General features: G+C 46.7%; 1 protein-coding gene and 1 long non-coding RNA gene across 2 annotated transcripts; both read right to left on the bottom strand.

Annotated features, from left to right (window-relative positions):
• Nucleotides 1-5,914: 5,914 nt before the first annotated feature.
• On the bottom strand, nt 5,915-43,991 carry ETF1 (eukaryotic translation termination factor 1). The gene is made up of 11 exons (XM_037906782.2): nt 43,813-43,991; nt 43,620-43,727; nt 22,170-22,345; nt 20,906-21,045; nt 16,586-16,724; nt 15,277-15,467; nt 14,492-14,621; nt 13,029-13,184; nt 12,313-12,377; nt 10,600-10,747; nt 5,915-8,057 (listed from the first exon to the last, which is right to left on the bottom strand). The coding sequence occupies exons 1-11, from the start codon at nt 43,968-43,970 to the stop codon at nt 7,975-7,977; spliced, it is 1,494 nt and encodes a 497-aa protein (XP_037762710.2). The 5' UTR covers nt 43,971-43,991; the 3' UTR covers nt 5,915-7,974.
• Nucleotides 32,387-39,496, bottom strand: LOC122466863. The gene is made up of 3 exons (XR_006292768.1): nt 39,485-39,496; nt 38,930-38,933; nt 32,387-32,503 (listed from the first exon to the last, which is right to left on the bottom strand). It is a non-coding gene; the product is annotated as an uncharacterized LOC122466863 (long non-coding RNA).
• Nucleotides 43,992-69,774: the final 25,783 nt, after the last annotated feature.

The raw sequence follows: 69,774 nt of genomic DNA on the forward strand, positions 1-69,774 counted from the left end.
GCACAGCTGCTGAATCAGAGAGGTTGCGTCTTTATTGAACTTTTGCTTCCCACAGGCAAAGCTCAGAACAAGTACACTGCAGCCCTGATATGCAGATCCAGTAACAGCTGCAAAGTCTATGCAGCCAGTCACGACATGTATCCTCCTCTTGGAAGGGAATTGTCCTGGGCCAGTGGTGACGAGGCTATGTAATAATTTAAGCATAGGAAGGTGTACTGGTTTTATGAACATGGTATGTGACCTGGGCAGGGAGGTGAAGTGAGTATATATCTGATTTAAGACATGCCTGTATGACTTCATTGATCTTCCTTAGTAAGGGGCTGTGGGGAAAGCCAACGGGGAAGTAGCACGGTGGATCTAGGTAAGCAACCTTCAGATAAACACTTAGTTTTTCTTAGTGGCTGGTACCCCTATTTCTTTTGAGGCCCTTATATCCAAGGAAGAAGCAAACTTTGCTTTGCCAGGCTAGGACTTGACTCAAAACAACTTTTGATTCTGCCCTTGAGAAGGGGGAGAGAGAAATGGTTTGTTAAGGGAATGAATGACAGCCAGACTTCTAGGAAGCCTGCAGGGGTGGCGGGGTGTGAGCTGGCTAGAGGCAGCTTAGACCTACAGAGACCCCCTCCTGGAAAATTGAGATGCCAGCCTGAGGCTGAGACCAGCCCGAGACCAGGGGGACAGGGGTGCACTTACCCAGTAACTGACACCACCTAAATACCATATAGGGTTGTGCTGCCAACATTTCAACACCTCACCTACAGAGATGCAACAATTCCCACATATACATAACACTTCCCCCACCACCATCCCAAACACCCCAAGAAACAGCCCCACATCCATTTTTAGCCCTTCTGCTCCTAACACTACCCCAGTACCTCAAGGTATCATGTGCTTCCTTCCAACCCAGCCCTTAATGGAAGCTTCTCCAGTAATCCCCTCAGGAGCTGGCTCCTCTTTTCTTCACAGGTCCAACCCCTCTTCTTTCTCACATTTGGGATACAGTTTAATGCCATTCCAGCACCTCCCACAGAAGCCCTCCAAAGCAATTCACATACAAATGCGAAAATGTTCTCAGACTTCCAGGTTGCAACATATCAGAAGAAGACATCGATTTAGCAGAAGGGACGTAAGGCGGTTAATGACAGTGCAGATGGACAAGTTGGAATGTGGGACATTTTTAAACAATGGTAAGCAGACTAGCTAACCAGTCCAATTCATGGACCTCTTTCCTGACTGGTTCAGGTAGTTTGAAAGTAGACTAAGGTGGAAAAAAAGCCTGAACATCTCTCATCTGATGCCCAATTAAACAAATGCAAACACATCCAGGGAAAGGAGACAGTGTACAAGTGCTGCAGATGGCCAGTTTACCTTATCTAAAACAACCGGAGAGTGTGAGGAACTCACCTTAACTAACCAGTTCTGCAAAGGAACCAGTGCCTGATGGTTGATGAGAAGGCACATGCCACATTAGAGGTACTCTGATGGGCATGAGTTAAAGCCCTTCACAAATTTTAGCTACTGAATTATCAGGATGCATTCCTAGGCACAAAAGTAGTTCTCTGCATATTGAGGCAGCCCTAGCAGAAGCAAATAAGCAACATGCGCTCAGAAGACTACCTGGGTTATTTTAAAGGTCAGATGGAAGATCTGAGCCAAACTATTAAGTTACTTTTTCAAATCTCTGCATCTCAACAGGTATCCATGCAAAAAGATGATAGGAACAGGATTTTGGATCCCAGCCTGATTCTACCACCTTCACAGTGGATTAAAATGCTCTTTCAGGATGCTCTACAAGAAGTTCTCAACATGTCAAGAGGTAAATTGCTCTGCTAGTCATCCTGGACAAAGAAAGTGGTGGATTCTCCATCTCCTGATGGCTTCAAATCAAGCCTGGATGCCTTTCTGAAAGACGTGCTTCAGCCAAACACACAAGTTATGCTTTAGTCAGAAACAGGTTAGGCTCAGTACAGGGGTCACTGGGTGAATTTTAGTGACCTGAGATATACAGGAGGCTACACTGGGTCTAATGGTCTCTTGTGACCTTAAGCTTTAGGATTCTACACAGCTTTGTCTGGAAGTGTACACACTCACCTGCGTTCCATCAGACTCGAGTCTGCGTCCCTTTCCAAAGCATTGCCAGCTCTGCAGATTAAATGCCAGCGATCACAAGTCTGAGGACACGCAACTTTTGGATATTACTTGGCTCGTGAGTTAAACCAGCCGTTCTCAACCAGGTGTCCAGGGCTGCCGGGGGGATGGGGGCGGGGGAGGAGAGGAGCGCTGTGAGCAGGTTTCAGGGCATCTGCCAAAATAAACCAGACAGCAGGGCCAGTGTTTGACGCTCTGGGGCTCAGGGCAGAAAGCCAGAGCCCAAGCCGCACGGCGCTGAAGCCAAAGCCTGAGCAACTTTGCCCTGCTGGTTACCCCCCAACACCAGCCCTGGCTTTTAATCTACTGGATATGCAGAAAAATAGTTGAGGCCCAGGTGGGCTGTGGAGGGTTTTAATAGCATATTTGGGGGGGGGGGGGGGGCACCTCAGAAAGAAAAAGGTTGAGAACCCCCAAGCTAAACAATGCTGCCACCTAACAGATTCAGAAGGATTGTAGAACAAAGCTGCATTGGAGCTACAGCAAGACTGACACGGATGGCTGCAGCAATTACCCCCAGCATAGGGGAGACCAGCAAATCTGCTCTGGACCTGCCTTTGGTAGAGAGAATCCCTGTGGGTCACAGGAGTCATGGCCTTATGGCAGCACGGTAGTACACTCACTTGAATAGGAGTCCATCCCAATCCCTTACAGCAGCCTGATTCTGCTGGCTCATTAATTGCTTCTGGAGAGTTTGTATCAAGGCGCATGTACCTTCCGATTGTTATTCTGCTGGAGGGCTGCTAGATGTGTGTATAGAAGTGACCTTTGCCCAGCTCCATAGAGCTGCATTTTTGACCATCCACTACATTTTCTAGGATCTGACGGATTTGTGCTGATCTCATCTTGATTCTTCCACTCTGTGCTATGAAGTCAATTGTTACTCAGAGTTCGTAGATCAAGACTAGCATAGTCAGGTGTCCTTGTGGAACAGCCTGTCTTATTTGTTTCTATTCAAATATCCATGCTGTTGCCAGAGTCTCCCTAGACCCACATACCTGAAAAAGACAAGGACAAGGACTTTTAAATCATCCCTGAGCTGGAAGATAAGGGGTTGATTTAAGGACACCACCATCAGGCCCAAGCACCAAGTTCTCTAGTGGAACATGGGATGCAGGCAAAATTGGATTTTGATACTACTTTAAGAGTGGGTGAATGTGTGAAGTAGGAGTCCATCTTTATAGCTCACACAAGGAAGCATGAGGCAGCCTGGCTTGAGTAGGCCACATGTGACCCCTGCATGTTTGTGGCGGGAAGGCAGCTGGAAGGGATTAGGTGAAAGCTCTAGGCATACTGTTGCCTGTAAGAGGTGACCATGGGCTATTGCAGTCACCTCTGCTGATGGGGAGAGGACCAATAAGGAACAGCACGTATCCCCAGCCAGAGATGCATTGGCAACCAGCAGCCGCATGACCAGAGGGCGAGACACAACACTACTTGAGGCACAGGTTTGAGTTCTATGGTTTATGGGAACCTCATTTGTATGTTTGATACAGGAGAGGGCTGGTGGCCTAACAGAGCTAGGATCCAATGAGCAGTTGGTGTTGACTGGGCCACCAAGTCCTCCTGCTGATCCAGCACTGACACATGCCTGCGCTTGAGATCTCAGCCGCATCTTCCCCTGCTTGTTTTTGCTCTGCTGGGTAGCCGAGGGTGAAGCAGGGATAGTGTTCGTCGTCTTACGGAGTTGCCAGGAGCAGGTGGAAAATGCCAGGAAATTGCTCCCAGCAAAGAGTGGTGGGAAGAATGAGCAGGAGCTAAAATAAGCTGGTAGAAGAAGAAAAGTTGCAAGTCTCCTTGCCTGGCAAGGCTGCTGGGAGCACAGCAGGCCATAAGTGCAAAGAGGTGCCTCGTGGTGGGCTTGTCTGGCTGACATGAGGAACAAGGCAGCCCAGCAAGTCAGGTGGTTATTTTTCTTTGCAGGAAGAGAAGGAAGCCATTTTGGAGCCAAGCTGGTAGTTTAATAGGCTCTCTGCTGTTCTAGAGTTGGGATCAGGGGATTGGAAATTACCTGCTGCCCCCAGGAGGAGGATCCAACTGGAGAGTTCTCCAGAAGCAGGAGCCAAGCCCTTACTGGCAGCTCACAAATCTGACTCTGCCTGAGATTACAGAGCAGAGGAAAAGCCCACTGCAGAACAGCAAAGCTGGATGAGTGAGATTAGCTGGATCAGCGATGCATAGTTTGGAGTGTTGATATAAAGGAACCATGGCGCCAGTAGTCTGAAGTCACCATTAGTCTGCCACAAGAGGCTGGTCTACCAACCAGATTTGATGGCTGTTAGTGGTAAAGAAAAAGTTACTGCCAAGCTGGAGTTCAGACGCCAGCCCTAGCTCCCTTAGAGGAGACGTAGCTTGTATTTTTATGACAAGGAATCACTAAGGATTACAACGTGATCTCTTATTTCCAATGTAAGTCCCCCAGAAGTTTCAGGCTACCACTACAATGCACTTAAGAAACATTAGATACTCACTCATTACTGAATCATTTCAGCACCAGTACAGCCAGCTGCTTAGTTGAAATGCCCAAATCCTGCACCTGGCCAGGAGGTGTGTCAAACAAACAGCTGGGGAAGACCCAACTGGCTGCTGCAATCCCATGCCTGACAATGAAGGCTGTTTGTGCTGTTTCAGCTCATGCTGCTTTCCCTTCCTTGAAGGAATAAAAATTCGCACAGTCTTCTTCCACCATCAGACAAGTTCCACAGCAGTGATGCATTCTCCCCTTTATCTTCTATTAAAAAATGATCCCATTTTTCACTATTCCAAGCTACCATGTCAATTACTTGGTATCTGTTCCTTAAACCCTTGCTGTGCTAGGAAAACAAGCCTCACCTCACCCAGAGATCTGTAACAGGTGATGAGATCAGTCACACAGGACAGCAGCCATGGCTAATGAACCCCAGCCTGCCAGCTCATCTTCCATACGGAAAGCACATTTCAGTACGATAAACTAACCCATGACAATAGCACTAATATCAAAACAAAGCTGGCCAATGCTAACAAGTTTCAATTGCAGTTATCCAAGAGTTTAACTCAGAGTACAACACAAACTCCTGGTGCATATCATCATAAACAGGGAAGCTTAAATGAAAGCACCTTTCAACCAAGAGTACTTATGCTATTTTACAATCATTGCCCCCTCTACTGAAAATGTGATCACCTACTGGGGAGGCCCCATTTAATGTAACGATTTGGGACAGAAAGTGAACACCACTGACCATGGGAACAGGATGGCCCACAAGTACTGGGCACTATCCTGAACCGAATTTACCTTACTCAGACTAACACAGGGGTGAGAGAGGACAAGGTTGTTAGAAAGCATTGATAGTTTTGCTTTGATACAAGACTAGTAGGAATGTGATTTCTGCATCTCTTTCAACAAGATGACCACCAACCATTCTGCAGTCGTCCCAGGCGCTGCCCATCACTTACCACGCTCAGTTCACAAACAAGCAGCTAACCTTTAAGAACTGCATTTATCAGTGTTCCAGAGTGCTTGCATTTGATTTGTTTTTTCCTCTCATGCTTTTAATATTCTACATTTCAGCTCAAAATTAGGGAAGCCAAACAAAGACCAGTGCGCTCTGGGCTGCCAGTCGGGGAAGCTTTTGTGCTAAATGGAAACAAGATGCTCTATCTAGGTTTGAGAATTCAATAATGTTGTTTGACTAGGTGGCCTCTGCTGAGAGTTCATGAGGCCAGTAAAGCAACATCACCCCCTGTAAGAGTAATTACTGTAGTAAAAGAAAATCAAGAGTCCATGCTATATTCTTAAATATGGTTTAATACTCTTCTCCATTTCTGTACATCACAACACCAAGATATCACTGCTTGGGATCTCTCTGCAGAGGCTATATAGTATGCGAAGGCTAGGATTTCTCACCCACCTTTTAATGTGTTTGTATGTGTAAGTGTAATACATATCAGTATATATTGATACACATCAATATATAATGCAATATATATCACCAAAGAGAACACATTGATTAAAGAAATACAAAAATTTGGCATCATTTCCAAACTTAAATAGTAAAAATAAAAACTACAAAAAGGAGCTGCATACCCTAAATGTATCATGTGAAACAACAAGCAGTATATTCAAAAATGTAAATTTACATCCAATTTTTCTGGTCTTGTCATGTCACATTAGACCCATTTACAATGGCAAAATCCAAACATACTGCTTCAAAGACCGCAAACTCACTGGCGCTTGGGTTTTGTGCAAATCTATAGCAGACCCAACTGCAAAACTTTCATAGACCCCAGCTTTGATGGGAACATCCATTGTAGACAATGGCAAACACTACCTGTTTGCTGGGTTATAAAACAGCGGTACAAGTTATATTGCTCACATTGACAGTCATTTTGGACCTCTAGGAGTACAGTGTGACAGTCAGAAGCTATGTTTTAAGACAAACACTCCCCTCCATTCAAGTGAAACAGGATTATTGGAACGATATGCAAGTATGCCACTTGGGAACAAAAAGTGGCTTCCAACCAACATGCTAAAAGTGACTGAGGAAGAATCAGTGAAGGACAGCAGTTAGGCACTAAAATGTCAGAGTACCCATCAGAAAACTGCTATCCCAAGAGAACAGAAAGGTCTTGTGCCAATGCTGATTTTAACCTTTGGCTCTAGGTAAATGTAACCATTTCTACAATTTCAAAATGTATTCTATTAACAGGTATTACAAAGACATTGCTTGAGAGTCTGGGTATAATCAGAAGTTTGAACCCACTTCTAAGGCTAGACTAGACTTCAGTCTCAGATGTACATGACCACCTGCTGATCCATTATGAAGTCCTTGGTGCTGGGGAGCTGGGATTTCCCAATGGGGTACCTTAGTGTTCAACAGTAGCATCAAGTTTTCCAAACCCACCAGTGCCAAGGGTTTAATCACAGTCACATCTTGTTAGTTGCTCCTGTAAAATACCTGCTTCTATTTATGGGTTCACCAACAATCAAATTCACATAATCAAGGAAATTTTATGCAGTCCTAAAGCAAAAATAGGAAAATCTTACCAAAAAAAAAAAAAGAGAGACCCAAAGGGGTTCCACCTTACTTCCCTTACATCATGTGTTTATTTCTGTCAAGACTGAAAAGAGTGAAGGCCACACCACTCAATTCCCAAATTAAGCCTGCTAAGACTCTGGCAGCATTTCCATTGCAATCAATGAAGTGTGCTTCCTAATTTGTACAAGTAGCGCTTTTGCAAAACGGATTAAGGTAAGAGTTTGGCTCGTCAAAGCAGCCCCCCAAGCTATCTGCATGTTCCAGCCACACCTTGTCACTGAGTGCCTTTTCTCTTATTCTTCCAATATTAAACAGAGAAAGAGTGTCTCCAATAACTCACTACATTTCTTCTTCTGCAGTCTAAGCTGAGAATGCCATGTAAATGGGTCATGTCACTGCAAAATGCAGCAATTGATTTTCTCCAATCAAAATAAAAGAAACAAACCAGTATGATCTTACTTCTATTAATTTTTGAAGGAAGAAGGTTTACAGCAGTTAATGTATCATGACGGTTAAAAAAATCATTTTCATAAAATACAAGAGCAACCAATTTCACCATCGAGTAAGAGTAAAAACTGGGATTCTTTTAAATTAGTCCAAAGTGGCATATAGGAACTTAGTAGTTTGCTGCTGTACTGACACTATGACAAATCAAAGTGTAGGGTTTTGTTTTTTTAAATCCAATGCTTATGGATCAAGTTCTGGAAATGTTCCAATTCTAAGGCAGGGATCTGTTGTGTTTTCCACCATTTGCTCCTTGGGTTGGATGCTGGAGGGGTGAGGCACGTTTTGCCGGACCCAGGTCGACTACCTAGTAGTCATCAAGGTCAAAAAATTCATCATCTCCTCCTTGGTATTCCATTCCCTGGAAATCCACTCGGTACCGCAAGATACCTAGTAAAAACAAGACACCTTTTAGCTTCTTCCTAGTTCAGTGTACCAGAAAGGACTCAGTACAAAATATATCTTACAATACACTGTGATCCATTTAACATATGTGCTAGTCAGCAATTTCTGGATCTCCTCAAAACTGACTTGCACCATAGAGGATGGAGACCACAATTTTTTTTTTTTTTTTAAAAACAGAGTCTAGTATTTGGTCTGTGTGGAATTAAGATGCTATAGAACAAGGGTAGTCAATAGGTGGACCACAGGCCAAATCCGGACCGCCAATGGACCATGAAATCTATTTACTGATTACTGCAGTGTGAAAAACGTTTCTCTAGGTCTGGACCATGACAAAAAATAACTGCCTACCCCTGCTATAGAAATTTTAAATTCTTCTTATTGTGACGTTGCACTCTATATGATTTTAATAAAATATGCTAATAAGTGTGAATATAATGTAACTAGAATATACTTCATGCAAAAGGTCTATTGTAAGGTATCACTACAAAGCTTATAATCTACGAGTGTGGTCATCCTATCTGTATAAATGTATCACTTGTATCTGAAACTAGAAATATGAAATATAACTGAGGGCCTATTGTAGTTATGCGAAGTGTGGGCCATTAATGGTGGTTTGGAATCTTGATGGCTCCCATCAACTAGGACAACTGACTGTAGATAGGTATACAGGAAGACTTACAAGTAAACATAGCTGTGTGCTGGCGACAGATATATAAAGGGGGTGGAACAGAACAAAGGGGGCTGCAGTCATGAGAAATCCCCTAACTACCATCTGAGCTGGAACAAGGGCTGTACCAGGGGAAAGAACTGTGCCCAGACTAGGAAGGCATCCAGTCTGTGATAGCAGCTTATTGAAACATCTCTGAGGGTGAAGTTTTATCTGTATTCAGTTTTCTTACTGTATTAGGCTTGGACTTGCGTGTTTTATTTTATTCTGTCTGCTATTACTTGGAACCACTTAAATCCTACTTTTTGTATTTAATAAAATCACTTTTTACTTATTAACCCAGAGTATGTATTAATACCTGGGGGGGGGGGCAAACAGCTGTGCATATCTCTATCAGTGTTATAGAGGGCAAACAATTTATGAGTTTATCCTGTATAAGCTTTACACAGAGTAAAACGGATTTATTTGGGGTTTGGACCGCATTGGGAGCTAGGCATCTGAGTGTTGGAGACAGGAACACTTCTTAAGCTGTTTTCAGTTAAGCCTGCAGCTTTTGGGGGTGTTGTTCAGACCTGGGTCTGTGTTTGCAGCAGGCTAGCATGTCTGGCTCAAACCAGGCAGGGTACTGAAGTCCCAAGCTGCTAGGGAAAACGGGCTCAGAGGTAGTCTCAGCACATCAGTTGGCAGTACCCAAGGGGTTTTCTGTGATCCAACCCGTCACACTTATTTCTTCCAAATATTTCATATGCTTCTAAGTCACTAGACTTCCAGGAACAGAACTCTTGGCTCAGAGAAGCAGCTAGAGCAGAGGGACCTTCCTTGTAAGGTCCACTGGAGACCCCATAACTGAAAGACATTACCACGAGTACTGACTAGCCCAATGTGAAGTGACTTGGTAGTCCCAAGCTGGACAGACAACTGTCAAACCCTGCTCCACTTAGCACCATTGCTGGCAGTTTCTGAGACTGATCTTCTCCCCCCCCCCCAACACCTAGAATATGGCTGAGGCAGACTGTACAGGGCAGGGAGCCTAGTGTGGATGTGACCCCACAATCCATTCTGCAGCTAAAAGACAGGGTACACCCAGACAAGTTGCACCGGTATAGCTAAAGCAGTACCTCCTTGGCATGGATGCAGTTAAATTGGGATAGTTTACTCCCATACAGAAAGGGGAAGAAGCCATACTGGGTATAAAAAACCTTTGTACTGGCATAAATGGGTCCACAAGGTGGGGTGTAAAGGTGTAACTAGCTATAAAAGAAATCACCTGACAGTTATTGCAGTATGAAATCGTTTAGATTAGGCCTGCCACCTGAGAGTCACCCATCAGCTCTGAATTCATCTCCCCCCAAGGAGGACCTAGGTAAAATGTCTGACACTGGGGGTCATGAGCAGAGTTCTATTTGACAGAGTAGTTCCCTCCCCCAAGCGCTCTGAAGGCCCTGATCCTTAGCAATGCTTGCTTAAGTGAACAATAATCAGGAAGTTCATCCTTCTAGGACTATGGGCACTAGAGTGATAGGGCAGTAATGTCATTTTTCAGCTGATACAAGGGGAGCCAGCATCATGCGACCAGCCACCTCTCCACTGAGAACCATAATGCACTTTGTGGAACACCAGTTGTTCCTGGGCCACAGTTTGAGATCCCCTGCTATATGATGTAGCGTACACAAAGTTGTTTTACTGAATGGGGCCCTTACTACATAGATAAATAAAGACAGTCACTGACTCACTGAGCAGAGAGAAACATGACACTATGGGAATGTGGCCTCTCCTATTCTGGCTTCAGAACCAGATTAACAGCAGGTCACATAGGGCCAATGTTTTCGGCTTAGCCTAGTTTTTCCTCTTGCAATTTACCTCCAATTCCTCCAAATCCTTTCACAAACTGGGATCCTTCCTGTGACTTGTCTGTAACAATTTCCAACGTTGCTCCAAATTTCTTGTAGTTGTTAGCAAACCATTCCAGCAGGGGCATACTTTCTATCAGTTCGTGTTCCTGGCCAGTCTAAAGACAAAGAAAAAAAAAAGTAAGGCCTGGTCTACACTCAAAAGTTAGGTCAACAGCTATGGCACTCAGGGGTGAAAAATCCACACACTTCAGTACCACAGCTATGCAGATCTAGCCTGTGACACAGACCTAGCTATGTCGACAGACGAATGCTTCCATCAGCCTAGCTACCATCGCTCAAGGAGGTGGAGTTCCTACAACGACCGAAAACCCCATCGCTCTCGGAAGCGTCTGCATCATGGGTGCTACAGTAGCAGAGCTACAGTGCCGTAGCTGGGCCACTAAAGCAAGCACGGCTTAAGCGCGTTTCTTTGACTTCAATTATCACGGCATCTACTGAGGGGTCACTTCCGTCCCAGTCCACATTAACTTCACAAGCACTCTTTGGTCTCACAAACACACGGACTGCTGGTGCTGTCAGAGTCCTGGCTCTGTAGGCACACCATTGTTTAAGCATGTAGCTGATGGGCATCCAGGCATGCCCGTGGCACAGGCCTGGAGAGAGACTCTGGTGCTGGGCCTGCTAGTGAGAGCTCAGAAAGAGGAAGTTTTGGAAGGTCTTGTCTACAGTTAGTTTCCACACTTGGGAGTGAGTGCAGGGGAGGGAATCTAAGGCAGTGGGATGAATGTGGCCATTTTAACCAGACACCCTACAATCATCCCATGAATGCTCTTCATTTTGAGGGCCCTGAACAGAGTGTGTCCTAGATGAACACTAAGGCAGAGGGATCAGTGGTTTAAAGGTGTATCCACCACTGACCACTCTCACGACAGCCGAGAGCCTTGTGCCGCCACCACCATTAGGGCCCTCGGCAGGCCCTCTAAACGGCCCATAACAGCAGAACAAAACAAGACGGAAGTGGCTACACTAGCCATGTGGTCAAACTGCAGCAGCTCAGTCTCTTTTCAGGGCTGTCTTTCCCAAGGGAACAGGGTCCTGCCTGATTTCCACGACAAGTCAAGGAAAGGGGAAAGTTGTATGGAAAAGCACTTAAGGTCCTCTAGTTAAGGATGGGGAATCACCCCCAAATGCACACACTATGGTGGATAGTTGTCCACCAACCCTAGCATATCTAGGGGGCCATTCTCCATTGCCCTGCACCTTGTGCAGTCATTTAGACGAGTGCTAATGCCACCCAATCAGAATGGCGATGTTTCACGCTGGTGTAAACTGCTGCACAAAGTGCGGGGCGGTGAGGAATGGACCGAAAAGAATATGTGCTCAAGCATAAGAGCTAGATTCAGCTGTGCTCACCTAGTCCCTTTTACTTCATCTTTCAAGCTCATTTGACCAGAGAATGAAGACTGAACAGCAAGGAAATCAATTAGGAAAAAGCCAACAAGGTGAGAATCTGGAGTAACATTCAAAGGAATAGGAAAGACTGCAGCACAGCCCATCAAATCAAGACTTTGTAAGGAGCCAGAAAGCCTAATTTGGTGCGAAACATTCGAGCATTAGCTAAGTGTGGAGCATTAAGCAAAGTTAGAGTCAATCAAAGCCCTGCACCTGTACAGCATAATCATCCTTTCTGAGTGTACTACAAGACCAGGAATTGAAATACCTCTTTATCTGTGAAGTGGGATTTATCTTTCTCCTGTTCTGGTGTCAAATATAGAATCTTCTCCTCTGAGAGAGAAAAACAGTGTTAGAGATTTGATGCAACTCGCAGCAGGCTAGAAACCCTGCAGAAGCCAGTGCAACACAGGGGTCTTAAAGGTCTCTGAATCCCTTCCTTTGTGTTTGGGAACGCACAGTGCAAGACTGCACATGGAGGCTCTGAGCACATGAGGTGCCAAGTCAGAAAAGGTCTTTGGACATGTAATGCCCTTGCTGGGGCAGGAAGAGAATTTTGGATCTGGCCAAAAGGAAGATGGAGGAATGTGGGTGGTGTGGGGGGGGGAGGAGGAAGAGGAGAGAGGGAAATGGGCTGGTGGCTAGATGCTGCAGGGTCAAGTCAATCTGCCACTGTATTATGGAAGTGTAATTACAATCATAACGCAGGGTTTAACACTATTTCACAAAGCTATATCCTGCTTAGCCAAGCCCCCCTCCCACCATTGCTATGCCACCCTACCCAGTCTCTGCTTGTTTCTCCTCCCACATCATCATGCAAGTAGGGAAGTGACAAGCTAGTGACTGTCTATAGGATTTCTATGAAAAACTCCTTAAAGGGAGGTTTTAAAGCACAGGCTCCTGCCTAACAGCAGAGTTCTCCCAAGGAACACTGAACAGCTAATCCCCTCCAGGCTCCTAGTCCAGCTCTGAAGTATGACATACCTTCCGTGCCTTGGCAGTGGAGAACGTATCTCATTATATCCAGATTTTCATAAACTATCAGTATCTCTACCGCTCCCATTTCCAAAGCTTTCAGTGTATCTTCAACACCAAAGCAGTACTTCCCCGTGTCCTGACTGATTTCATCGAAGTATCGGCCTGCATTCGAGAGAAACCAGAGAAACACTCGTGAACACAGATCATGTCACATGAAGTTTTACTAAGCCTCGTTTGAAGAAAAGCTACAGTAAAGTGAGACGGTTTTGTGCCTGGCTATACAGGCCACTCATTAGTATTCCAGGCAGAATCTGAATGATCCATCACCAGCTAGGGAGCTGGCAACATGTCACTCAGAACCCTCAGCTTGGAAGTCTCAGTGCCAGCTAGGCAGCTCTCTCAGGAGCACTGCGAAGTGAGATGGAGAGGCTAACCTGACACCGAGCCACCAACCACAAGCAGGCACTAAACTTTATTCCCCTTCAGCATAAGGCAGCTGCGTTACAATCCCCCAGAGTGGGTCTTACTAAGCTTTCCTACTGGTGTGTGACGAGAGGATCATTTCTGTTGCAATTTCAAAGAAACGCAAAAGTCTAATCCTCATTTTCTTGGAGATGGGAGAGATCAGAGCAGAGGAGGAATTTTCCCTGACTGTACTAGGAGGCCTGAGAAACTAAAGCAGGCCCTGATGAAAGGATAAAGAATAGGGTAGAATGGATGGAAAGATCACAATGGAGGCGAACTGGTAGGAAAGGGAGAGCAATCTCCATCATCAGCTCCAGCTGTATTTCCATGGGTATTTAAGGATCCAGTCATTCCCTAGCAGGCTATTCACAAGATCACATCAGTCTAATATTGTTATCGAGGCAGGTAACATCCAACGAGGTGTTTAGTCTGTACAGGTGGGGACTCCTTTTCGGATGCTATGAACGATGTGTTACAGCCAGAAGGGACTGTTTTACAGATGGGGAGCTGAGGGAGAGTTGATGTGACTTTCCCAAAGTCAGTCAGTAGCAGGCAAGGAATTGAACCCAGGTGCAGTGCCCTAACCACAACTCTCACACTCCTCTCCAGTACTCCATATGTTGACAAACTTGGGGGTCTTTGACTAAAGCAGCAACTGATAGCACTTCAGTGTGTCACAGTGGACCCAAACAGAAGCATATGTGACTGACAGATACCAGGCCAGCTGCCGTGATGTCTCACTTCACACCACATGCATTCAGAGGACTGCTCAGAGGGCACTTTTGTGGCAAGGCAGAAAGAAGAGAGTGGAGGATTTATTCCAAGCTGAAAGCAGTGTTTGAGGTGGTGCTTGGAGAATGGAGGTCATCAGTGACATCCCTTCTGCCCAACTTTCACATGAGGACTGAGCTAGTGCACTGAATCCAGCAGCAGCACTGGGGTGAGTACTAAAGCAGGATGGGTATCCAACTCATGAGAGGCTAGCTATGTAGGCCTATTCATACCTATTAGTTTCTTCTCTTGAATGAATTTCACATTGGAGAGGACCTCAGTGGACAACTCAATTGCTTGATTGAATCCATTTTCTCCACCATACGAGATATCAACTAGTTTCAACACTTTGGACTGCAACCTCTACATACAAAGAAAGTCAGTGTTAGCCAACCTATTGGGCAGCACTGCCATAAAACTACTTCAGAAACCCATCAGAATAAAAATGCCTGACAAAAGCTACACTGGTATAGAATCATAAAATATCAGGGTTGGAAGGGACCTCAGGAGGTCATCTAGTCCAACCCCCTGCTCAAAGCAGGACCAATCCCGTAATCTGGTAATCTGACTTCTGAACCTCTGCATGGAAGTGAAACAAAATAGTTCTGAACATTCAGTGTGTAACTACAACTTTCAGAGTGCAGGGCCAAACAGATCAAGTTTAGAGGAGTTGAATTCTACTAAAGCCTCTGCTTTTCGCTTTGGAATATAACGAAAACATGAATTCCACTTTTAGCCAGAAAAGACAAGCATCCCATCAGGTATGCTCCATTAGTAAGTGAAATCCTAGCTTCTTACAGGTCACTGGGATATAGCTCCCTTTCTAGAAAGGGGCCCCCCTATAGAATACAACAATTTTACATTTTAATTGTATTCTTACATTAAGGTACTTTAGCTGGGTTTCTCCTGAAGAGCATGTGTCAGCCATGAGCCACTAGCACCATGAGGACATTAGTCACAGTCCTTAAGCAGGCAGGCTGTAGGTTTCATTTAGCACAGCAAGTCCACTTTCACTTACCTGATCAAACATGTCAGATTGACTTAGTTCAGTTTTGAAGTCAGCTGATCCAGCTAAAACGAGACCAGCCACGTTCACCTTATCACCCGAAATGAACAGCTGCACAGCCGTCTCTGCTACCTTCCTCACGTAGTTGTGTCGCTTTTCCATCCTCAAACGAGCAAAACGCAAGGCAGATTGACCTCCTCTACCTTTCAGAGAGAACAGATGGGATGTAGCCATTGAGGTCTACTGCCACAGAACCTGTTGGCATGTGGCCCCAACTGGGTGTAGAGCAACGGAACCCAAGATAGGATGCAAATTAGTCTATCACAAGCAGAGATAAGGGAACTCAATTAAAACAGCAAAGAGTGAACAGGCAGGACCCACCCATCAGGTGACTTTCTACATGTCTCCCACATGAAAGCATGTCACAAGGAAACACTGAAGAATGACTAAAGATTTGCTCGCATTAAGGCCATTTGCAGTAATGTAACTGAATTGATAGTTCCCCGTGCACAAGCTCTTCCTGGAGATGTGAGGCTTACACCAATGCAGTTTACTTTGGTACGTCACCAGACTATGCTGTACTAACTTAAGCCTTGCTACATACTATGACAGTGCCTCTGCAGTAGGGGTCTGTACGGGTTTAGCTACATTGGGGCAAACTTCCTTAATGGGGATACCGCGGGGGCAAAATCAGTTGAAACAGAAAGACAGTTAACTAAGACTAAACAACTGCTGGTTAAGTACTTAATTCACGAATATTTAGAGACAAAAAGATAAGTTAAATATCCTTGCTTACATCAGACTGAACATTTAGAAGTCTAGTTTACTGAACTCAGTACCATTAAACCTTTTGGCATTTCTTGTTGCTTTGACAGCGCAAGGGGCCAAGTCAGTTCCACTGGGGTTCTCATGCAATACGTCAGTGTCTGAAATGCACACACACTTTCAGGGCAAGATTCAAAGGCACTTTCAACTGCAATTTAAGAGCTACTGGTCTTTGTTTTGGAAAATTCATTTGTGAACACCAAGTTTGGGGTCAAATTTGACTGGAAAGTGTCCTTTTATATGGGTCATGTTGATTTGCTAACAGTTTATGAGACAGAAGATGGCAGGGAAATGACTACAGGATTTGGACGCTACTGGTTCCATTCTTTCAAATGTGCCTGTCTCTTAACATTTCATTGTTTAAGACAGCTAAATATTGCTTCCTGAGTGTGGAATTACACACTGCCTTGGAATCACTAATTGTACTTTACATTCCTCTCCCTGCCTCCACATTCCCTTTCTGCTCGAGGCAGTTAAGATCTTTGTTACTGATTACCATGCTTCTTTGGGAGATCCACAGTGAATTTGTGCAGGACTTCTCTTGTGTTTCCTTGAAGAGTTCCGAAGAGTGCGCCACTACCATCTATTACGATAAAACCAAACTTGCTGTCATCAGACAGTAGCGCTGTCAGAGCCTGAAATGTGAACACAACATGGTTAGTAATAACCACTATCAGCCAACATCAGCACTTCGGTCTGATTACTAAGCAGAGCAGCAGTTCATTAAATGAGAACACCAGGCACAGTACAGATCACCGAAACAATGGTTTGATTATCATGCATATTTATGAAGCAGCCAAGATGAAATTGACAAAAATACCCGAGAAAACTCTTGATTCTTGGTTACTTTCTTATATCTGGTACCACTGCTGGAGCAAGATGCCGGTGCTTGGAGTCAGACACAAGTTGTCCCCACCATTTGCAGTGCCATTGACCAACTGTCCATTGCTTAAAGGGACAGGTTTAGCAGGAGAAAAAACTGGAGGGCTACCTCTGTGTATCCAAATTAGCTCTTCAAGTTAAAGTCCTATTCTGTTTGGATGTGTGAAGAGGAAGCTAAACTAGTTTTCCTAATACTCCTGTCTGGGGGATTATGTCTCACATAGTCTTCTGATCTGGCTCTATCAGTGCAATGCTGTTAGGTTTACTTTATTAGTCACCAATGCAGCCCAATCTTTAGCTCGGACCCTATCAAGGAATTTCAACTTTATCACATGTCTACCAGCAAGAGACTCACAATGTTAATAGTTATGAAATCCATGACAACTGTGACAAAAGCTCAGCCTTATTACTAATCACCCTTTAGTCTGTAACAGTTCTATTGATTTATTTGCTATGGGTGGAAGAGGGACACAGCCACACCACCTATTGGAAGGTCAGGTATCTCATGTCTCCTTCCTACTGCAGTGAAGAAGGTTAAGCAGGGTCTGATTCTCCAGCATGTTCTGAGTTGACTGTTCCCTTCTGAGCCAGCAAGCCTTAGAATGGTTACTCACTGGCTAGGTCTTATCAATTGCCTCCTTCCAAAAACTGCTTCCACTTCCAGTTTATGGAAAGCAGGGAGGAATATTTAAAGTAGCCAGTGAGCAAAGATTAGCATTTGAAGTTAGATTGTTTCTTGCCCAACCCTAATTCAGGAGTTTCAGAATCTGTAACTGGTACCTGAAATAAATTTTAAATTGACAAGTTCTCAGCAGCTTGTCGAATGCTGGAGAAATGATGCTGTTAACTTGCTATCACAGGGCTTAAGCTGTCTGCATGTCTCCCAGAGTAGACTATTGGACTGAATGGATGAAACAAGAAGCATCAGTCACCTTTATCCAAAATCCAGTATTTGAGCTAAATATCAGGAAAATAAAGGTTTAATGGAGGACCTGGGCCAAGCTACATATTTTATTAATTTATGAGGTGTAGTAGTAGTAGTGGCCTATTACATTGCAATCTATTTAACTGGGAGAGAGCCAAGCAAATTGTGTAACCAGGAAGAGCATTCCAGCCAAGGTATCAAAAAGTGATCATAAATCCACTATTTAGACAGATTTCAGAGTTCAAACCCCTTTTGGGACGTTACTTTATTGCATGTGTGAAATTGAAGTATCTTGAGGAAATCTTAGCAGATCTCACGATTGCCAAGATGTAAGTGACTAAAATCTGTGTGTTCCTGATTCACTCTTATTTTAAATTAAGTATCAAATGGTCACCATTGATTTCCCCTTCATCACTGCTCTGCCATGGATTCTATTGTTCTAGTTATAGAGCCTAATGGAAGGGCCTCCTGCTTTTGTTCAGGCTATTCCTTCAGCCTGGGTGTCTCTTGCTGCTCCATGACCTCCATCCACTTCTGTTTGCCAAAACTAAGGTGCCACCTCCTGTATCCCAGCTGCACACAGATCTCAGGAGTCAAGCGTTGCACCTTCCATTTTACCCGTCAAAATGACCAGCAATTGTGGCATCCGGTCGTAAGTGGCAATTGGCACTACAGAATAGAATACAACATGCTCTTTCATAGGTATACGGATTCTGCACCACAAGCAGAGCTAGGAAAACTGGAACTAAGCACTACCCGGTGGTGATGGGCAAAGCAGACAGGCCAAGGAACAAGGTGCTATTATCACTTTCTAGCTATTACAGATTTTCCAAAGTAAATGACATTCTCTTGCTGACCAGTGCAACGCCAGCAAAGAAGTTATTTGCTGGGCTACAGCTACATTTTTCAGAAGGAGTTTAGCCCACTGAAGCCAAAGGTTCTAACTTTGCTGGAGGCCCCAATGTCTGTGACAGATTGCAGACTACTGTTCCTGTCTCAAACCTCAGGGTTCCCACACAGTATGTTGGAGCATTTGCCATGTCTCATGCCTTTGTATTCCTGGTCTTTCCCATTTCCTTGGGTTTGCTTTTTATTCTTTTTTGTGGTTTCCCTTCCTTTCTTCCATATGGTCTCTTCCCCAGCTGAGTGTGAGTTGGAGCTTCTAGCAGCCCTGCCCCTCCTGGACAGCAGGCTGGTGTACCACCTAGGCAGGGAACTCCTGGCAGGCCAAAGAGGTGTTTGGGAGTCCTCCCAGGAGTAGGATATCCCCAAAAGGAGAGGTGGGATTGGAGTAGGTATCTCATGTTTTGTACAAACAGAACAAAAAGACAGTCTCCGCCCCAGAGAGTTTATAATCCACTGTGAGGCTGGCAATGGACCTTATCACCATTCGATGCGACAACCCAAGCGTGAACACTGAGTGGAGAGCTGTGGTGAGACTCCAGCCACTGACACATATGTGCCCCCAAATACTGACTTCCTACTTCAGACGCATGCTTTCATTTTAGATGCCAGGTAAGTATACCTCAGAAAGATGCATGTACAATTCACAAGTGCAAAGTGCAGCCAGAACTCTACCATGAGCTTTAAGGCCTTTGCAAAGTGAAAACACAGCCAGGAAGGACTTTAAGTTCCAGCATGCCATGCCATGCTCCCTCCTGGTCCAGGTGGAAGGGACCTCAACATTGTTTTCACAAGGGTGGCTGCAATCTGCCTCCTCAGTCACTGATGCAACTCAGTAGGGCAGTTGCCAGAGTAGTAATTAACCCTCTGCTGTCAGAGGATAGAGTGGTGCTTGCTAGAAATGTAATGAGTTTAGGCAGGCCAGGGTAATACTTATGCTAAGCTAACTGGCTTCAGCCTGGTCTTTGCTTGACATGAGCGTTGCTTGCTAAATTTGTCCTTATGAAGCTGTGTAAGTCATGATTACAGCTGCTATGTAGGATAAAGGTGATGTGTGTTGAAGCCCATAGAAAAGAGGAAGTTAATCAGTACAACAAAACACAAACACAAGATACAGACAAAAAGTCCCTGCATTGAATGGTATGATCCGAGTAAGTAAACCAATTGGGAGAGAGACATGAAAATTGCACGGACAGCAAGTGATGTAAACTGAAGCCTACTCATGTGTACCATATGGGTTATGTAAGAATGCTTAATGTTGATTGGATGGTCAGATAATGTGGAAAAGTATAAATATGCTGAACCATTGGGGGATAAGAGGGACCCTCGAAGGAGAATCCATTGTGACCCGCCTATGCCTCAGGAGAAGGTAATTGATCAATACCTTTTTATATATATATATATATATATATAAATAAATAAATAAAATCTGTCATTCATTGCTTTTATAGTAACTGAAAACAAAGCCATGCTTTTGGTTCAAATGTTTGAATTAATAAACCTGAATGGCTCGGCCCCAAGTGCATGGTAATCCTCACCCAACATGCTGCTCCATTTCCTCCAGCAAGAAGAGCTAGGAAAGCTTAGCAGCAAGGTGCGTGTGAGAACTAGTGACATTAGCATTAATGTCACTAGTTCTCACACACACCTTGCTGCCAAGCTTTCCTAGCTCTTTTTTTACGAAGCCTGTTTTTTTACGAAGCCTCACTTCAAGCATGGCTCTGAATGAAGTCACAGTACTCTGGTGCAAGACAAGTCGCCACCAACTCCAAAGAAAAGCCTGTGGATTATACAAACTCAGCCAAAATTACCCACTTCGGTTATTAAGATTAGCTGCAGCAGAGTTTAAGGACATAAGAACTTTGGATCTCTCCATGAGAAAACCCTGATCAGCAAATATCATGCATTTCTGAACACAAGCCAATTATAAGTCATCCCACAGCATTTACACAGAGAGGCTGGTTTCCCCTGTTAAGACCTACTGCTCTGGGGAGTCTGGATACAAGTACGATATGAATTATTTAGTAAGTCTAGCACAGCTGTTTGAAATGCATCACCATGCTTTGGCTACGGCAAGACCTGTGAGCAGTACAGGATTTCTCCTACCTCCGTATGGAATTTGTTGTCGCACAAATACAATGATGTATTGATTGGTTTGAAAGGCTCAAAGTCAATGTTCACTTTCTTTTCTTTTCCTTCTTCTGTCACAATTGTTCCACAGTAAACAACCAGACCATTTGGAGGTACTGTAAAGGACACGAAGTACCATAATTTTAGATCACCAAATATTACATTCAGTATCACTTACAATGAACACCAGGATTTCAATGATCTGAGGACATATGGATTTAATTTCAAATTTCCCCACACACTACTACAGGAGCTGCCACCCCCCAGCCCACTACCCACCCCCACCTCACTTGTTCCTTCAAGAAACCTGAAGGACTAAATTTGTGTGTTCTCATCATAGCTACATGGGGAGCAATGCACAAATGCACTTCTAGAAGCTAGCTAAAAGGACTGAGCTTGCCAACAGGAGAGTTATTTATTGGCAACTTGATGTATTATGACAAAGACTTCCCTGGGACTAAGTTAAGAACATGTACCCAGCTCTTACACCAGCTAGAAGGCAAATATTTATTGTGTGGAAATGAGTTAAACAGCATCACCCCATAAAAACTCTACCAATTCCTACATGGCAGCTCTCCGACAGCTGGCCTGATCCCGCAGCTCTTATTTGTGTGCACAGTCCTACTGGAGTCAGACTACTTGCTTGAATAAGAGCTGCACAATTAGACCCTTTTCCAGTGTACACCTTGATGGCAGGCTTTATTTCCTCCCCAGATTTGCACATCCGTGTCACATTTCATACACAGAGAGGCTAAAAGACAAGCCAAGGCCAAGTTAAGCAGGAAAGCATGGATTTAACATTGAAGAATCCACACCATTTTAAACTGTTAAAGTTTCAGAATTGGGCCCACAAAGATAGCCAAAGAAAAAGGCAACCAGGAGCCCACTCATGACAGTGCTCAGAGGTCCTCGCAGGGAGGACTGGGCCCCACTGTGCTGGCCATTGTACCAACATGCTGGAGACTGCATAGGCTTACAAAATGTGCTAGGGTTTCAAAGCAGTGGATTGGAGGAGTCCCGCCCCTGCTCCCCCCCCACCCCCGGGTGACTTGCTTTAAACATCTTGATGGCAGGGGAGAAATTTACTAGTGCAAAGCAGCAATAGACAACATCCCTGAACAGCAACTTATGGTCTGCCTTGGCCAGCTTGCTGTAACAGCCCAAGCAAATATTGTAGTAAAGACAGTTTGCCTCGGGGAAATGTTTAGCAAGCAGGAGTCCCACACAGGCCCTGTGTTACCTTTGTTATAGAGTTTGAGTCTTTGCTGTACAGATGTAATGGCTCCCAGTACTGAAAGGCGATTCACTCGAGACTTTATGTTTGACGCGGTACCAAACTCATCCGCTAACATTTTTGCCACTCGTGAAATCTGGTCTTTGGGGGGAATGATCAACGAAATCATGCTGGTGCCATTGCTGAGGAAGGAAAAAAATGGGGTTAATCACAGAAATTAAGACAGCACATATTGCTTAGGGTGGGGAGAATACAGGAATGTCTCTGGTATGAACAATGCCGTAGGACTGATATTCCAACTTTTTTTCCTGGCAACTCAGTTGAAGAAAACTGTTGATCACCATGACCCAACGGAGCTGTGGATGAGGGGTTTGGGATGAAGGAAGGGGTTTGGGTTGGGGGGCTCAGAGCTGGGGCATGGGCTTACCTTGGGCGGCTCCTGGTCAGTGGTGCTACTAAGGCAGGCTTCCTGCCTGTCCTGGCTCCGCGGACCGTGCTGCGCCCTGGAAGCGGCCAGCAGCAGGTCTGGCTCCTAGGCTGAGGCACACAAGTGGCTTCGTGTATCTCTCATCTGCAGACACCATCCCCACCAGCTCCCATTGGCTGGGAGCCAGTGTTTGGGGTGGGGGCAGTGCGTGGAGCCCTGTGGCTCTCCGCCTAGGAGCCTGACCTGCTGCTGGCTGCAGCGTGTTGTCAGAACAGGTAGGGACTAGCCTGCCTTAGCCGGGTAGCACTGCCAATGGGACTTAACGGCCCAGTCAGCAGTGCTGATCAGAGCCACTGCAGCCCAGTGCCTTACATTCCATGACCCAATACTGGGTTGTGACCCATAGTTTGAAAACCACTGCCCTAGGACAAGATGGGCATGTCACCTCCCCATTCACACTGTGCTCATTCTCCTTCCACCACTCACTGCTTGTTGTCTAATAGGACTAAACTCGTCACACAAGAATTTTGGCTCCCTGACTGTGGCACTATTAGCAGACTGGTGTGCTAACAAAATCAGCATTTGGATTAGCCCCTGCCAATAAGTAGAGTCAGCAACGTAGATCTGACAGAAGCATGCTTTTCCAGCCTGGTCACCTTGCATCTAAAGGATGTGGACATTGGAAGGCAAATGAGAACTGTGTAAACAAACGTCACACCTCCACATTTCTCACTGCAGGGTCATCTTTTAATCAGTTCTATTTGTTCTCACAGGACAACAGCTAAGGAACAAGAAGATCCTAAGCTGGTTTCAGCGCCTCTTTCCATTTCAGTTTTTATACAAACGTCTGAAGTGAAAGTGACTCAAGAAAGAACAGTTTGCAGCGTAACCACAAGCCCCTTCCCATTGCACACAACCATGGAAGCCATTTTAAGCTAACGAGTTTTAAACAAACAGGTATGGGATTGCGAAGCAGCTTCTAGACTGTGCAAGCATGTCTGCTAGTTCAGCACTGCTAACTCCAAGCGTCCAAAAAAAATCATGAGACAGGCCCCCTAAATAGTCACAGATTGGCTTTAAATGGGATTGGGATTCTTTTTGATTTGGTCTTCTGGGTTGAGCCCTCTGGGGTTTACTTTGAACTTCTCTAGCCACACGGGCTGAAAATTTACTTCTAAATGAAAGTGAGAGTCTCATATAATCACAGGAATCCAGGAGCTGGGGCTTGAAGACAGCTACCAAGTATCATGAGATTCAAAGTCTTGAGAGTCAGTGCTAAGTACAGGGGGCTCCTCTTTTCTGGAGCCCTCATCCCCCTGTTCTTTTTCAAACTGACCCATTAGTAACTGCCTGGGACCGAACAAGAGATGCATATAGCGTCTAAACAAGTGAACTACCAGAAAGGCTGGACATCCCTTTATTTTAACTATAATTAGTGTTACTACTGACTTTGCCAAGCAAGAACAGTTTAAGAGCCAGATTGGTTTTTGCAACTCAGTTTGGGAGGGAAAGTAGAGGTGTCATTTTCTCATCAGCTTTCTCTTCAGATTCTCACGCACTAGCATAGTCCTCCAAAGTACTGAGCGACAAACACGCAGGGGAAGGTTTTTTTGTTTTTTTTTGTTTTTTTTTAAAAGAAAAGCATTATTTCCATTAGCCTTTGAATGAACAAGTGTCTTTGGTGTTTTCCAAGACCTACATTCTGGGCCAAGTTTGACCCAACAGCATAAGTTTAAACAAGTCCTTAACCTTAAAAATGACTAATTGGTTTTAAATATCCTTAACCACCACCACACAGAATCAAACAGCTGTGAAGAGTCATTTGCATGCAAGTTATTCCTTGAAGGGAACGTGAGCCACGGATCTGCAAGTGCAGCTCTGACTTCCAGGTCACAGCACCAACAGAGTACTTCGTACCACTCTTTCAAGCAATTAGCTACCTCACTAAATGGCATGAACCTGTGGGAGACACAATGGTCTAACACTCCCAGGTGGTTCTTTAGAGAAAGGCTGATGAGAATAGGAGCTAACTTCAATGAATGCTACCTTTAGAAAAACAGCTACTGATATCTCCTCTGAAAGCACCCTGAGACACCTGGAGACTAGAAATCTCCCTAGTTCACACTATTAGTTGAAAACAATTTGTGGCATGAATTGAGAATAGTCCTGCTCCAACAGGGGAGAAGGTTTTTTGCCATGTGCAGATCTATACACTTTGTGCACTGCTTTTTAACAGCAGAGCCCTGGAGATTTCACACAAGTCTCTCTCTCCCTCCTCCACTGAGAACAGCGATGGAAAGAGATCATAGGCTGATGCAGAAAAGTGCCCGGAGGGAGCACTTAGGAGGTTCCATAAGTGTGCTCCTGGCCCAGTATGAGATCCATAACTGATGGATCTTCAGTGAACGGCAGAGATCAGCCTTCACATCCCAACTTCATTGTTCTTTCCCCCATCAACACATGTTCCTCAAGCCCCCCTCTTCGCCTAGAATTTCATACTGTCTTAGAGCGTGCCGTTCTTCTTACTCTAGCTTCAGACAAAGATCTGATACATAGGTACTGGCACAGCTTGCCCAGTTCCTGCTACCATTCCCTCACAGCTCTACATAAGCTACGGCAGCAAGCAGATCAGGCAATCCCACATCTTGCAGGCTTCCCTGAGACAGGAGCCATTCACTGCATGCTGGATTACTCATCCAATTGACAGACTGTTTGGACAACCCATGGTTAAGGGTATTGGGGAAGCTACAGTACATTGCCAAACTACCGTGCCACCTGTAAATCCTACCCCAACATAGCAGTAAGGAACCCCATTGCAACGAAACACTCATGGCCACATTCAAAACAGACTAGACCATATGAGACAGTGGGTATCTTCCCACTATCTTCGGCCATAATGGCACAACCGGCTTCAGAGATCCTTGTAGTCTGCTACTGCAGTTAGCAATACAAGAGCAAAGGCGCCCAAAGAGGAGGGAGAATGCACATCGAATTGCTTTGCTCAAGCCAGAGTTTGATTAGCATTAATACTCTGCTTTATACCCAGCACTTCAATGAATTCTGCCTTCCCAGTTCATGTGAAACATGCTAGGTGCTTTCCTCTGATTTGACATGCTTCACTACCATTCACACAGTGAAGGCCATTTCAGTGTTAACCGGTTCCTGCAGCATCATGTAAGACAGCATTTGCCATTAGAAAGGCGATTTGCCATTAGAAAGGCATTGCACTGTCTGAGCTTGAAGCTGGCATGGAAAAACAGACAGCTCAGTTATTCAAGTGTCATTTTCCAGTTTACTGAGCCATTTCTGCCAGACACTACCATGACTATTCAGGTCCATTCAGCAGTTTATGCCGAGCATTCTGCTGCCATCTGCTGGGTAAGTGAGTAAAAGCAGCCAAATTATTTTTCATTAAAAAGGCAGGCAAGGAAGGTCAGACAACCCAAACACAGTAAGTCTTTAACATTCTGGGTTCAGAGCGATTTTTTTGCTCTGAAGTAGTTTCACTTACCCGAACTGGGATCCATGAATGCTTTTGAGAGACAGGCCCATCAGCTTCTGTAACTTAATACTAAGTGGACCTAGGAAACTAGAAATCTAGTAAGATGCCAGCTCAAAGCAATAGCTTACCACAGGAAAGCAACTTTCCTGTCTCAGAGCAATTACATATCTGTAACTCATCATGCTGCTACATGGCCAAGCTATTCCTGTAAAGCACAAAACGAAAAAACTGAGCAGCACAGATTTGTGCCCTGCTGATCAGGCACAGAGGCATTCAGCAACAGCTTGCACTTAAAGATATTCCTGCTCCCCGTAAAATCCTCTTGCACCTCCCAGTCGGAGTATCCCCAAGTGCCTCGTCCATCTCACTGCAACCTCTGGAGGTTGTTGTGGAATCTGCAGGGCCAGAAAAAATGCCTCTGGGCTCTCATGTGAAGCAATAATGGAACTTCCAAAGCAGACATTTTAGACAACTAGTTTGGCATGGCTGTGCTGAATATCCAGCTTGGGGAGCTGCCACTCCAAGCTGTGCTCATTTCTGTGTCTTTTCTAGACAGTCTGAAGGAAGAGCACAGCCACCGTATGAATGTTCACAAGACAAGTGGCACATTGCATTGGAGCGAGCTGCCTTCTGTACTTGTAAAAGGTTACTTTAATTACTATTGGCAATTGAGCTTCCTACCAGAGGCGGCCATCTTGCTGAGAAGGGATTTGGTTTCTAGGCAGAGCTGAACAGATTTTCACATTTTCAAGTTTCAACGGATAAGCCAAGTTGGCAATCAGTTTAGTCTCTTCCAGAAGGGGTGCACACAGCCTCCCAAACAGCATCACCTCAGCAAACTGGCTGCCTGTTGCCCTAGACTCCAATGTGGTTTGGTACCGCACTGATCATTCATAGTGACAGCGATTCTTCCCTCAGCACCTTTCAGAGTGCTAGGAGAGCAAGCAGAAATCACAGGTGGAAATCTGAGGAACAAGGCTCACTCTAGGCTGCCGTACTGACCTGACGCTGGCAAGGGAGGATAACTGTTTATAACCAACCTTGCTACATAAAATAGGAGTTAGTGGCCTACACTGAAATATCAGAGGAACCTTTGTTAGATACACAGAACAAACAACTGAGCAGTAGCTGTTCCACAATAGACCGTTTTACTCTATCACCACAAGGTGTAATGAGCAGATATCAGCAAATGTAAGGAATGTCAGTAGTCAGAGCTGGCGAAGAGCTGTATGGAGCTCGAAAGCTTGCCCTTTTCACCAACAGAAGTTGGTCCAAATTACCTTCACCCATCTGGTCTCTCCAATAACTAAATGCTATCAGTCAAGTGCAGAGTTCGCTTGCTTTAGTTGAAGGAAATAAAAGCTGGGAGCAATGTTCTCAAAGGGCTATTCTAAGCCCTTATTTCTTTAACTGCAGGAGACTGCAAAGAGCCTACCACAAACAAGATGTGCAGATAAGTTATCCTAGCTACATACTGTAGCTGGAAGACTTTCTATTGAACCGTCGAGCCCAGACACTGCTATCAGAAGAATCGCCTTCCTGGATGTACTTGTGTATTTTCTCCCTCCAAAAGTGACTAGAGAATAAAAGCAAAGTCCCTCCATGTTTAATGTGGTGGCAACTCCCCACTGCCATACATAACTGACTTACAGGTTATGCCTCATTGAGGCACATGTCCCATAGCCAAATGGGAGACTGATGGAAGCTGTGCACTGAAAGTTTCAGTCAGTACTGCACGTTCATCCAGATGCCCACACTTCTGAATGATCAATAGGCACCACTGGCCTCCAGGTGTTTGAGGCTCAGCAAGTGTCCATTAAATTCAAGAATCCAATACAGCAAAAACAAAGAATGCTACATTAGTGGGGGAGGAAGGCTCAAAAAAGGCACGATTCTGCAAATATTCAATATCTGGAAACTCACTGACTTGACACTGCCTCGCCTCTCCCCATGCCATACTGCCACAGCTGCAGTGAGGCCCCTGAGCTTGATCCCCTTGCTCAGGAGCTGCTGGCAGTCCTGTAAGGCCTTCTCCTTTCCTTTGGGATGCTCTGGCCCCCTGAAGGTCTGAAATACCCTGAATTTGCTGATCTTCCCGGCACAAAGTAGAGACTGTGTTGGACTGGTGTTTAGTGGGAAAGTATAACACATGCTGACCACGTGGCTCTGAATCAAAGGGTTTATGGTAGGGTGGGAGGAAGAGGTGCTGCTGCCGCTCTGGCGGAGTTTTACTTTACCTCTACATTTCTATGCTCAGAGTGCTGGATGGGTGTTCTACATGGATTTTGCATATACAAGTCTCAAAATCATTGAGAGTCTTGGTTTTCTTGTTAAATCTGTCTTATGCACATACCATTTTACTGAATACCGATAGTCACCCTCAACTAGGCAATGCCCCAATTCTGTTCAGTCTGTTTTCTGCACCTAGCATTATAGGAAGAGTACCTGACAATGCTATCCTAGCTACATGGCACCCTGAAAGTCATGTTTTGGGAAGCATGCAGACAGGGCAAGCATTTCCCAGATAGGCACCACACTGCCACAGAAACAAGGAGAGGCAGTGTCAAGTAGCCACTGCCCAAACCCATTCAGGACTTGATAGACCAACATCACTTTGAAACGCACCCAATAATAGAAAGCCCTGGCTCAGTCTTCAAGGAGCTGACATATTCTGCTGCCAGAGAGGAACTAACACAACCTCCAAGAAGAGAAGTGAAAATGCTCTCTATAGAACTGGCCCTTCCTGAGGTGGTCTCAGCCCATCAGGAACAGGCAAAATGCCATGTGATCCATTCCAAGTAATCAGAATCTTGAAATGTCCCTTGAGCAGCAGACAAATGATTCACAGATATCTAAAGAGAGCCAAGAAATTAGCTAACAGTTTGGACAGGGCAAGCTTCAAGCAGCAACTGATGGGGCCCAAATACAGGTTGAGTTCAAACCCAGGTCATCTGGAGCATTTACTCACTGTAAGTGACAAATGTTTTGCACCTCTCAATATAGACTCAGTAAGAGCCCCATGTTCTCTTTCATCAATACATTACTGTTTGTGTGGGTTTCTCAAGTGCACCAAGATGCAAAGCACCACCCCATGTTCTGCACAGCGTCCTTTCAAAGGAAGGTTGCGGGAGGTGCTAGTGTTCTGTGCAGCATCTTCATTGGACCACGTGGAATGCGCTGCTCAACTACCGAGAAAAGGGCCAGTTGCTAGGTGGAAGGAATTTGGGATCAAGTATCTGATAGCAGCTGGGAAAGAGAAGGACCCTCTGCTTGGGACTGTGGTGGCAAAAGTATGATCTGTTCCTTCTCTAACTGTTGATCCGCGTGTAAGGAGGGAGAACTGGAATTTGAAGGAAATGGAATTCCTTGCCCTGAAAGGCACTTCTGATCTGTGCAAAGCTAGTACCTCAGCTGCCCTGTAGTACCCCACTCCACCCTGCGGCAAACTGGTGCAGCTTAGAAGCACTGAAGGGAGTTGCAATACTTAACAGCATTGTGGACTGAAGTGACAGCTTGGGCCCAGTCTCCCACAACATAGTTCTCACCCTGTAAACTCAATCCCTGCTTTTGTTCAGCCCCATGTGCCTGATTAGGCAGCATTAAACAAAGATGCCACACCGAGGATCATTTGGATTGTCCAAGCTCCCCCACTTCTTCTGTCTCACCAAGGACTGCCTCAGGGAAGGGATGGTCCCCCCACGGAGGGGAGTTCTGGAGGGTAGCTGCGGGAACAGTCACCAGCTGCTGCACAACCCTTGGACGCAAGCTGGGGAGCCAAGCACTGAGGCTGACAAGCAAGAGACACTAAGTGACAAGGCTCTTCTCCCCCAACCCCTTGTCTAGGCAGGGACCCCACTCCGGCCTGTGGGAGAGAGCCCCACAAGGATGAGACAGGTGGGTGTCGAGTGAAGGAGCAGATACGAGACTGCTTACACTCAGCAAGATGCTACCCAGAGGCAATGCTCCTCCTGAGCAGCTGCAGGCCTGCTGCAAGCAATGACTCCTGCACTCAGCATGCATGGCTCATCTGCGGGGGGGAGGGGTGGGGGGGGTGGGGGGGTGGGAGGAGGAGGAGGAGGTGGTGATAGAAGAACAAGGTCATGTACCTCCTCATACTTTCATCCAGCAGGAACTAGGCCTGGTGCCACTGCTTGGCTTTTGTAACATGTCAGACCCACCAACTTCCCTCTGAAGCCTCTAGTTTGGCCTCTTCCCTTCGCCCACCCCTCTGGAGGTCCCTAAGCTGCAACTGTTGCTCTGAAAACTTCTGCCACAGCTCGTCTCCTTACTAGATCCCAACTCAGGTAATGCCATATTGCTGCCATGAATGCCCTACCGTTCCAGCAGACTATGGCATTTTTGGCTGCCCATGTACTGCTGCAGAGGACTGACGTATGACGGTAATGAATCACTGATCCACCCATGGTCACTGCACTTCATTGGTGTTAAAGTTCTCTCTCTATATCCCATAGCTCCCACACAGGGGAGCAGAAACTGAATTAGTTACTGCCATTCTGCTGTATTCACCTTTCAGCCAAGGATTTCAAAGCATCAAGGTATGGGCATGTTCTGAGTAGAACCTTGCAGGCCTGGAGCACCAGGGTTCTCCTGGAGCAGTGAGGCAGATATTGGTAACCCATGTGAACACTTTTATACTTCAGACACTGATGACTCACTTTCAGACTTAGTTCTGCCACCATACTCTGCCACCAATTACTGTACTTTCCAAATTCAAAAGACTTTAGCTGCACTACACTATTAGGCCAGTCAGTTTGGAGCAAGATGTATCCTGAATGACTGAAGCAAGAAGGCCAGATTTGCATATTCAGATGTTTAGGCCTCAGGGGTACACAGGGAATAGCGAAGTGATTGCAAAGCACTCACCAGTAAGCACAGCAAGTTGTCCCCTTCTCAGTTTCCCACTCCCACCTCTCACTGTGTCTATCTTTCAGATAAGTCAGTTTCAGTCATGATCTGTTCCTGAATGATGCTCTGTGCAAGAACCATGCTGTTTGGTAGTGCTTCATGCACCGTTGTGAAGGAAGATTACAGGGCACACAGAGGTCACTCCAAATGCTTCCCTTCAAGCACTTTCCTTGACATCATATGGTGTAGTTTTCCCAAACCCAGAGGCATCAGAGCTTGGCAATCAGATGCACCCCAGAGAGTTCTTTACACTGACTGCCAATGCATCAGATATGAAAGACATGCAGCAAGCTGTCCTGGAGCACATCTGCACAGTTAGCATAGCTCAATAGAAAAGTTAAGAGCAGGGAAAGAAAAAAGCTTGAAGAAACACTTCTGGAATTGACAGGCAAGGAAGGCAATGGGCAAATGGCCAGCTCCCCTTTACAGTTACACACATGGCACAAGGAAAACTGGTGTCCTAGAAGACTAGTTAGAACAGGGGTCTTGGACACCCACCCCATGGATTTATATTTATTCAGCTCCATGACATACTGCAGAAAGCAAGCTCTTATTTACAAAAGAGTGTAATGCTGCCTTAGAAAGAACCAGCTCCCAAGGGTGAATGGCAGCCACTCAGCATTTGCATATTTAACTCCTAAGCCTAAGGACAACACAAAGGCCAGCATCCAAGTAACCTAGCTGCACAGCTGGGTAACAATACACATGACCAATAAGCCAAGAGCAAGCGTAGTACTCAATGTATGTCATCACTGAGTAATTGGGATCATTGTGGATAGTTCTCTGAAAACATCTCACTCACTGTGCAGCAGCAGTCAAAAAAGTGACCAGAATGTTGGGAATCATTAGGAAAGATGACAGAAAATATCATATTGCCTCTATAAGTCCATGGTACGCCCACATCTTGAATACTGCGTGCAGATGTGGTCACCTCATCTCAAAAAAGATATATTGGAATTGGAAAAGGTTCAGAAAAGGTCAACAAAAATTATTAGGGGTATGGAACGGCTGCCATATGAGGAGAGATTAATAAGATTGGGACTTTTCAGCTTGGAAAAGAGACAACTAAGGGGGCATACGATAGAGGTCTATAAAATCATAACTAGTGGGAAGAAAGTAAATAAGGTTTACTCCTTCTCAGAACACAAGAACTAGGGGTCGCCAAATGAAATTAATAGGCAGCAGGTTTAAAATAAACAAAAGGAAGTCTTTCTTCACACAACGCACCGTCAACCTTTGGAACTCCTTGCCAGAGGATGTTGTGAAGGCCAAGACTATAACAGGGTTAAAAAAAGAAAAATTCATGAAGGATAGATCCATCAATGCCTATTAGTCAGGAGGGCATGGATGCAAAACCATGCTCTAACCCAGTGGTTCTCAAACTGAGTCAGGACCCCAAAGTAGGTCGGGACCCCATTTTAAGGGGGTCGCCTGGGCTGGTGTTAGACTGCTGGGGTCTGGGGCCGAAGACTGAGCCCCACTGCCCTGGGTGGTGAGGCTCAGGCTTTGGCTTCAGCCAGCCCTCCTCAGCACTGAAGCCCTTGGCCTTTGGACCACCCACCCAGGGCGACAGGGCTCGGGCAGGCTCAGGTCCCCCATCGTGGGGTCTTGTAGTAATTTTTGTTGTCAGAAGGGGGTTGCAGCGCAATGAAGTTTGAGAACCCCTGCTTTAACCTGAAGTCTGGCTACCAAAAAAGGGCCATACCCTAAGCAGTCTTTCTGCAAACACTCCTTATCAAGAGTGAGCCAGCTCACACAACATACATTTAGCCCTCCCTTCAGCCTGGGCTAAACAGCTCATAGCTTTGATGGGCTCTCTGGTCAAAGATGGCCAACATCAGGTTTCATAAAGCACTCTTTATACACCGAAACTGAAGCAGCTGTTTAGCAATCCAATTAGAACACAGAACACAAGAGTAACCATAAAGTAAGGAAGTCTACTTTCATTGGTGCCTCTTAGCTTGAAGCACAAAGGGATCTGTTGACAGGACAAGTTTATTAGGAACAAGGGAAACTGACATGGAGAGCACATGCTGACTGTCAGTTTTAGTCCTCTATCTTTTCTTCAAGGAGAAAGAGTCTCTTGCTAACCTGCAACATCTCACTAACAGGACAATAGCCATTGCTCTACCTCCTAGAGAGCTCATAGCAGCAGGACACTGTAAGCAAAGGCAGAGAGATTTACAGAGACTCCAAAAAGCTGACTAATGGGACAGGAATTAGGTTAATGATGATATGTAACTTAAGTTATGGAGTCTAAAGCTTCTCCTTAAGGTGAATAGTTAACATAGTCAATTGTATGACTTTTAATGCACTTTTCTCATCTACCAGAGCAGTAACTATTCAGAGAACTCCCTAGAAGCTAAGCAACATCTCTATTAAACAGATTTAGGTGAGCCTTCAGGAGAAACAGAAAACATAGAACTCTTCTCACATGCTGCAGACTTGACTGAGGGACGCTTAGCCCAAAACAAGAGACTTATTTTCCCTTCAGTAACGTAAATCTCATGTAGTGTTCCTGGTGGATAAAGGTCTAATAGTTGGGACCTAACTCAAGCCTTCTCTCTCAGGTTGAATATGGAGTCATTTACTTTGGAACTGCCCCAACCCTGATGCAAGAACAGGCAAAGGGGTATTATTAAAGGTGAACCCACCACGTTACAATTCCAGATTCCTCTGTTCAGTGAATGGGAAGGGTTGCATTGGAGGACACCTAAAGCTTGATGCTTGGAAGCAGACATGCTCTGAGACTGCAGACGGGAGTACCTTTATCTCCTTCCTGCACTCCTCTGGCCACACACAGACATTCCAGAGTCCCGTTTCCCTCCCCACTCACCCCACCAAGCCTCAAGACAGATTGTGATAGGGGCTGCAAATCCCTCCAGCCCACAGAAGGAGACAGGGAAGACTAGAGGGCTTGGAAAGTAGCCCAGTTAATGTGTATATTGTCACACTCTTCTCCCAAAGTCCTGCTGCGGGATGACAGTTGTGTCCTGTTTGCAGTCAACTTTTTACTGCATTTTTTAAAATGCAGCCTGTTCCCTCCCCTCCCCAATGCCATGAGATAGGCTTTTCCTTCCTGCTTTCACATCTTGGCACTATCTTTTCCTCTATTACCAGTATCCATCCTTCCTCCCCATCACCTTAAACCCCTTTTGTTCCCCACCATGTGTTGCCTTCTACACCTCCCTCCCCTGAATTTTCAACTCTGCTCTTCTAACTTTGCTAATCTCTCCCTGTCCATTTCCCACTCAAACCTACCCCTAACAGAGTGCACAGTGTGTCACCTAATGTCCACAGGATTACATCGCAATAAGTGGCTATATAGCCCAGGGGCAGTGCCTAGGTGATAAGCCAAACCACACTGCCCTAGGAGTGCTGGGATTCCTATCAGGATGCCATCCCCAGACAATTTTGTAGCCTTTGTGATACAGATACTTCCCTCCCACCTCTGGCTGCTGTTCTATGTGATCCTCTCCCCTCCCAAAGCTCTTCCATTCGCTGCATGAGTGATCTCTGCTAACCCAGCCTTCCCCAGTCTCAGATTTCAGGTTCTCCTCAGTGAGCAGTCCACTGCTGGCCTCTGTTGCTCAGAGTTTGCCCTGCTGCAGCAAGGTAAAGCCTATTTGATTTTTTAAAGAGTTTCACAGCTACCCCAGGGGTATGCCCAGCAGCAGACCCAACGGACAAGGCTCTGGTCAGTTTGCACTTTGCTGCATTTCGGTAGAGTTCTAAGCAGCAACAGCACAGGAGCTGGATGGCTGCAGTGCAGGCTCAGGAAGACAGAACTGCTTACACTCCCGCTCACCTTTGGGAGCTTTTCCACAACCACAAGGGACGCTAAGAGGAAAGCTTAGATTCTGCGGAAGTGGGTAACGTTCAGGGAAAGCTGCAGACTCAGGACTGGGAAAGTTTCCTATTCAACCAGACAGAGTGAGTTTTCCAGCTCCCACTCACCAGGATCCAGAGTTGGGGTAGAGTCAAGATGGAAATGAGGATACCAATTCAAGCTGCAAGGGCTTTGCTTGTGGGGAGAGCGCCAGAAGAGTGTGCACAAATGAGAACGGATACTGCAGCTTGTTCCTTCTTAAGCTTGGCCTCCACTTGGATGTTGATCAGTATAACTGTCAGATTTTTTATTTTTATTTTTTTTTTTTTTTTTGGGGGGAAAAGGGGGGGTTTACTGAAATAGCGATATCAGTACAAACCCTCATGTGGATGCAATTATACTGCTATAAAGGTGCCTAACACCAGTTCTCCAATCCATCCGCCCAACACAGAAATAGCCGGGGGGATCCACACTAGGGAGGGCTGTACTGCATTAACTAGGCCAGTGTAGTTGAGGCACCATAACCCAGTATTAACAAGGCCTTATGCTATGCCTGCTATTGATAGAGTGAGCCATTCACAGCCAGGAAGATCTGTTGTTTCGATAAGTACTTTAAATACTCATGTTGCTGAATTTTGATATATTCTTTGTTATCTTCAACAAAACAGACAAGCCTGTCTCTCTCATGCACACCAACAAAATGCCAGCATGCCCCTATTGAACCTTTTCCTTTAGCCAGAGCCCTGTCCTCAGACAGGACAGGAACTAGGCAAAAGTGTAAAGGAACATCACACTCAAAACGGAGTGCCCATTCATTCTTACAGGAGCGTGACGTCAGCCGTTCAAGGTTAGTGCTATGCAGCATGCAAAATCCCCACTACTTAATAAAAGTTATGGGTCATTTGTTAAGAGGCCCGTCATGCCAATATCACACCAACTACTAAATCTGCCTTTTCTCCAGAGCCAGCAGGGTATGTGAACTTCCAGGGGACCCACAAAGTCTTGCCAGCTCACAAGACTGGCATGGTCCGAGCATGCACCAAAACAATGCATGTAGATCTAATTCAAGCCCTCCCAGCTTTGACAGCGTGCCATTACCCAGAATGGATTTCAATTAGTGTAGCACAGGGCTGGAAAGCAATGGCAGCCTGAGGCTACTCCTGTAACTGGGCCATTCCACATGGGTCAGTAAGTTGCCTGATGGGTCAAAGGAAAATTCAGAAACAATGGCAGCTTTCTGCAACACATACTGGGTACCACCTTTTGTTAAGTATAACCAGTTTTGAAACAGATCAGCTATTAAGTGTGCTATTTTGCAGGCATTCCTGCATGCAACTTTGAACCTCAATCTTTTTACCTCACTTTGTATTTACTGTGTTTACTTTCCTACATCTAAGACATGAAGAGACCTGCTGGATAGCATGCATCTCCCTGCAAGAGCCTGCACGGCTCTGCCTTCACAGGGATGATCCTGATCACTAAGCCTCCCCCCAGCCCACCCCGGTTGGTTTAGTTCTTAGGATTAGGTGCAGAATTGCTTCTGAACAGGTCATTTTCTCCTTTTGCTATGAAAGGAAGCATCTGCTTTAGTTCCCAAGTGAACCCCTCTTTTTAAGGCTATTTACTTAGTTTGGAAGAAATGCACACCTGATCTATCATGGGCCAGTAAAGCTACTATACAATCCTAGAGGGTCAGGGGTATTCCACAGTCACTTCACCGGCTACTGCCCTTAACTCTTACCCATCCATTTGTCAGCCTTACTTGTGTTTGCAGATGCTATCAGCCCCCACAACACTCCTTCCAAGTTTCTGCTTTGCCCCCCCATTTCAACAACATTTAGTAAGATCTATTTCCCCTCAACAACATTTAGCAAGATCTATTTCCCCTGAAAGGGAATCCCTCTGCTCGGGTGCAGAGCTGCTGCTACAGCTATCCCTCCATCACCCTGCTTCTCTTCCAGCCCTGTAAGGATGGATTCACATAAGGACTCACAGGCTCAGCAGTCCTGAATGCAGTTGTTGGAGATGATTTGCTGGCTAGTAAGCATTCATCCTCATGATCATCTCCCTTTCCCCAATACCCTCAGTTTATCTGATGGTTTTAGGTGGCCAACATGCTCATGTCATTAGGCTCTGCTGTACAGGCACCATCAGGAGTGTTCCTCCTTACTGTAGGGAGGACAGCTCCTCTATCAGTCCTCCTTTGTACTCCCTTACTCTGGGTTTGAAAATCCATTCACCCCCCAAGCGGGGCAGCAACATCACCTCAGCTTGATAAGAGCGTGATCAAGATGGCTTGCAGAAACTGAGCCACTATTCAGGTTTACCAAGCAGCAACAGTTGAAGTTAATGAGTCTGGCAGTTTCACAGCTATCTAGTTCAGCCACCCTGGTCACCAAGAAAATTCAAAGATTGTGTCAGCTTTATACGGCTAGTGGGAAAGCTGTGGGCAGCAACAGAAGCAGGCAAGGGAATTATTCAAAGGGGGAGGGATGAAAGAGGACCAACCAAATAAAAAGAGGCTAGGGAGGAGTACAGTGGCCAATACCATTTCTCTTCTGCCCTCTGCAGCAGCCAGACCACAGTGGATAGGAATACTTAGAGCAGTGGAGACACCAGCCCACTGCTGCAGTAGCCAGGAGGCTCAAAGAGAACTCCTCTCCCAGCACACGGACAATGTGAAGAGTCAGTTATGTAAGAATGTAATAGCCAAAGATGATTCAAAAAAATGACCAAGCACTGTACCTTGGTAAGAATTTCAGCACTCTCCCCTTCCCTTGCAGCTGGAGATGACTAGGGGCTGGGTTTCTCTCCAAGGTACTGCACTCACCTTACTGGCCCCCAGCCAGTCTGCCACTAGCTAGTAGTAGTTTAGTCACCAGGGTCACAAGTACGTAGGTTTTCAGGCCCTGTCTTCTCTCACTCACACAATAAGAAGCAGATAGCTACTCTCCCTCCCTCATCATTCCCTAAGGAGTCTGCCTCATTAACTTTTACAAGATCAGTTTGCAGCTCATCTAACTTGGGAGAAAGGGGAGTAACTAATAAGACATGGCTAGTTTGGACCATCAGACACTCCCTGACCACAGCTGTTCCCTTCCAGCAGCAAAGGGAAGAGAAATTTGATTCAGTGGGTACTTAACTGGCCAGATGCTGATGAGAAAGAGAGCAGGGTCCAAGGACAGCACCTTGACAGGAATTCCACCACCTTTCCAGGAGCTGGTATTGTCTGGGATGTTGCCCCAAATCTCTCTGGTGGGACCCCTCTTTTGTACTGGCCTCTGCCTAGTCAGCATCTGGTAAATATGGAGTCCTGTTCCATTCCCTCAGTTTTCTGGCCACATCCCTGCTGCTTACCTCATCTATTCCATAGACACGATAAAAGTATTCCCTGGCATCGCACTCACTTGTTAACCCTTTCAGGAACACCCTGCAGATTTCACTGAGATTTTACAAGTGGTCAAAAAAGAGCCAGAATAGCTTTGCCATCATGTGTCTACTTATTACCTTGTGCTGTACAGACTTAGACCCACCTCAGTTACACCCAGCACATGGAACTGGGACACTGCTTTTGGTTACTGTTTACTGCATCTCCACCCTTCCTTACTAATACACTTCTGAGTCCCTACCCTTTGCATCACCCTGTTTCTCCAGGACCATGCCTGCCACCCACCCATCCTAGAATTCTCAGAGCTGGTCCTCCAACTTCAGAGGGAAAGGAAATGACTCCTGAGGACAGGAAAAACCTGTTCCACTGGTTCAATTCTCTTGTGCTGCAGAACTTCGAGCTACTAGGTAGTTGCTGAGCCTATCCCCATCTGAGGAGCAGCGTAAGATATAATGTGTTCATCAGGGATCGACTTATGGGTTCCTGCAACCAACACATTAGAGCATAACCTGTCCTGTCTACACTAGGCTCTTTACAACACAGTTAGTTAACATGTTTTTAAAAGACCTCTCTCAGTCTCGGACCCTCTGGTTAACATGTGGTAACACACACAAAGGGTATGTCTACACCAGTGGTTCTCAAGCTGTGGGTCGGGACCCCAAAGTGGGTCGCAACCCCATTTGAATGGGGTCACCAGGCTGGCTTAGATTTGCTGGGGCCTGAGGAAGAAGCCAGAGCGCCGCCGCGCCCCCTCCCGCGTGGTGAAGCCTGAGGACTTCAGTCCTGAGCAGAGGTGCTCAAGTTACAGGCACCCCACCTGGGGCTGAAGCCCTTCAGCTTCTGTCTACCCACCCATGGCAGTGGGGTTTGGGCTTTCGCCCTCTCCCACTCAGGGCAGCGGGGCTCAGGCTTCAGTCCCCCCTCCTGGGGTTGTGTAGTAATTTTTGTTGTCAGAAGTGGATCACAGTGCAATGAAGTTTGAGAACCCCTGGTCTACACTATGGAGCCTATGCCAGCATAGCCATCAACGTACCCCTGGCGTAGGTGCAGCCTACTCCCACAGAAGAGTGTGTCAGCATAGGAACAGCACCGCCCTGAACAGTGTTAACTACATTGACAGAAACCCTCTTCTGCCAGCACAACTACATCTGCACTAAAGGGTTTGTTGGCATAGCTGTGTCGGTCAGGGTGTGCATTTTCCCCCCACCCGCCTGACCAGGGTAGCTATGACAACAACTTTTAAGTGAACGCCAAACCAAAGTAAAATCCTAATGAAGACATGGTAGCTGCAGTTCTAGCATGTGTTGCAGAGCTAGATGAATCCTAGGATCTGGTGTTTCCCTGACCTGCTAGCACAAGTTTAAGTTAGACTGCCTTGTCTTCACTAGGATTCTACTATATATTAGCCAACACATAACATGTTCCTCTTCCTCCACCCATCATGTCCCTTATTTCTCTAGTCCACAGCCTGGTGCTTTGCACCAAAACAATTTAGAGGGTATTATCCTTTGTGCAAAACTCTTTCCCCCTTAACTGCATTCACTCTGTTAGTTTCCACGCTGCCTTTTTTCTGAAGCTCATGGTTTCTGTGCTTAGCTGAGTTCTCTCACTACTGACCCTTCCAATAGTCATCTACTGCAAACAAAAACTCCAAAGAACTACCTTTCTGGACTAACCCTGCTTATGTCAACACACTTGATTTAATTGGGGATCGGTCCTGCTTTGAGCAGGGGGGTTGGACTAGATGACCTCTCGAGGTCCCTTCCAACCCTGATATTCTATGATTCTATTCTATGATTCACTTTGAAACTGAGCACCAGAATGCTAGTAGTACATGATGGCTAGTGAATGTTCCATGCAGCCCAGCTATCATCAGCATCTCTCTAAACAGTGAGGGATGCTAGAGCACAGTGGCTGACTTCACAAGCAGTTTAACAGGAAACTCCAGCACACACCTGTACCACCCCATACCTGCTTAGTTTCCTACTGCATTCTGAATGCAAAGATACAAGCTGTCTTCATTAGCTACACAATAGCTCTAATAGCTATAGCTCTCCCAACCATGCAGGGCTTGAGCTAGTGCATTAAAAATGCAGCAGAGACTTGGGCTAGCCACCCGAGCTCAGATTCATGGGTTTGGTTGGCTTGAGCATCCAAGCTGCTGTCTGGGCTGCAATGTTCACACAGCTAGCACAAGTGACTCCTCCTGGGGTAGGCGGCTCACTCCAGGCTACAGTGTAGACATAGCTCAGGCTTCTATGGAGCTAGACTAGATAATCAGCAAAAATACACTGGTTAGTCACATTAACCCAGGGCCATAACCACCCCCAGGTAAACATACATGAGATCAACACAGCTCTGAAGAATAGCTCAGTATCAGCTGGTGATACTGGAACAACTGGAAGGAAAAGTATCCTACAGATCCCTGAACTGGAACAGACATTCAGTGTTCTAGATGAGTGTGGGTATGTAATGACTACTTCACTATACACACCTAAAAGTTGTCTCTTCTACCAACAGTAGTTGGTCCAATAAAAGATATCACCTCACCCACCTCGTCTCTGTAAGATCATCACACAAGGGGTGAAGAACTGACTCCTTTTCAACATCCAGGTCAAGAAGCTTCAAACAATTTTCTTTTTTTTGCACCTAAATTGCTAAGGAAAAGCACTGGAGAAAGGGCCTGAGGCACAGATGGAATCAGTGGCTTATAATGTAATGTGACCATATATTTCTGAGAAGGGTTAGCTGCCAGCTTTTGGGGGAGTCAGGGGTTCTCACTCTTACAGCGAGACAATCACTTTTTTGCTGTGGTAGTAAAGAGAAAAGATACCATTAGTCACTCACACCAAAGAAAGTAGAGGAAGTATATAAAGCTCTACCTAGCTGACTGCAGAAGAACTGAACAAAAGTCAAACCCTGAGCCCACTTTTCTCCAGCATGCCCTTGCATCTAGGGTAAAACTCAACCCAGCATTAGGACTGTCTGCACAAGCCTCCACAAACCCCAGACTAGAAGCTGACATTCTTAAAATCCAGCTGACATGACAACTGGGCCATTAGGAGTTCCCAACTCCACCCCATTCAAGAGGAGGGCTGTGCCCCTGGAATGCTCAGCTTGGTGCTCTTGCAGCCACCAGGAAAAGCAGCGCTCAGACAGTTCCCCACTTCCCTTAGATGCACAAGATTAGTCTTCAGTGCTGAAAACCACAGAGGGGCTGTGGTGTTTCCATGGGCAAACAGCTGTAGAGAGCTTTTGCTTAATGAAGCAAGTCATAGACCTACCGACTGCAACACAAACCTATTTCCTAGGTTCACAATGGTGTCTTGAGGAAGACACTGCAATTCTCTTCCCCCCACTCCCCCCCCCCAAAAAGAAAAATCAATTCCATGCTTTGCTTTTGTAATTAAACTTTTATCATTGTGTCTCTATAGATTCATAGATTCATAGATATTTAGGTCAGAAGGGACCATTATGATCATCTAGTCTGACCTCCTGCACAACGCAGGCCACAGAATTTCACCCACCACTCCTACAAAAAAACCTCACACCTATATCTGTGCTATTGAAGTCCTCAAATTGTAGTTTAAAGACCTCAAGGAGCAGAGAATCCTCCAGCAAGTGACCCGTGCCCCATGCTACAGAGGAAGGCGAAAAACCTCCAGGGCCTCTTCCAATCTGCCCTGGAGGAAAATTCCTTCCCGACCCCAAATATGGCGATCAGCTAAACCCTGAGCATATGGGCAAGATTCATCAGCCAGATACTACAGAAAATTCTTTCCCAGGTAACTTGGATCTTACCCCATCTAAAACCCATCACAGGCCATTGGGCCTATTTACCATGAATATTTAATTACCAAAACCATGTTATCCCATCATACCATCTCCTCCACAAACTTATCGAGTTTAATCTTAAAGCAAGATAGATCTTCACTCTCCCTCTTGCATTTAAAATACTCCAACCTTTAAACACAAAGGTTTTTATTTTCAGCCGAAATCAACTGAAACATTGAAGGCACCTGCTTGTTTCAACAGCCTGTTTAGACAGATTATTAGAGGCTGCTAAAGAAAGCTGAGGCTTCCCCCCTCCCCCACCCGGTGATACTGGAACAACTGCAAGGGAATGGAAAATATCTTACAACTCCCTGAGCTGGAACAGACATTCAGTGTTCTAGCTTAGTGTGGGCATGTAATGGTTACTTCACTATACACACCTAACATTCCCCCGCATTTTAGCTCTGCTGAGAAAATGCCAGCTTTTAGGAACTTCATCTCAAACCACCTCTGACCAAAATGCATACCACATGGCAACTGCCAGACTTACTCAGTGATATGTGCACATCTCGAGTTACAAGCTACTAATGCTAGGATAGCTTACTTTCTGCCAAGAATGTATCCAGTTGCTATTAGTATATGCCAGAAGCTAGTTAAGGTATCACAGCCAGCTTAAACCTCCTTTCCCCTCAGTTATCATCAAAAGAGTCTCTGTATCTGGACTCCCAAAGCATCACATGTTGCACGTTTCTGAACTTCTGGGCAATGCGGAGAGCCCACTGTTCTAGATCCCCAACTTTATCTAGATGCCTATGCAGATGTTCAAAGGAGAATGCCACAACACACAGGGAATTTACATGAGATCAAACCATGAAGCCATCCAGTCCGGTATTCCGTACGGCAGTGCTCAGTACTTAGTTCTTCAGAAAAAGCTGCAGGACACCCACAAGGGATTATTATGGGGTCATTTGTCCACAGGGGAAGACGCACTGATTTAAACCCCAAGACACAAAAATTTAGTTACCCTGATCAATTCCACCTCATGTTTTGTGTCACCCTGGCTGTCCTCACACAGGGACATCTTCGCGTTCAGATCCCGCCAACCTGTCAGCAGGGCTCCAGCACCGATGAGCATAACATGATCACCCCGGTACCGGGCCTTGGCAGAGCTGCCAGCGGCTCCTCACTCACTGCCCGCCCTGCTGCCCGACGGTGCCGCTCCCAGCCCGCGGGAGCCGCGCACAGGGAGGGGAGGGCGGCCCAAGAGCTTGTCCCCCCTGACCCTCATCGCCCAGGGCGGAGCAGCCTCAGGGGCCCGCTGCCCGCGAAGCCTGGCGCCGGCGAGGCCCCCTCCACCCGGGTGGGGCTCGCTCTGGCCCGAGCGATTCGCGCCCTGCCCGGGGTCGGTTCAAGCGCTGCCCCGCGCAGGCCAGCGGCGGAAACCAGCCCGCCCCCGGACCAGCGGAACGAGGAAACCGAGCCTCCGCCCCGCCGGGGACACGCGGGAGTGGCGGCCGCCCGTCCGCTCCCAGCTGGGACGGGGAGACCCCACCCCGGCCCCCTCAGCCCCGGCCCCGCGCAGGCCCCGCCCGCTCCCCGCTGCTGCTCACCCGCGGGCCGCCTCCAGGCTCTTGATGAGCTTCTTGATCTTCCAGATCTCCACGTTCCGGTCGGCAGCGCTGGGGTCGTCCGCCATCTTCTCCTCCTCCGCCTCCTCCCTGCGGCGGCCGGGCCGGCGGACACAGAGCACAGCGGTTAGTCCCGGCCCGCGCGCCCCGCGACCCCGCCCGGAGCGGCGCTCACCTCAGGCCCTGTCCCCCCGGCGGCGGCGGCGGCTCCTCCTCCCTGAGCGGCGGCGGGGGCGGCTCGGGGCTCGAGGCGGCTCTGACGTCGGAAACCGGCTTCTCTCCCCCTCTCCGCGCTGCATGTGTTGCAATCCGCTCACATGGGGCCTGTGACATCACTTCCGAGGGACCCCGGAGAGGGCGGGGAGGAGAAAAGGGGGCGGGACTCTCCGGCTCCGCCAATCGGCGCCTTTCTGTCGCTCTTCGCCATTGGCTGGTCCCGCTGGCCCGCGCTCTCCCCATCGCTATTGGCTGACTACCTCAGACCAGCCTCCGCCCCCCGTGCAGCGCATGTCGGGGTTTGTAGTTCTCCGGGCCGGGAGGGGGCAGAGCTGGTCACAGAGGGAGAGGCCTGGATCTCGCGATGTCTCAGCAGTGCCGCGTCAGGCCAAGTGGTGGTTCTTAAAGGGCAAGGCCCACGTGTGGGGAAGCATCAGCTGGCGCGGGAGGGACGGGCTACCGGGCCAGGGCGGGTCCTGCCCACGTGGCGGGAGCTATGGAAGCAGAGAGCCATGGCACAGCAGCCTTGCACACCAGCCCCAGCCCCACTGGGACAGTGCCACACCTCCTGCTTGGGTGCAAGTGGGGTCCGATCCTGCCCCGTCCTGCCGGAGCCAGCTTGCTCACCCCCGCCATGGGACTGAGAGTGGGTGGCAGGGGGTGGCCAGGCTGGATCAGACCCCCCAACACCCTCTGGTTCTCCTCATGCATATGTGTCCAGCTGAGCGCAGCAAAACCATGCGGCCCAATGGAAATCGGTGAGAGCGAGGTGTCTAAATACCTTTGAGGAGCTGGGCCTACGTAGCTCTCCTCATACACACACACACATACTCTGAACACAGAATCGTGTTAGAACCACGCTGCTCAGGCAATGTGCTGTCACGGGCACAGAGCACATCCTTGGAAAGCCACCTCATTCTCACTGGTCATTATTTACCATCATTCCTTCCCAGCGCCCTCTGCATGAAAAACGGAGCTCTTATTGCTCCTTCGCTGCCTATATGGAGCTATGGTTTCCCACGCATGGAGCCATAGAGGATAGGTCCATCAATGACTATTAGGCAAGATGGTTAGGGATACAACACCATGCTCTGGCTGTCTCTAGCCAGAAGCTGGTAGTGGATAATAACAGGATGGATCACTTGATGGTTGCCTGTTCTGTTCATTCCCTCTGAAGCACCTGGAATTAGACACTGTCGGAAGACAGGATACTGGGCTAGATGGATCATTGGTCTTACCCAGTATGACCGTTCTTATGTTCATAAACATCCACAGAAATGTGTCACACACCCACTCAGTCACTGATACTTGGAGAACAGCTAGTCTGACAGTAAATGTGGCCTGACAGGGACATAGTTGCACCAAGTTCCATATGTCAAAATGACCACACACCAGCTGGAAAACCATTATCCTTGCTCCACAGATTATTAAGGCCAGGAGGGACAATTATGATCATCTAGTTTGACACCATATCATACAGATCAGAGGACTTCACCCAATAATTCATCTCCATTGCAGGAGTAAGAGGAATATGCAGCTGGGGCCTGTATTTTCCAGCTACACATTTCAACTGGTGTATGCCCTGGCTGACCAACAAAAGGCTGTTCTACTCAAGGATTCCTTGTCCAGGATTGGCCCTTAAGTTTGTTAAGTTACTGAGCAGAGCAAGAGGAAACTTGGTCTTGCAGTGAAGACACTGGACTGGGAGTCAGGAAATGTTTCAATTCCTGGCTCTGCCTTAGATAACCTGCATAACCTTGTGCAAATCAGGCTGTGTCTGCCCTGGAAAACTGCACCATTGCTAGCTGAACCAGTAAAAGAGCACTGTGGTAGGTACCAACCTTGCAGTGTACTGTCACTACATAATCTGCTTTGGGAGACAGATGGTTGCAGTTTTGACCCACATCCATCATAACACTATACTACACTGTTGCAATCACAATGCTCTGTGAGTATTTATTCCACACTTCCTGCTACAGCTCCCAGAAGCAGTGGGGTTCATTTAACCTTTTGAGGACACAGTGAGAACTGGGAGAGAAACAGCCTAACTCTCAAAATTCCCTGGGAACTCTTATCGGTTTCTTGGTGTCAGCGTCTTTTCAAGCCATTATCTCAAAATGGGAGCCAGGGTGAATGTTCAGTTGCTCACTAATTGTTCAGAAAAAAAATTAAATTTCTGCTAATTTTTTAAAAGCCACCCTGAAGTGCCTGAGGCGGCATTCGCAAGGTGTCATAGACCCAGAAACTGAGGTCAGCTGCTCATCACACTGCTCACTAGTAGGGACTGGTCAGGCTCCCAGCACCACTGCTGGAGCCGCTGGTGTGCCACACTCATGGCTAATGTCTGCCAGGTGGGGCACTGCTTTTGAGTGTGGACAGTGCCCATAGACAGATGGGACCATGTTCTTCTTGAGATCTGGGATGACAGCTGCTTTCCCTGACATTACACCCCCAGAGCATCTGGATGAGAGCCCCATGGAAAAGTCCTATGTGTGCTGCTAAGAACCTGGTACATTTAGTAACATACCCAGTACCAGTCCTCGAAGAGGGATGCTGAACAATACAGGCCACTGGAGCCAAACACGTATCTTAATGGACTTCTTTACTCTGTAGATCCATACAGCCAGGTCACTTGCAGTGACCAATATTCTGCTGAGCTGAGCCATTTCTACAGGCCCTACCTCTGCATTTTTAGCTTAAATATAAGAACCACATTTTGCCTTTCAGCTCAGGATCTCAAAACTACATCTAAACACTCATAATTAAGGGATGCACTAGTCCCAGTTTGTGGACTTTTTTAACTACGTTGAGTTAAATCAGTGTAACCCCTTCAGTCCTGTCCACAAAACATTTGCCAGCTAGATTACAACACAACCAGCTCAAAGCATCTTAAAGGTGTTAAACTGCTGGAGGGGGTTCAATGGCGTTCAGCTAACTCAACTGAAAAATTCACCTTTTTTGTCAGTGTAGGCAGGCCCATAGTGTGGACACTCTTAAACTGAGTTAATTTAATCAGTTTAGAAGCCAGCTGACTTAAAGCAATGCACAAAATATGTGTAGACCAGGCTCACAACCCCCACTCCTATCAGATCCATTTCACAGATGGATACAGTGATGAATGATAACGAGGTTTGTCTGTGGGTATGTTCACACTGTGTGTTCCGTAACTATGCCAGCCTAACCCCCTAGTGTAGATGCAGACTACAGGGATGGAAGGGGGTTTTCCATTGGTGAGCGAACACCACCTCCCTGAACAACACTAGGTACATCGACGGAAGCATTCTTCTGTCAACATAGCAGCATCTATGCTGGGGGTTAGATCAGCATAGCTGTGGTGCTCAGGGGGTGTTTTTTCATACCTCTGACCCATGCATCTATAGCGACCTAACTTTTCAGTGTAGATCAGGCCTGAGGTTGTGCACTGAGTCTGCAACAGAGTTTGGTAACACAACCCAGGAGCCCCAGCATCAATCCCACACTCCACAAATCTGTCCATCCCACAGGCTCCCCTCTTTAGCCCCACAGAAAGCCCACCAGAGTTCTGGTCCAGCCTAACTAAAGCTACTGAGTTGTCAGATTTCAGAATGGTAGTCGTATTAGTGTGTATCAGCAAAAACAACGAGGAATACTTGTGGCATCTTATAGACTAACAAATTTATTTGGACATAAGCTTTCATGGGCTAAAACCCACTTCATCAGATGCATGGAGTGGAAAACACAGGAGAAAGATGTATATAGCAGTACATGAAAAGGTGGGAGTTTCCTTACCAAGTGGGGAGTCAAGACAATTCAATTAAAGTGAGATTCTGTGTGGACTCCTCCTGAAGGTCCTAACAACAGACTGGACTTCTACATAAAGTGCTTCCGCCAACATGCACGGGCTGAAATTGTGGAAAAGCAGCATCACTTGCCCCATAACCTCAGCCATGCAGAACACAATGCCATCCACAGCCTCAGAAACAACTCTGACATCATAATAAAAAAGGCTGACAAAGGAGGTGCTGTCGTCATCCTGCAAAGGTCGGAATATGAACGAGAGGCTGCTAGGCAACTCTCTGACACCACATTCTACAGGCCATTACCCTCTGATCCCACTGAGGGTTACCAAAAGAAACTATGCCATCTGCTCAGGAAACTCCCTGAAAAAGCACAAGAACAAATCTACACAGACACACCCCTAGAACCCCGACCAGGGGTATTCGATCTGCTACCCAAGATCCATAAACCTGGAAATCCTGGATGCCCCATCATCTCAGGTTTGGCACCCTGACAGCAGGATTGTCTGGCTATGTAGACTCTCTCCTCAAGCCCTACGCTACCAACACTCCCAGCTATCTTTGAGACACCACTGACTTCCTGAGGAAACTACAATCCATCAGTGATCTTCCAGAAAACACCATCGTAGCTACTATGGATGTAGAAGCCCTCTACACCAACATTCCACACAAAGATGGACTACACGCTATCAGGAACAGTATCCCTGATAATGTCACGGCAAACCTGGTGGCTGAACTTTGTGACTTTGTCCTCACCCACAGCTATTTCACATTTGGGGACAATGTATACCTTCAAGTCAGCGGCACTGCTATGGGTACCCGCATGGCCCCACAGTAGGCCAACATTTTTATGGCTGACTTAGAACAACGCTTCCTCAGCTCTCGTCCTCTAGTGCCCCTGCTCTACTTGCGCTACATTGATGACATCATCATTTGGACCCAGGGGAAAGAGGCCTTTGAGGAATTCCACCAGGATTTCAGCAATCTCCACCTCACCATCAACCTCAGCCTGGACCAGTCCACACAAGAGATCCACTTCCTGGACACTACAGTGCAAATAAGCAATGGTCACATAAACACCACCCTATACTGGAAACCTACAGACCGCTACACTTACCTACATGCCTCCAGCTTTCATCCAGACCGCATCACACAATCCATTATCTACAGCCAAGCGCTAAGATACAACCACAATTGCTCCAATCCCTCAGACAGAGACAAACACCTACAGGATCTCTATCAAGCGTTCTTAAAACTACAATACCCACCTGGTGAAGTGAAGAAACAGATTGACAGAGCCAGAAGAATAACCAGAAGTCACCTACTACAGGACAGGCCCCACAAAGAAAGTAACAGAATGCCACTAGCCGTCACTTTCAGCCCCCAATTAAAACCTCTCCAGCGCACCTTCTTGTTAACTGTTTGAAATGAGCCACCCTGATTACCACTACAAAAATTATTTTTTCATCCAGTTGATAATAGCCCACTTTAATTGAATTGTCTCGACCCAGCATTTGGTAAGGCAGCTCCCATCTTTTCAGGTACTGCTATATATATCTTCCTACTGTATTTTCCACTCCAGGCATCTGATGAAGTGGGTTTTAGCCCACAAAAGCTTATGCCCAAATAAATTTGTTAGACTATAAGGTGGCACAAGTACTCCTCATTGTTGTTTTTTTTTTTAGTTGTCAGAGTACAGTACTGTTTTCAGTATCTGTGCTGTCAGGCTGTAAAGTTCCACAGGAGACAGACCAATCTCTATCACCTTTGTCACCTTTTTCCAGCTTGTCCTCGTCCATCCCACCATGAACACAAGTCAACGCCACACCATTCCATTTTGTTGTGAGCACATTCTTTCCATTTCTGGCCAAAGGGGTCTAACAGATTCTTTTGTTGCTGCCAAAGCCAGTGTCCATTGTTCCTGTGAGGCTGGGGTGGGTTTGTCCCATCCATGCCCTGACGAGGTGTGAACTGCCTCTCTGTTCTTGAAGAGTTTTTGCATGGGCTTTCTTTATGCCATGAGGATACATTTTCAGCCTCATAACTATATACATGAAATTATAACCTATAACCTTACTATAACATTACTGTAACAATTACTATAACATCACTATAACAACCATGGTCAGTGCATCATGAGCCTTCCAAAGACACCCAACATGATAAAGTTTGCATTGGATACAACAGAATCATTTTATAAATATGAACATTAGGGTGTAGGGTGTGTGTCCATCCCCCTCCCACCCCGAAGTACAGAGCATCACACCCTCAGTTTGAACCAGACGTGTGAAATTGGCAATTACAGGGATCACAGAAAAAGAAGATCTTGGATGGATGAGGTGGAAACCTGGATGGATCAAAAGGACCATTCCTCCACAAAGAGATTAGCAGAGGACCATACAGAATGAGCCACCATGACTGGCAACCTCCTGTGATGGAGATGCCACCAAAGAAAAAGAAAAAGGAATTCACTGTTGATTGCTGAATTTCCTGGCTTTTTGAGTTTAAATCCCAATCTTAACTATCGACTGATGAAGGCTTTTATTAATGAGTGTCCATGTTATTTTCTAAGGTAAGAGAAACCAGAGCAGGAGCCGGGAGAGCTGAGACCTTGCATATATCTAAGGCCTTGTCTAGACTGCCAAGGTTTTTTGCCAAAAGGCAGCTTTTGGCGACAAAACAGTGGACGTGTATACACTGCAATGCCACCTTTGGTGACAAAACTCCTCAGTTTCAGTGACAAAATAAAACCACCTCAACAAGTGTCATAAGGCTTTTTACGCACAAGTTTTGTCACCAAAGTGCCAGTGTAGACACTACACTTGATTTTTTTTCTCTGTAATTGGCCTCCAGAAGCTGTCCCACAATGCCCATCATGACTGCTGTGGTCAGCAGTTCCAACTCTGCTGCCCTGAAGCCAGGTAAGCAACCGTCCGCCCGTCTTCCTTTAAAGCCCCGGGAGTTTTTGAAATTCCTGTTTGCTCGTCTTCCCAGCTGACCATGGTGGCTCCATGCAGCAAACGCTCTCCCGCTTGGACTAATGGGGAGCTGACGGATCTGCTCAGTATTTGCGGAGAGGAGGCTGTGCAGTCCCAGCACTCCAGCCATAGGAATTTCGTTACTTATGGGCAGATTTCTTGAAGTGTGCGCGAAAAGGACTATGAGTGGGACACACTGCAGTGCATAGCAAAGATCAAGGAGATGAGGCAGGTGTAACAGAAGGCAAGGAAGGCCTATCATTTTTATAAGGAGTTGGATGCTATCCTCGGCTACGACCCCACCTCCACCGCCAATAGCCCCATAAATACTTCGGCGGGGCTGGAGCCGGCAGAAAGTGGACCTAGCTCTGAGGACCAAGTCATTGATGAAGAGGTGGAGGAGGAGGAGGATGTAGAGACCATGCAGGATTGCCCAGTGGTTCGTCCAGTCAGGAGCTGTTCTCCACCCCAGAGGTGTCTAGCCAGTCTCGGCAGTTGCAATTTGGCAAGCAAGAAGCAGGAGAGGAGATCGCTGGTAAGTGGTTTTGCTTTGTGAAGTGCGGAGGTGGGTTGAGGGCATAGACATGTACAAGGCTGGCTGTGTTTCTGTGTGCTGGACATTTCCCCATGAAGCTAAACACTATGGCAGAATAAGGTGTTGATGCACACTGAGATTTCACTGGAATCCTCCAGAGAGATCTCTAGGAAACTTTCCTGGATGCGCTTGCCAATCCTCTGCCGGAGGTTCCTTGGCAGAGCTACTTGTTCCTTCCCCCATTGAAGGAAATTTTCCTGAACCATTCTGCAATCACTTGCGCAGGGACCAAAGCAGTACATAGGCAAGCAGCATAGGGACTGGGGTGGAAGCCGCAAGTGTGTAGTAGATGCACTCTTTCTTCCCTCTTACCCTCAGGAGTGAGATATCTGCCATAATGACCCCTGCCTGTGGAAAAGGGTGGGAAAATTTAGAATATTGTCCCTAGTCAACTGCATCACAACTCTTTCATATTGATTATCTCCCCATGTACAATGCTCCCCACCCCGGAGTAAACTCACCATGCTTGGGGTGTTTACCGGCATGTGTGCTTGTCAAGGGTCAGTGAGAAAGTGATTGGTATATGTGACGAAGCGGGATTGTTCTTAATGTTTCCTCTGAATATTGTGGGGGTGCCTCAGTTTCCCCTATACAGACTCCTGTCCCCGACCAGATGAGGGTCTTCACGATCGAGTTCCCCATCCGGGGATCGGAGATGGAAGGGATTGGAGCTGAGTCCAAGAGAGCAAGAGGACTGTGAGAGACAGCGAGAGCCAGAGAAAGAGCTGCAGGAGAAGCAGCAGCAGCATGAACTGGCGGTGGTGGAGCAGAGAGGCATAGGGGACCTCCCAGGGGTGAGTGGGGATAGACCCCGGGATGCCAGTTCCGCAGGGAACCTCGATACTAAATTGCTGTTAAGGAGGGAGGGGATGTGGATGCCTACCTCACTGCCTTTGAGCAGGCTGGCGATTTGAACCAGGGGGATCCTGCGGAAAAGCCCCAGTGTCTAGCTCCCTTGCTGGGTCCCAAGGCCATAGACTCCGTCAGCCAGATGGGGGGAAGGTGGACAGGCTCCCACTCCTGGTCCCAACCTATATGTCTGTGTGGAGTTTCCTGGGGTCAAGCCCCTCGGACCTCCGGTGGGAGCGGAAGGTGATGGTCAATGGGGAGACATTCCTGGGGTGGTGAGATCCTGGGACAGAAAGAACTGTTGTAATGCCCCTGGTGGTGCAGCCTTAGATGCTGAGGGGCTGTGTGAGCTAGGTGAGGGTCCCAGGGATGAAGCCCCTCACCCTGCCTATGGCCCAGATCCCTGTGCAGACCCAGGAGGGGTGGGGCTGGCTGGTCGTTGGGGTTCTCCAGGATATGAGCTGTGAGACCCTGTTGGGGAGTGACTGTGTCTCTTTGGGACAGGATCCAAGCCCTGCTCCTGTAACGGCCGAGGGTTTGAATTTGAATCCAGGGAATCGGCTGAGAGGGAAATGGTCAGTGAAAATGCACATGACCTGGCTGGCAGCGGAGAGGAGCTGCTAAGCTTGGGCTACCTGCCTGCCTGTAACCAGACCCCTGGGGCTGGGTGGGACAGAGAGATGCTCCCTGTCCCCTTGCACACTGGAGAGGGGGCTCAGGGGGCTCACACTAGCTCTGATGCAGTGAGGAAAGCAGCGAGCTCGCTGCCTACCCCCACTGGGACAGCAAGGGCAGCGCTGAGCATAGTGCGAGCTGAGACCCCAGCTGAGTGCGGGGAGACACAGGCAGGGCAGGTTATCTGTTGGGAGTGGCAAGGTGCTTGGTAAGGAAAGTTTGGATGAGCCTAGGCAGCCTTGTGAGCTGATGGCTTTGTCTAGTCAGCAGCGTGGGAAGGCGAGAATAGTGGAAGATGAGTGTCCCTGTATCTTACCTGTTAGCTGGGTGGAGAACTGTGACAGTGAAGGAAATGTGCCTGTGTCTGTCAGGGGTATTGACTTGCCTATGGAGGGAGCTACCCTGGTCTCCAAGCAGTTGTCTGTGAACAGCCTTGTGTGCTGGGACAGGGGGAAGGAGATCCCAAGCTATGTGTCTGGTAAAGGAGAAAATGTGTCCGGCTCTTCTTTGTCTGTGGAGCAGACAGAAGGGGTCTTTCAGCCTGTGATGGTTGAGAATAGTGCAGTTGTCTCAGAGTTGGTTCTGGATTCAGCTAAAGCCCAGGAAGGGAATGGTCTTAAGTTTGTGTTTGCTAGGGAGAATGGCCCTGTAACTAGGTCGCATCCAGTTAGTGTCTATGTAAAATCCCAGAGACCAGACAATTCTGGTGCTTGTATTTTGCCTGTTGCTAGTGTGTGGCTGGGAAAGGGTGTAGCAACTCTGTCTGATCAGGGTGAGATCCTAGCCAGGGCACAAGGAGAGCATAAAGGTGATTTGATTGTGTTACCTACTGAGGGTGTGGAAACCTGTAGCAAGAAGGAAAAGATTCCTGAACTTTGTGTGGCAAAGGGAAGGAGAATGCTTCTAACCTTTTATCTAGGAAGTCTGTAAGTTTGCCTGAAAGGGGATTGTGTAGGAATCCACCTGATGGGCCAGAGGTGATTCTGGATGTAAGTGAGACCCAGAAAGAGTCTGTTGTTGCTCAGGAAAGTGTTCCTCTAGAGCAAGCCCTAGGTAAAGAGGGTAAGGGCAGAATTTCTGTGAAGGGTGAATTGTTGCATAGAAAAGCCCCTGGGGAAAGGAATCCTCATGGTAGTCTTTGCAAGCAGTTTACGGCAACAGAAGGGTGTGAAAGTGATTTAATCAAGAAAGTTTCAGTTCCTAACAGCCAGAAATTTTCTGTTGTGAATGAAGCCACTGACTTTCCTGTTGAAAGATCCAGTGTGGCTAGCCTTGAGAAGGTCTCAGATGGCGTGAAAGCTGTTAAGAACGTTAAACAGTCCTCTAACCAAGTGGCTCTGTTTGGCCAGCTTGTTGGGGAGACAAGGTTGTTGAGAAAGGAATGTCTCCATGCTAGTTCTGTAAGTGAACAGTATGTGGCCCAGGTCAAGATGGGGGCTCTTAACCAAGAGAGCCCGAACTGTAGCCCTCCAGAAGACCCGATCCCAGTTTGACCCCTGGGGGTTTTGGGGTGGCAAAAGGGTACGGGCCACATAAACCTTCCCACATGTGGCATGCAAGTGCTATCGACCACCCCCAACCTAAGGGAGGGTGTGAAACTGGAAGGGCGTAAAACTGGAATGGCCTGGTGTAACTCCCACCAAGGAATGGGAGAGATGATGGGGCATCCATGGGAACGTTGGTGGGTTCGAACTTCTCCAGGTCACCGGCTAAAGTGATCCCGCTCAGTTCGGTCTCGAAGGGGGGAGAGATGTGACGAAGCGGGACTGTTCTTAATGTTTCCTCTGAATATTGTGGGGGTGCCTCAGTTTCTCCTATGCAGTTCTTTAGTATCTAGGTGGTGGGATAAGGGTGTATGATCATTGCAGAGCCTTAGAGGGCAGGTGTGTGCAGGGGTCTGGACACAGAGAATGGCCAACATCCTGTTTCCTGGCAGCTGGTGGCCTGGGCCCTTCCCCCCTGCAAGGTGAGAGCTAAAGGGCTGGAGAACAAAGGAATCAGGTGACCTCCTGGCCTGGGAAAGGGGCAAAGCCCAGAGGAGGAGGGGCTGGAGAGAGTTTCAGTTTGGGACTGGCTGGGGACATGGGGTGAAGTGCAGATGGGGTTGTCTGGCTCACTGCCCCACAAAATGAACCCGGCTGAGGGGTCCTGTTCTCTGTACCTACAAGCTCTGTTTTAGACCATGTTCCTGTCGTCTCATAAACCTTCTGTTTTACTGGCTGGCTGAGAGTCACGTCTGACTGCGAAATTGGGGTGCAGGACCCTCTGGCTTCCCCAGGACCCTGCCTGGGCGGACTCGCTGTGAGAAGCGCACGGAGGGGCAGAGGATGCTGAATGCTCTGAGGTCAGACCCAGAAAGGTGGAAGTTGTGTGAGCTGTGTGTCCTGAAGACAGTCTGCTCACAGAAAGGAGACTCCCCCAGAGTCCTGACTGGCTTCGTAGGGAGCAGTTCCAGAGCATCGCCCGGGGACTCCGTGACAGTATATTTCTAGAGGTGTATTTTACTATACTGTTTCAATGCTGTGTATGTGCTTAAGAATCATGCTTCTGTGTATTGTTCCTTGTGCTTCTGCAGATGTAGCCTTGAAAGGTACTCCTACACACCAGCCGAGCACCTCCACTGGATAAGAAAGTGCCCAAGACGGAGCAAGGATGACATGTTCCAGGAGGTGATGCAATGCTCGGATTCCAAAAACAGGGAACGTGGACCCTGGAGGGAAATCGAAAGGCAGGACAGACAAGAAAATGAGGCCTACACTAGGGACCCAACAGAGAGGATGATTAAAGTTATGGAGAAGCAAACTGAGATGCTACAGTGCCCCATAACACTCCAGACTGAGCAGATGCATGCCTGCTCTCCCCTTCAGCACATTCAGAACTCTTTCCCATGTCCTTCCCAAACTCCACTCACAAGTTCCTTTCCACTGTCTGGGGCTTGTCGCTCTCCCATTCACTCCACCTCCACAAATGATAGCTGGACTTACGCATGGTTCTGAAAGTTGGCCCTCCCCTGATACCTCCTCTCCCAACAAGAATTTCTGTGTATGTGTGTGTGGTGCTGTAGTGGTTTTGTGCAATGAAAGCAAAACGTTTTGAATGATATGAAGTCTTTATTTGTCTCCTGCAAATTGTGATAGCCGATGGCAGCAACTAATAAACAAGCAGTTAAGTCATTTGCTTACATTGAATCCGAGACCACAAAAATCACAAGTGCTTCCTTACAAAACTTGATTTCATTAAACATTGTAGTCCAGAGCATAGCAATATACATTACTGGTTCTCATCTTCAAAGTAAAAAGAATGGGGAGTACTTGTGGCACCTTAGAGACTAACAATTATATTTGAGCATAAGCGTTCATGGGCTAAAGCCCACTTCATCAGATGCATGCAGTGGAAAATACAATAGGAAGATATATACATATATACAGAGAACATGAAAAAATGGGGGTTGCCATACCAACTCTACCAAGACTAATCGATTAAGGTGGGCTATTATCAGCAGGAGAAAAAAACAACTTTTGTAGTGATAATCAGGATGGTCCATTTCAAACAGTTGACAAGAAGTTGAGAGTTACAGTAGGGGGAAAATTAGCATGGGGAAATAGTTTTTAGTTTGTGTAATGATTCATCCACTCCCAGTCTTTGTTCAAGCCTAATTTAATGGTGTCCAGTTTGCAAATTAATTCCAGTTCTGTAGTTTCTTGTTGGAGTCTGTTTTTGACTTTTTTTTTTGTTGAATAATGGTGACTTTTAGGTCTGTAATTGAGTGTCCAGGGAGGTTGAAGTGTTCTCCGACTGGTTTTTGAATGTTATAATTCTTGACATCTGATTTGTGTCCATTTATTCTTTTGCGTAGAGACTGTCCGGTTTGACCAATGTACATGGCAGAGGGGCATTGCTGGCACATGATGTCATATATCACATTGGTAGATGTGCAGGTGAACGAGCCCGTGATGGTGTGACTGATGTGATTAGGTCCTATTATGGTGTCCCTTGAATAGATATGTGGACAGAGTTGGCAATGGGGTTTGTTGCAAGCATAGGTTCCTGGGTTAGTGTTTTGTTGTGTGGTGTGTGGTTGCTGGTGAGTATTTGCTTCAGGTTGGGGGGCTGTCTGTAAGCGAGGACTGGCCTGTCTCCCAAGATCTGTGAGAGTGAGGGATCGTCTTTCAGGATAGGTTGTAGATCCTTGATGATGCGCTGGAAATGTTTTAGTTGGGGGCTGAAAGTGACGGCGTTCTGTCACTTTCTTTGTTGGGCCCCTCCTGTAGTAGGTGACTTCTGGGTGCTCTTCTGGCTCTGTTAATCTGTTTCTTCACTTCAGCAGGTGGATATTGTAGTTGTAAGAATGCTTGATAGAGATCTTGTAGGTGTTTGTCTCTGTCTGAGGGATTGGAGCAAATGTGGTTGTATCTTAGAGCTCGGTTGGAGACAATGGATTGTGTGGTTTGGTCTGGATGAAAGCTGGAGGCATGTAGGTAAGTGTAGCAGACAGTAGGCTTCCGGTATAGGGTGGTGTTTATGTGACCATCACTTATTAGCACTTTGCCTCAAAGGCTCCCTGATTCAAATAGCCTCCCATTGTGCCTCTCTAATAGCCCTGGTGTCTGGCTGCTCAAAATCAGCTGCCAGGTGTTCTTCCTCAGCAGTCCACCCCTGAGCAAACTTTTCACCCTTCCCTTCACAAATATTGTGCCACATGCAACACGCGGCTATGACCATGGGAATATTATCCTCACTGAGGTCTAGCCTGCCATAAAGGCATTGCCAGTGCACCTTTAATCTGACAAAGGCACATTCCACAGTCATCCTGCACCTACTCAGCCTGTTGTGGAACCACTCCTTACTGCTGTCCAGGTTTCCCGTGTAAGGCTTCATGAGCCATGGGAGTAAGGGGTCTGCCGGGTCTCCCAGGATCACTATGGGCATTTCAAAATCCCCTATAGTAATTTTCTGGTCTGGAAAGAAAGCCTCCACTTGCAGCTTTCTGTACAGACCAGTGTTCCTGAAAACACATGCGCCATGCACCTTTCCCAGCCACCTGGCATGGATATCAGTGAAACACCCACGGTGATCCACAAGCATCTGCAACACCATGGAAAAGGTACCCCTTCCTATTGATGTACTCTGTTGCAAGGTGGTCCAGTGCCAAAATTGGAATATGTGTGCCATCTATCGCCCCACCGCAGTTAGGGAATCCCATTGCTGCAAAGCCACCCTGTATTTCATGCACATTGCCAAGAGTCACAGTCTTCCGCAGCAGGATGCAATTAATGGCCCTGCACACTTGCATTAACACAGCCCCAACGGTCGACTTCCTGACTCCAAACTGATTTGCAACTGACCAGTAGCAGTCTATAGTTGCCAGCTTTGTCACTGTGATTGCCATGCGCTTTTCCACTGTGAGGGCAGCTCTCATGTGGGTGTCCCTGCACCGCAGGGCGAGGGCGAGCTTAGCACACAGTTCCGGAAAGGTGGCTTTCCTCAGCCGAAAGTTCTGCTGCCACTGCTGGTCATCCCGTACCTGCATAATCCCCCATCGCTCAGTGCTAGTTTCGCAGCCCAAAAGTGACGTGCCACCATGTTCAGCTGCTCTGTGAATGCCAGAAGTAATCTAATGTGGCTCCTATCCATGTCGGACAGCACATCGGGCAACGGAATCCTGTTGAGTTTGGAACTTCAAGATTAACTGCACCGCCGTTCGCGATGTACTACTGACAGCTAGCAGAACGTTGGAGAGTAGCGTGGGAAACAAACAGCCAGAAGCTTAAGGAAGTAGTTTCTTGCATTTCAGATCCCTGTTACCGAGCTTGTCTCTTCTGGTGTGAGGGGAAGGTTTGGTGCTCAGAACAATAACCCTTAGCACTAGAGCTGAATGAATAATTCCTAACAAATCAGGTCCTTGATGAACTGTGGCGGGAGAGGAAGTTGTGTTAACAGAAGCCTGTGAGCAGATCTGATTTGCTCAGATTCATTCATTCTCTGAAATGATTCGCCCAACAGTTCTGGGACTCTAGATTGTTGATGAGCAAGTCCATGTAAGTATTCGCCAGACAACATTCAAAATTCCAGCAGCGCTGGTGACGTTTGCCTGGATGCGCAGATCACAAGGCATGCGTTGGTTCCCTGGCTGGCTGAGTCTAAGCCAAAGACTCCTGTTTATGGCTGTGAATATTCACCGTTGCAAATGTAAAATGTGCTCCCTGCGAACATTCTTTCTTAATCACTGAAACTGGTTTGTTTCCACACTCAGGCCTGCTAGTAACTCACTCACATTCGAGCATCCATGAATCATGAACAAGAAAAAAGCCGTGAACCCAGCTAAGGCTCATTTGAACAACTGCTCATAGACAATTTTTCCACAGTGTTCATCCAGCGCTGCATAGCGCTTCCATCCTGCTTTACGTTTTCCACGTAATGTGCAGCCGTTAACCAATTCCTTCTCATTCATTAGGAAGCATTATTCCTGTCCACTCTGCTTCTCAAGAGTCCTTCAGAAACTAGTACATGGAGCTGTTGCCCAAAGCAACGCAATTGCAGAAGTAGGAGTAAAACTCAGACATCCATGGCATCTAGCGCTGTGGTTGGGATATAGGCCTGACTATATTGCTACAGATAAGAGTTTGTCTCCCCGTCTGATGGGTGTGGACCACTGAATTTAGCTATTTGACCATCATTTCCCAGGCTGGTTCATCATCAGTGTTAATCCCAGCTCCTGCAGTGACTTAATACTATTTTAAAACAGGAGTGAAGCAGTCTCTCTGTATGTTAATGAAATGATTATTATGCTGCTGCCCCAAGCAGCTGCAGAACGAGACACTGCAGTTTCTCTGCCTCCTGCCCTGGTTTCCTCTCAGTCTAGCTGCTGGGTAGCTAGTTCTAGCCTGTCAGCATCAGGTTTTTGTTGTTGTTCTCTTTGCCAGTTATGGGTAGAACTGTATTTTGGGCTAGGACTGGCTTTCCAGATTATATATGCAGTGTATGTATATAGATTATGGTACATTTACCACAGTATAAATGTATCATCCTTGTCATCACAATACATTTGCAGAGGGGCTTGTTTTTCACAGCGATTGCTCGGGGGGTAGGCATTCTCTGCTCCCAGATCTAGCAGCTGAATCCACATCACCGGGACTGAGGAATGAAATGGAAACTAACGTGGACACCCGCAATATCTTGTGGTACGGACCCAATTAACAGTGTAAGCAGGGGAATTTTCTTTCACATGCCCAGTGTTAAGATGATCACCATGTTCAGGAGGAATTTCTCTTCAGGGCTAGGGGCACTTCCCTCCTTCTGGAGCTGTGTTGGTATTACTGAGCACAGCCAATTAGATTGTGTCCAAAATACTAATTACTCTTTGCAAGAAATTTTAAAAAATGTTTTTATTTTTACAGAGCAAGTCCTGGGCAATTCTGCTGGGGCGAGGAAGAGGGAACAGCAGATTTCAGAGACATGCACCAGCAAGAAGCTTCAGTATGGGAGAGAAGGAGTTTGCAGCATCAGCTCTGTTCCTGAGACCATGAATGTGTGTAATGCACTCGTCAGTGTGTGTTTTAGGTCTCCCTCTGAGCCTGATCCAAAAAGGTCACAAGCCAGCCCCAGCTGGAGAGCCTGACTCTTTAGCCCAAGCTGAAGCAGCTCACACTTTTAGCACTGGAGGTCAGTGACTGAATGCCAGGTGGTTGGCCAAAGTGACAGCAGTCACGTGAATGATATTGATGATGGGGGATGGGGAAGAGGAAGGGCACACGAGAAAGATGCGGAGCTCCAGTTCTACCCTGTAGACTGTCAGCAGGCAGTGAGCCCTCCAGGATGGGAGGAGAGGGAAAGATGTGAGGTGGAGAGGAGGAACTGTGCAGTGGGTGCCCTGCCCTTGCAGGGGTGGATACTGGCAGGCTCTAGTCCTGCCCAGCTCCTCTCCCTCTGGGATGGTGCTTCAGTGATGCTGTATCTCAAGGATTTGTTAATTGGAACCTAACCCCGACTTGTAACAGTAGCGCTGAGGGAATCTGACATGGGAGCCAGCAAATGCGGCATGTTCTCAGTTCAGGGGGTAGCAAAGCTGCCAAGGTAGCTTTAGGAGCTGGCAGTGCCACACTGGCCTGCTGGGGCAAGGAGGGACTCTTTCGGCTTCTTTTGGTTTTGTGTATCAGCGTTTAGACTTAGCAAACACAACCCAGCACTGTGTGTGTGTGGAGTGCCACAGAACACAAAGCATGGTGAGGCTCTCTTCTCTTGGGCTGAATCCACGGCCAAGGGCCCGCCTCAGACCATCGCTCCATCACATCTGATAGCCTGCCTGGGGCTGCGGCCGTCCCTCGAGGCATCTTGGTGAGGAAAACTGGGTCAGTGGTGCCGTGCTGTGCATTGTGGGAAATTCCATCCTGACCCCCGCAGTGATGGCGATGTGAATAAGAGCCTGATCCCACACGTGCTTACTCATGTGAGTAGGGTTTTGCAGGCTCAAGCCCTAAGAGACTCCAGTGGGCAAACAAGCTATGAAACACTGTTTGGAGGGAGTGTTTATGTTTTGGAATGTCCTCTGTGAGGGGGGGGGTAAATTCATCACAGGGGCAAATCCATTGACCATATTGCGTGCCGTTAAACAGCTGCTATGTTCCATCCCAGAGGTGGCAGCCGTTCAGTGGCAGTTTTTTCCTGTATAAATTTAGGCCCTGGGCTATACTCTGTGCAGGACCTGAGGGTTTGTGGAGGAGGGCAAAGGTGGCTGTATGCTATTTGGGGCTCCCCTCACAGATGCTAGCTGGTCACAGCCCCCAAAGGGCCATTATGCCAGCTGGGGCTTACCAGAGCACAGCAGCACTCTGGCCACCCCCCTCTCCTCCCAGCACAGCCCATGGCAGGGTGGGACTGAGGAGCATCATAGAGTTGGCTGTGTGATCTCTACACCTCGCAGCGCTTCTTCTGTGCCTGGAAATCCTCAGCCCATTGTGCTACAGGAGCAGGGCAAGGGGCCTTAGGGTGGGCTGAACGCTGGCACGTAGCTCGTTAGGCCCCCTGGGATGGAAGGTGGCACAGCAATGTAAGATATTCTCATTCACACAGTACCTGGGGGGTGGGAAGGGGCCGGAGAATGGAAGGCCAAAGGTATGACAATAAATGCGTGGCACATGCAAAACAAAGCAGAGGCAAGCGTGTGCTAGAAGGAGGACATGCCGTGTGCTGGAGGCAAAGTACCTTCATGCACAAGGCGCTGCAGGAAAAGAGTGCGACTTTCTCTAGTCGCGATGCCAAGGTCACTGAAAATGCTGGCCGTCTGCCACACAAGTGCAGGCTGCTAGATTGAAGCCTGCCTTCCAGGGGTTGCTGCCTGTGTCTCCCCAATGCCCGCATGCTCTAGGGCTTGGACAGCCAGGATTCTTTGGCTCCCCACTGCTAGTTCCGTCTAGTTTCTTACCTACACCCTAAGCCACACAGCGGTGGAGTTTTCTCTTGAGTGGCAACCCTCTCTGAGCAGCATACGTGAGGATTTACGTGCAATTCACAAGGGGAAAGCACTAGCTGTGGGCAGTTTTCGTCTTGTTAATTAAATGCTGTAAATCAAGTATGAACAGGAGGCCAAGGGTCTGCTTTCAGTTACAGCAGTGTAAATCCAGTCAGATTCCACTGGACTTACTCCCCATTTACTTGAGTGTAACTAAGGGCAGCCTCTGGCGTGGCATCTGGAACGATGAAGGAGGTTCTGGTCCAACAGTTCCCCCTCCCTGAGCTATCCTTTGTGTAGTTGAAGCTAATGGCAGCACGTTGCTGTCTGTTAAGCCTGGAATGCCGTGTAAGCTCAGCTCCTCGGCTGGTATAGGTCATCGTAGCTCTGGCGATGTCCAACTCACACCAGCTGCGTGAGCTGGGTCTGCCAGGCCGTTGTGGGCAGTGTGTCTTCAGATGAGAAGCAGGCTGAAGTGACAACGTCAATGAGGTCAAGTAGGTAGAATCCTGGCTTAGGCAAGCCCATCCCCTGTAGCATGCCAGTCACAGCGTGCATTATCAGAGACTATGCTGAAGAGAGCTGGCACAGCGTGCCTTTGCGTGACAGCTGGAGCCCATGCATGGTATTTTGGTGAGGCCAGTGCTGGTGAAGTGTGCCTGACGGACAGGCGGGGAGCCTGGAATGCGCTGTCTGGCCAGTCATTTCACGTGATTTGGTGTATCTATCATCTATCTATTGATCACTTATACGGCCCCCACCACCACAGAGTCTGAGCACCTGAGCAATGTGGTCACCTGAACAGAACTCAGACCATAGTAGCTGCTGGTCACTGGCAAGGTGGGCTGGATTTGAAATGGTGACTTATGGGTGGAAGGCTACATTATTCAGTGTCAGCTCCGATCCACCAGTTCCTGCTCCAGATGATGATGGTGAGGTGCAGCTCAGTAGAGTTGCCCACTATAACTACAAGAGATGAGACATGATACAATTCCTTACTTCTCTGATGTGCACACAAGTCTACCATCAACATGAGCAAACCTCAAGGGCTCAGCGCCTCAGCCGGTGTGAATCCACGTAGCTTCCCCAAAGCTAATGGAGCTATGTCAGTTGGCGCCAGCTGAGATTCTGTCCCTCTGTGTGTGGATCATTTCTGAGTGTGGAACAGAAGTCTTCTGCTTGTGTACTGATACACAATGCCAAGGGAGATGTGCAATGCCAAGGGAGATGTCAGTCTGAGTTGGTTGAGTAGTGCGGCTTCACTCAAGCACCTGGCTATTGCTAAAGTGCTGCTTCGGCCTTGGGGAAGAGGGAGTAAAAATTTTCAGCCTTCTGAGCATTTTGATTTCCGTCCTGTCCCGTCCCCCCGCCCTCAATAAAAAATCAGCTTGTGGTCACATATGGCCTGTCATAGTCCCCCCTCCAAACAGTAGGAAGGTGGATTACACACAGCTTTACAGAAATCGTCCAATGAGAAGCCAGTTTATGCATGAGATATCATGGAGATGAGTGCAAGGAGATAGATAGATGAGATGTATAGGGAATCTTAGGGATTAGATAGATAGATAGATAGAATGTATGGGGATTTGAGCTGTCAAGCGATTAAAAAAATTAATCGTGATTAATCGCACAATTTAAAAAATTAATCATGATTAATCGCACTGTTCAACAATCATAGAATACCATTTATTTAAATATTTTTGGATGTTTTCTACATTTTCAAATATATTTATTTCAATTACAACACAGAATATAAAGTATACAATGCTCACTTTACATTTATTTTTTATTACAAGTATTTGCACTGTAAAAAAACAAAAGAAATAGTATTTTTCAATTCACCTAATACAAGTACAGTAGTGCAATCTCTTTGCTATGAAAGTTGAACTTATAAATATATAATTATGTACAAAAAACGTGCATTAAAAAATAAAACAATGTAAAATTTTAGATCCGGCAAGTCCACTCAGTGCTACTTCTTGTTCAGCCAACCACTCAGACAAACAAGTTTGTTCACATCTGCAGGAGATAATGCTGCCCACTTCTTGTTTACAGTGTCACCTGAAAGTGAGAACAGGCATTCTCATGGCATTGTTGTAGCCGGCGTCCCAAGATATTTATGTATCAGATGCACTAAAGATTCATGCATCCGATGAAGTGAGCTGTAGCTCACGAAAGCTTAGGCTCAAATAAATTTGTTAGTCTCTAAGGTGCCACAAGTACTCCTTTTCTTTTTAAAAGATTCATAGTGTCAAGTATCGGGGGTAGCCGTGTTAGTCAGTATCCACAGAAACAACAAGGAGTCCGGTGGCACCTTAAAGACTAACGAAAGCTTATGCCCAAATAAATCCGTTAGTCTTTAAGGTGCCACCGGACTCCTTGTTGTTTTTAAAAGATTCATATGTCTCTTCGTGCTTCAACTGTCTTCCAGGGGACATGTGTCCATGCTGATGATGGGCTCGGCTCAATAACGATCCAAAGTGGTGCGGACCAATGCATGTTCATTTTCATTGTTTGAGTCAGGTGCCACCAGCAGAAGGTAGATTTTCTTTTTTGGTGGTTTGGGTTCTGTAGTTTCCGCATCAACGTGTGCTCTTTTTAGACTTCTGCAAGTACGTTCCACACCTCGTCCCTCTCAGATTTTGGATGGCACTTCAGATTCTTAAACCTTGGGTCGAGTGCTGTAGCTATCTTTAAAAATCTCACATTGTTACCTTTGCATTTTGCCAGATCTGCAGTGAAAGTGTTCTTAAAATGAACAACATGTGCTGGGTCATCATCCAAGACTACTATAACATGAAATATATGTCAGAATGCAGGTAAAACAGAGCAGAGGACATACAATTCTCCCCCAGGGAATTCAGTCACAAATTTAATTAATGCATTTTTTTTTAACGAGCGTCATCAGCATGGAAGCATGTCCTCTGGAACGGTCGTCGAAGCATGAAGGGGCATATGAATGTTTTGCATATCTGGCACGTAAATATCTTGCAATGTCGACTACAAAAGTGCCATGCAAATGCCTCTTCTCACTGTCTGATGATATTGTAAATAAGAAGAGGGCAGAATTATCTCCTGTAAATGTAAACAAACTTGTTTGTCTTAGCGACTCGCTGAAGAAGAAGTAGGACTGAGTGGACTTGTAGGTGGTGAAGTTTTACATTGTTTTGTTTTTGAGTGCAGTTATGTAACAAAAAAAATCTATATTTTTAAGTTGCACTTTCACACCAAAGAGATTGCACTACAGTACTTGTATGAGATGAATTGAAAAATACGATTTCTTTTATAATTTTTACAGTGAAAATATTTGTAATAAAAATAATATACACTTTGATTTCAGTTATAACACAGAATACAATACATATGAAAACGTAGAAAAACATCCAAAATGTTTAATAAATTTCAATTGGTTTTCTATTGTTTAACAGTGTGATTAAAACTGCGATTAATCGTGATTAATTTTTTTTAGTTAATGGCATGAGTTAACTGCGATTAATCGACAGCCCTAGTGGGGATAGATAACTGGACACCTTCAATTTTCTCTGGTGGTTTAATCACATCCCTCCATTTTAGATTAGTACTTCAAGGAATGGTTCTATTCTGAAGAGTCACTGTGCAAAAATATCATCATGGGTTTCCATGTTCATCTTTCCATCACTCCAGATCAGATCTGCTCAGCTCAGTTTACAATATAAAAGTAGATAGTTTGTTTCTAACTACTAGCCATAAAAAACTCACCCTGGGATCTGAGAGTCAAGCTGGGCTTTTTCTTAATTTATGCATCACAACCATAAGTAAGACCACTGCAATCAGAGCCAAATTAACAACTCGCTGATGATGCAAGAGCAGGATTACAATCCATCTCATTTTCTGAGAGTTATGTTGGGACACAGCCCTCAGTAGGGTGACCACATGTCTCGATTTTATAGGGACAGTCCTGATTTTAGGGGCTTTTTCTTATATAGGCACCTATTACCACCCACCCCCGTCCCGATTTTTTACACTTGCTATCTGGTCACCCTAGTCCTCAGGGAGAAGAGCTGTTGAATTAAGAAGGCATCCTTTCACACGAGGTCATATTTCAGCGTAGAAATGCACTTTACAAAAGGACACAGCCATGTAACATGGTGTGCTTGCACCGCTGCAGAAAGTGGAGAAAGAGTCCCATTCCTCTCAGCTATAGCTATAAAATATTGCTACAGAACATTACAAAACTGCATTTCAGCCAAGGATAGTTACAGCAGTTGTGCACACATGAATCAGCCTTGAACTCTGTTGGTCAACATGCTTACACTGACCAAGGCAAATGAAACAATTGCTAGAAATGAGCCCAAGACACAGAGTTTTAGCTCCAGATTTTGAAGCTCACAAACTACAAGCACTTTTGGAGCTGAGGTTTGGCTCACCCCTTTAGCCAGAGAAGGGCCAGTTGCAGAACTGACTCAGATTGGGATTCTGAGTCTTCCAGTAGCTGAGGGTTATGTGGATCTGGGGTATTGGCTCACACCCGTCTCTAATGTTTAATGAACAAAGTTGATCGGTATCCAGAGCATCTTACTGAATGAAACTCTTCCTTTCAGTGCAAACCTATAGACGCTTGGTAGCTTTTTCTGCATTTTCCCTCCTTTGGTTTAAACGGCACATTCCTCAAGTTTATATGATCTGAAAACGTAGGAATTGCCAGACTCCACCAGCCCCCTGGTCAGTCTGGTGCAGTGTCCTGTCTACACCAGCGCCTATTCTCCAGAGGAAGGTGCAAGAACCTCACAGCAGGCAGATGAGGGCTAATCTGCCCCTCACAGTAGGTCTCTTTCTAAAGTCTAATCATTAGAGATTGGTTTAAGCCTGGAAGCAAGTGTTTTAATAGCACTATCTATTACTTAAAACAACCTGATTTTCCAAGGTCCCCGCACAGAGCCGTCAGCTGCTAGTGACGTGTTCAATTGAACTTCATGTTTTCAGTCCCTAGACTTTACATCATATGCATCACCCAGCCCTAAGCTCTGGGTGAGGGATTCTTTCATGCACCCAAATGAATGCACAAGGCACAGACGTTGGCCAGTAAAACCCCCACCCCCCACTGCAGCTGTGCAAAAGGTGCTGAATTATTATGCAGGGATTAGCACATATTATTCAAAAACCTTAGCATTGCACAGGACGCAGGCTTCCCAAGATGAATATCAGCTTATTATCAGAATGACCGAACTCAATGAATCTAAAATACCCCCTCTCTATTGACAGGTGTCTTCAGAGGAGCATGTTGCTAAAGCAGGTACTCTCTGGGACAGGAACCACTCCTTTTATGAGCGATAATAGCCATTTGTCTAGCAGCAATGCTGCATCTCTTGCCAGCTCAGCAGTTTTTTGCAGCAGGGAGCTGTTCTCACCATGAAAGAAAAATCCCCTGATTCCACCCCTTTTTGGCTCTTTTAATAATTTAGTTTTCCAAAGAAAAGGCAGAGCTAGTGATAAGCATTAAAAACAGTATCTTTCCATGCAACAGACATAAGCAGCTGGGAGCTCGAGCAGTAAAAGAAAAGATTCATTCAATAAGTAAAGGTCAGCCATGACCAATAATTAAAATCACTGGAGGCTGTTTAGGAGCAGAGTCTTCTTCAGACAATGCTTTTGTCCTGATGGTCCTACAACCGCAGACTAGATCCAAAAGCAAGAGATTGGCATTTAGGACTCCAGGATTCTGTTCCCGGCTCTGCCACTGAGACAGTGTTTAATACTGTGCATGCTGCTTGCCTGTGGGCTAAGGCAGGAAGTAGCCAAAACCATCACAGATTCTATTTAAACCATTTCCAGGAATTACCCAAAACACCCCTTAGCCAAGGAAAGTCTCTCCCTGCTCTTTTCCAGACAATCAGCAACTTTTGTTGGAGAATCCCTTTTGATGATGGCAACAGATTGTGAAGAAACCAACTAGATGGTCACATTGGTGTGCAACCTAGGTTTGTAAAGGAGATTGTTCTCATCAGGAGATACAGTACTAAGCAGTGCCTGCCATAAACATATATTGCATACAGGACCATGGTCTAGCTCCACATTGTGGAAATGTTAAGCATACAGCTGGATGTGCAAAATGCATGCACATCTGCATGTCTAAATTGCATATGCAATTACACCAAGTGCCACTCCAAAGTAGGTAATTTTGTGCACGTTTCCACAGCCAGACATTTGCCCATGGAGCTGTGTGCTTAGCTTCTGAGGAAATCCAACCCTTTCTTACCAACAGTCCTTTTCACACCAGATAATTACTGATTCTAGAAGGAAGCCTGGAAAAGTTGCAGCACAATAGCCCTCAGTCAAGGCAGATTGTGTCAAAAAGCTTATAGCCTCTGGGTTTATAAAATCCGAACCTCACCCATGACGCAAGTTGGGGTCTCAGTTTAGTTCTTAAGCAGAGAAGTGTCCACATTACTGAAATTTCTATTGCTGTTAGGACCTTGGGTGTTGCCAAGGTCTGAATGGGCCACGGAGACCAAACCTCCCCATCCCTGTGGGCTGCTATGCCAAGGTAGAGTCCCTGTCACAGCTGTGAACAGAAAGGCCCTTAGTCTCCAGTAGATGGATTACCTTCATCCAAGGACAGAAACAGATACCCCACTGAAGCCACCAGAAAATCAGACACAAGGAATATCACAGCAGCAACTTTCACTGCCACAAAATTAATTCAGATCGAAGACCAGCCAGCTTGCAAGAAAGACACCCCTTTTGTATCACTATAAGCTACATTCCTCCTCACATCAATCACTTCCCTGCCCCATGACAATCCTGAGTCTGCTCTGGAAACTCCTGGCTCAAAGCTGTGATCCCAACTACGGTGCCTCCCTCTCTTCCTGCAGTGATGCATGTCTGGCCTCTCTCCCCACTGACTATGTGTCTTCCAGGGCTCTGAGCTTGCATTTTTCTAAGTTCAAACTCATTTAATCCTTTGATGCCCATCTTTTTCCCCTCTAGGCCTCTCTGTCCTCTGTGGAATTTGCATCCCCTTTGATACCACTAGAGCCCTGTTTAGCCCAACACCCCACCTCTTTTGGATCACTGATGAAGCTGTTCAACACCAGATCAACCTCCAATTATGGGGGCTCCACTGTATACCTTGATACAACATCATGTTAGCCTCTGTACCGGCTTTCTGCCAAGGGCTCCTAGTCAAGCCCTTTATTTTCCAAGAAGACTTTTGAAACAGCCTAGCAAGCGCTTTACTCAAATCCATTTCCTTCTCACTAATTAGAATGGGCCTTTAATGTGCCCCAGCCCAAGGTGTTCAGCTCACACATAGGTGTCATCATTGAACTATTTCAGGCAAGAGGTAGAACCTGTAGATCAGATCTATTGGGTGGGGCTATTTATGACTTCCTTTCCACACAGATGACCCACTGCCTTTTACAAAGCCCCCCTTTGAATAGATTTAACAAAGTAGGCATGTTCTCAATTCCTCTCAAGAGGAATCTTCTAAAATCTGTATAGGCTTTTACGTGAGCCCACTTGGAGATGAAAGTAAGCAGCTGACCTGACTGCTCACATTGACTAACCCAATAGTGCCAAAGCTCCCTGCTGGAAACTGGCAACACACAGGGGTGGGAGGTAG

Source organism: Chelonia mydas, chromosome 8 (genome assembly GCF_015237465.2).
Source record: "Chelonia mydas isolate rCheMyd1 chromosome 8, rCheMyd1.pri.v2, whole genome shotgun sequence".
Lineage (NCBI taxonomy): Eukaryota > Metazoa > Chordata > Testudines > Cheloniidae > Chelonia > Chelonia mydas.

Excerpts from the sequence above, each read along its gene's own strand:
- ETF1 (XM_037906782.2), bottom strand. The coding sequence starts at position 43,970 with ATGTCACAGGCCCCATGTGAGCGGATTGCAACACATGCAGCGCGGAGA. Across the intron at positions 15,468-16,585 it reads GGATCTCCCAAAGAAGCATG|GTAGAGGAGGTCAATCTGCC; the intron begins GTAATCAGTAAC and ends TCTCTCTGAAAG. Across the intron at positions 12,378-13,028 it reads CCACTGCCAAGGCACGGAAG|AGGAGAAGATTCTATATTTG; the intron begins GTATGTCATACT and ends TTTCTCTCTCAG.